Here is a 72089-nt window from a genome sequence, read left to right as displayed (position 1 = left end):
TGGATGCGCTTTGACATGGATCTGGACATAAGGCAGAGAACAAGCTATATACTGATCATACTATGGATGACATGTTTGTTCTAGGATGCTTCTTTTTTTTTTGGAACAATTTGTATTTGAGTTTTTAAGTTTGCCCTCTTTGTATAGCATTTTGGAACAACAAGCTATATGTTTGTTGTACGCTTGGTCATGGATCTTGATAAGTTATTTTAGTTGTGTTCAAAAATGTGTTGCATCATGCCTGAAGGCATGGGCAATTTCTAGTCTTATCCAGAACTATGAATACACACATTTTTGTATTTTAGTTCATTGTCGAGTGTAGTAAATATCTTGAAACGGTAATAAGCAAAACTAAATATCTGCAACTAATATATATGTTATTTGATCTCAAATTCAATTAATTCAAAATTTTGAAAACGATGCACGATAGAAATACTAGGAATGCCATTAAAACCGTCACTTAAGAGTACCTGAAAAATGAGAAAATTTTCTTTGAAGATGATGGGCTATAGAGAGAGCGAGATGGGTATGAGAAATTATTACAAACATATATTAGAGTAAATGATTTTTGAAATTATGGAGAATATATTTTGCATTAAATGAAAAAGAAAATCAATGGTGCAGGAACAATTTTAAAAAAAAAAAAAAACAAGTTAAAAACCTCTAAGCAAAATGAATATTTTCCAAAATTACAGTTGAACAATTTTGTAAAATTTCTCGAAAACTATGGGAAGATGTATACTCTTAAAAAGGTGTGCGGGAGAAATTATTTCCGTTTTCCTTTGGTAGCTTCGCCCACAATGATACAATTTTTCATCAAAATCATAGTATAAGTTTTTCGATTTTCAAGAAAAGAAAAAAGAAGAAGAAGAAGCACCATTTGACTTGTGCTAACATCAGCCATCATTTTGTACCCCATCTCATGGGAAAAAATATTCAATTCCTCTACAGCGCCGCCATGCGATGCTTCAAGATTCTTTTTCACTACACACACATAATATATATAAGTAGAAGGGCAAACAAGGTAAATTATATTACAAAATGAAAACTTAACCAATAATGATGTTAGGGATGAAACCTTAATTGGGGGCTCTATCTAGGACTAGTATTTGATTTATCCAATTTTTAATTAATAAGCTCTCTATGTAAGCTCTCGGCAGGGCTAGCTACGTGGTGAGAAGCTGGATCACTCAACTCCACTGACTCAAAAAAATCATGCAATAGTATTACGCATTTCAAATTCATATCCTCCAACTTTATAAAATTGCCAAAAGTACCCTATCAACATGTTAAAGTAATATCGCTCAATCTTTACCGTCGTTTATATTTGAGTAGTACCATGAAAAAAAAAAATGCAAAGTTTTAAATACATTCTATTCTCTTCTCATTCTTTTTTCTTTGAAAAGGCGAAGACATATTCTTGTTTCAAGAGACAATTCTTTAATTAAAAGCTTAGGATGCCTCACGGACAAGAAATGAAGGATGCCTCAGCACATTCATTCATACACTGCCCGCCTATACTTTTCCTTGCCTTTTTGTAGTGCAAATATGTTCCTTTCCATTTAGATTCTTACGCCACCCAATAAAGTGAGGGTGACAGACAGCCAAACCTGTCTCCAATTCGATTATTTCAGTGGGTATTGGGCGCTATTTTGGACAGAATCAAATAATAGTATCTGTTCATCTTGGAAAATGAATTATATACACCGACGCGGGGCTCTGTTGTCCATGGGAGCCAGCAGCCGCTACCCACCCCTCAAAACAGCAGCGTTTTGAGGGAAAAGTACTTTCTCTCTTTATTTTGTAATTCTATGGTGAAAAAACGTGATTATGAGAGTCTTAGAGACAAAATTTAATTATGTCTCTTAGAATAATATGATCATAATAATAAAATCTTTGCACCGGTTCAAACGGATTGAAGATCTTATTATTCTGATCATATTATTTTAAAGGGTCATAGTTAACTTTTGTCTCTAAGGCTCTCATAATCACTTATCTGCTCAACAGGGTTCTAAATAAAGAGCAGATACTAGATACTTAATTATAAGAAACTTAGAGACAAAAATTAATTATGACTCTTTAGAATAATATGATCAGAATAATAAGATCTTTGCATCGGTTAAAACGGATTGCAAAATTTGAGCACTTGATTTTTTTTTAGATTGTTTATATATTAAAAAATATGATTAAAAAATTAAGAGCTCCAATTTTAAATCCGTTTGAACCGATGTAAAGATCTTATTATTTTGATCATATTATTCTAAAGAGACATAATTAAATTTTATTTCTAGGACTTTCGTAATTAATTTTCTGCTTCATAGGATTGCAAATAATTAGGATGACAAGCCTTTTTTTTCTTCCCAAAATGTTGTCGTTCAAGGGCTGGGTAGGGGCTGCCGCCTCCCATGGGTAGCAGAGCCCCCGCGTCCTTATATACACGTATTCAAAACCTCTCAGATGTTATTAACTCTTTACGTAACCAGTTTATACAGGGTTTTGTCCTGATTTTAATTGAGCATTCCACTAGTGAACGGTGGAATTGGTTCCTCGGGATTTGCATAAGTTGGGCCAGAGTTATCAAAAAAAGATCCTACGGCTAATGACGGTCAGAACAACATAAATTTGTTGGTAGACGACCAGTTAACTTAACAAGTTTTACAAATTAAAATGAACGAGGAATCGACAAAGTAATTAAAACCGTGCATAAATCCACGAAAAGCATGTTGCATGGTGCTATCTATTTTTGGACCGGTAGAGAATCCAAATCCTATTCGGAAAGTTGTTGTACTCAAAATAGTAAGTAGAGAATTAAGTGAGCTAATTCCTATGTAGACAGTCTTCATCTTGGACAATTGTTACCCTTTGGCAGAGCCGGTCATGAGCTAAAATAAGCGTTGCGGTTACTTTAGATCTCCCAAAAGTGCGAATTTTAAGGGTCCCTCATATTTTAGTACCCCTAGGTATCTTTTGTAATAAAAAAAATTGTACATCGTATAATAAAGGTTGAACTATGTCACAAGAAATGTTAAAATTGATTAAATCTTACCTTCGCTCAACTATGTCACAAGAAAGGTTAAATAGACTCTTCATTCTATCTATTAAACATGAGATGTGGATAAGATTGATTGTTCGGACATAATTAGTACTTTTGCTGCTAAAAATGCAAGGAGATTGATATTTAGATGATGCTTTTAAAATTTTGTAATGGTCTTTTTTTTTAATTGTACGATTAGTGATATATAAGTGACGAGTTTGAAATCTTGGAATGTTTGGTTATTGTTTTAGGGTTATTCTTATTGATAGTATTTGTTCTTGGAAGAGTAATTTACCTACTTACATTTTGTTCATTAAGATTTTGAAAAAGGATCTTCTTTTAGTTTTCGCTTTAAACCTCTATAAAGTCAAGGCCGGCTCTGCCCTTTGAATGATGGTGAACCCTTGAACAGACCCCAAAAACTGTTTGAGTCACAAGGATGGTTCTCTGTTGATTTGTCCCCAGTTAATTGGGCACCAAATGGATCTACTCTGCCTTTGCTTTTTTTCTAATCAACTTCCTTTACTTTTAAAAGTGGATTCGACATTTTGACCCAAAAAAAAAAAGTGGATTCGCCATTGCAGTTCATTTTGCCTCTCAAATCTCAGGGTTTTTTTTATTGTTTCCGATCACTGGATGTTTAGGCCAGCTCTCTACAAATCTCAGGGTTAAGCTCTCCTATATACTCTATCTTCCTCTTACTCTTCCAAGCACCACTTTGTGAACCCATTTCTGCATTTCACAATACTGATTGGAATTGTTATGGATGGCGACATTACAAACTCATATTTTATTTTGTAAAATGGATGGAAAATATAAACGATTTTGAACTATGACCGTCTATTTCATAAAACGAAGTTTGAGATGTTCATGTGTTTCTCAACATCTTATGTAGCTGATCTCTCGTAGTGATGTTCCTCTCTATGGTGGTTAACGAGATAATTGGTCTAGATCATTATTGTGGACTTGAGATGGAGCTAATAAAATGCAGTCAAAGGAATAAAGAGAGATGAGTTATGAAAGAGAACCTAATCCAGTTGTTAATAATATGAAGCCACCATCAATGGCGAAGCCGGCCACTTGGGGACAAGTGGAGGCAAACGCCCCCACTGAGTGTTTTTTTTTTATTTCAGATTTTTTATTTTGATTTCTTAATTGTTCTTTGTTTAATCACTTCAATACATTTTGTATATCATTTCATTCTTAATTTTTTATTTTAAAATTACAATAATTCCTCTGCACTGGCAAAGTGAGATGTCTAATGCAAAAAATAGCCAACACTTGCCATTTGAAACTATCCAATGAATAATATCCAAATTCATAAGTGGCTAAATCATGAGTTATATACATTATACTTTATTAATTATTTATAATTCTGAAAGTAGTGTTGTATTTGTTGATAGAACCCACAACATCAAAATGAAGTTCAAGGTTTAAGGACAAAATTTGTAAAGAAAAGTGTACTTTTTTTCTAATTGGATCAAGATTGTTGAATATTGACATTTTAGTTATTGTGTATCTAACTGCTCTTAGACTTGATCCAGTGGGACAATTCAAACAATTGATTTGTTTTGATAGTTTATGGAATTACTATCTTTCTTAGTAAATGTATTAGTTTTTTCTATTATTTTTAGAATAAGCGTTCTTTTATTATTTTGGCATTACTTAATAGTACGTTTTTTTTTTTTTGTTGAAGTGTGTTTAAAAGGTGCCCTACTTATTGTCAATTCCTGACTACGCCACTCCACCATCATGTAGATTAAACCAAAAAAATCTCTATTAGTACTTTGATTTAAGGGCAAAGTTCACTTTAACCCCTTGTGGTTTGGGTCATGTGCGGATATACTCCCTTTAGTTTAAAAGTGTGTACATAACATCTTGTGGTTTGTGAAGTGTGCACATAACACCTAATTCCATCTATTTAATAGAGGTGTATCTCACACGTCTCTTGAAATCTAACAAAATCTAATCCGAGCCATTCATAATGTATCAATCATAAAATAAAGCATCTCTGTAAACAAAAAAAAATCAACTCAATCAGACATCAATAACTCAGTGATCTAATTCTTGTTAAAATGAACTTGAATTTTAGTATAGATGTAGTACTTGTCAAACTCTACCTATCAATGGTTCAAATCCAATTTTTAGTACAGGGGATGAATTGGTTAGATTCAAGGAGGAAGAAGAAGAATCAAGGAAAAAGATAAAGGCATATCGAACTTTTAATGCGTGTGTATCACACTTGACATTATTATGAACAGAGTTGAGCGTTATGTGCACACTTCACAAACCACAGGAGCGTTATATGCACATTTTTAAACCATAAAAGATATCCACACAAGATCCAAACCACATAAGGTAAAAGTGAACTTTACCCTTGATGTAACATCTTTAGAAGCATTAGCAAAAGAGAGTGGGCGAATCAACTTTAGGCGGGAAAAAAGGATCACTTGTGAAAATAAAGTGAAAAGTAAAGAAACAAAAAAAAGACAAACCAAGTTAGGTTAATTATTGAATGAAAGTTGATCACTTTAATTTATTGATGTGATTTTACATGACTGGCATCCATATATGTATATGTTAGATTTTAGAATGACAAAACAAGATGTCCAACATGCTGCCTATTTATATATATTGCCACATTTTGACAAATATGCATCGCAATGACTTATTTGCCCTTGACAACGAATATGAAGAAAATGCCTCCATAATGTGTTTTGTATTTTGATTCATATTCCCCACCACTACAATGCCTTTTTCTGAAACTTCTAGGCCCAAGTTTCCTTGGTTCGAAATGCTCATAGAAAGAAGGCCTTGTGTTATGGCAAGTAATGTGAGAAAGAACTTTGTGGGTCATTTTGATCAGATCTCTTGAATATGAGAAGCATTAGTAATCAAATATCTGCATCATGACCCTCTCTCTGCAAATGAAAAGTGTTTAGTTGTCTAGGAGCGTTGCTCCACCCTCGCTAAAAGTGCTTGAGCTCCATTTCCAAGTGTGTGAATTCCGTACAGTATTAAGAGAGAGGAGCAATATATGCATCAGGAGCTCTTATTAATATCTTTGTAAACTTAGCTTTAAATTGCCATTCCCTTAGTGTTCGAGTGAAGTATGTAGATACAATTACTTCAAACTCAAAATTGAAGTTTCATGTATTGCCGGCCCTGACACGAAATCTGCAGATGAGAGTGCAGAAAATATTACATTGAGATAGTCCATCTGATGTTGATGACATGCATCTACAATTTACGGAACTGTTTTCAGAGCAATCAACAACAATATATTATAACGGAGCGTTTTCCCCCACTATCGCTACAATATTTACGTCGGACACAGACTTGTGTGAAATACCAAAATACCCTTAGGTGGTACCCAATACGCATGGATTGAATTACAGTATTATCAGGCTCCAAACTCCACAATACAGTCATGCATATTGTTGTATGTTGTCCCAATGTCTCTCTGGACTCATTTGCCTTTAACCATAGCTGGACTGAGCAAAGCCTGTAATGGGTGGTTGACTATACTCATCATATCAAACATTTTGAAAAGCCAAACAGTCAAACACTAAGCTGAATTGCTTTCTCTTTCATGTGTGAATGGATAGGGCAGCATTTTGCCCATGATCCCCCTCTTCCCCCACCTGTACCAAAGTTTTTTTATTTTTATTTTTTGACAATTCGGGTATTCAGACTTGCTTACGCGCACGTCGACTAATCCTGAGGGACCAATCTCACCGCCCTACTTGCTGGGGTCCCAGTTAATTAAAGCATAGCAAAGTTCTGTATCACCTGCCCACAAAAGAGTTGATAGCACCTAAGAGGTTTCGAATCTGAAATCTTTGGAGGGAGTAAAACTCTAAATCTCAGGCATTGACCACTAAGACAACTCTTTGGGTTCAACCTCCACCGAAGCTAAAATACGTAGCAGATTGTTTTGAGAATCCCCATGAATAAGGGATGCATGGAAATTGTTCAAGTCCAAAGTTTTCTACGAAGATGCACCTAGTTCCATCTTTCTTTGCTTAGTTGACTCACCTTTTTTCTTAAAGAGATTCTTGCTTCCCACTAACAAATTATTTTAGATCACCGAACAAACTTGGTTGACAAACATTTTTTTATTTTTTATTTTTGTAATGCATGGTGTTCCAAGCTAGTTTGTGCAAGCTCCTCAGACTAATTCCTACGGCCCCTCCCACAGCCATTTCACACGCTTACGGGTGGGGTGAGATGGTCCCAAGAGTTGTTAGTAAGGAGAATCGAACATGAGATCTTAGGATAGCGCAAACACCTACGTCCCATGCCAAGACCACTTGGTTGACAAACATAGTTTATTTTAATTTTTTTTCTTAATGCAGGGTGTCTCGGGCCTGCTTGCGCGCACCTCGGACTAATTCCTACAACCCCTCTCACAGCCGCCTCGCACGCTTACAAGTGGGGTGAAGTGGCCCCCCCAAGAGTTATTGGTGAGGAGAATCGAAACTAAGACCTTATGATGGAACAAACTCTTCAGTCTCAGGCTAAGATCACTCGGCCCACCCCTTGAGATGCCAGACATAGTTGAATTGCTTTCTCTTTCATGTGTGAATGGATAGGGCAGCATTTTGACAATTCAGGTGTTCAGACTTGCTTACGCGCACGTCAACTAATCCCGAAGGACCAATCTAACTATCCCACTTGCTGGGGTCCCAATTAAAGCAGAGCGAAGCTTCGTATGAATTTCCCACAAAGGAGTTCATAATATCTGAGAGATTTCGAAACTTGATATCTTAGGAGGGAGCAAAATTCTAAATCTCAGACCTTAACCACTAAGTCAACTCTTCGGTTCAACCACCTCCACCGAAGTTAAAAGACGCAGCAGATTGTTTTGAGAATCGAAATGAAAAAGAATGAACTTTTGTTCTTCTTGCTGTCGTGTATTTGGTACTACAGTTCGACTCGTTACCCCCCATCTCTAATCAAGGCCGGTTTATAGGGGAGGTGAGAGAAGCAACAACTTCCGGCTCCTAAATTTTGATCTAAAATTGAGCTCCATTGTAACGTAACTTTCATAATAATATTAGAATGTTTTCAAATATAAACATATAAAAAACCAGATACTTGGTTCAGTGATCACATAATGCTGTTGTGCTATTCGAAGTGCGTGGTTCGAGTCCCATGCACCTCCATAATTGCAATATAATTTGCAATCATATCTTTTTACATTTATATTGTCATAATTGTATCCTTAATTTTAGTTTGATTTTTTTGTTATTTTTTTGTACTTTTATCATTTTTTTAAAAAATTCATGAATATGCAAGAGGTTCAATATAGAGAATTAACTTCGGGCCTCCAAAATATATGAGACGACACTGTCTCTAATTCCCATGAATAAGGGATGCATGGAAATTATTCGAGTCCAAAGTTTTCTATGAAGATGCATCTAGTTCTATCTTTCTTTGGTTAGTTAACTAACTCACCTTTTTTTTTCCCTTAAAGTGATTCTTGCTTCCCACTAATACGATCACCGAACAAACTTGGTTGACAAACATAGTTTATTTTATTTTTTTTTGGTAATTAAGGATGTCTCGGGTCAGCTTGCACACACCTCGGCCTAATTACTATAGCCCCTCCGACAGCTGCTTTGCACGCTTACGTGTGGAGTGAGGTGAGTCTAAGAGTTATTAGCAAGAAGAACCGAAACTGAAACCTTAAGATAGAACAAACTCTTGAGTCTCAGGCCAAGATGACTCGGACGACCCCTTGAGGTGCCAAACATAGTTTATGCGTCGCTAATGTGGTAAATGCCTTTTTTAAGGGAGAATTATCCCTCCGAGAAGTAGGATTACAAATTCCCCATAGACGAATGAAGTAGTGCCATTTTGGTTCACAACATTAAGAAAGTTCTCACTACTCGATTACTAGAGACATCAAATTTGTCATTTAGGCTCCGTTTGTTTGGTCGTAAAATGTTTATAGATAAAATATTTTACCCATTTTATGTTATTTGGCTAGAAAAAGAAAGGGGGGAAATATTTTGAAGGTAAAACATTTTACATCAACGGGGTGAAAATGTTTTCCTCTAATTTTGACCGTAAATCATTTTTAGATTTCACTCCCGATGGTTCGACATTTTTCCAAAACCGCGTATTTCATTCCCTTCTTCTCCCAAATCATATGAGATCCAAAACAAGAGAGGAGGAGGAGGAGAGAGAGAGAGAGAGAGAGAGAGAGAGAGAGAGAGAGAGAGAGAGAGAGAGAGAGAGAGAGAGAGAGAGAGAGAGAGAGAGAGAGAGTGAGTGAGTGCGCTTACTTGATTAAAATATTTCATAACCTACAATTTGCCATTGTTTTGGAAAATATTTTTCATGTGCCAACCAAAAACACCGAAAAATAAAAGTTTAAAGTTCGTTTTCTGAAAAAACATTTTATAGACTCTTCTGTGCCATGTTTGATGCAGAGTTTTTTAAGGTTGCGTTCTTTTGAACTTAACTTAAATCTGAAAATTATCTTTATTTGAAATTTTTTCGCATATGTTAGTTTTACGCCAAACTTTTGTGGGTTATTAATTCGTCTCGATGAAAGGAATCGGAAAAGTAATTTTTTTTTTACTTTTACCCAAGTATTTTGAGAAATAACCACTTTTTAGCGTCAAAATGTCATTTTTTTGCTAAAAAATGGTTGTTTTTCAAAATATTTGGGTAAAAGTAAAAAAAAAAATTACTTTTTCAATTTCTCTTGTCGAGACAAATCAATAACTCATAAAAGTTTAGTGCAAAACTAACAAATGCAAAAAAAATTCAAATAAAGACAATTTTTAAATTTAAGTTGAGTTCAAAAGAACGGGACCTAAGGCTCCATTTATTTTGATGTAAAATATTTTACATGAAAAAATTTATCAATGCGGCCGCCGGGATTCGAGCCCAGGTCTCTACGGCCACAACGTAAAATTATGACCACTAAACTACAGCCACTTATTGCTAATATTGTTTATTTTTTTACAATATATACCCATTTAACAATTACTTGGACGTTATGGTAGAAAGTAGAAACCAGCTGTGATCCACTTTCCTTAAAGGGAAAATGAACTTCAGAGAGGAAGGAGAGAATGAATTTTCCCATTCCTCTGTTCGGTTCCTCGTTTAAGAAGGAGGAGGAGAAAAATCCGTTTGATTAGGAAGAAAAAGAAATTAGAAAAATGAAAATGATAGAAAATAAAGTAAAAGAAAAGAAAATTTTATTTTCTTGGATGTGTTCGGTTATGGTGAAACTATAAGAGGAAAATTCTAATTAGTTTCCCTCATAGAGTTTGGTTACAAGGAAAATCAAAAGGAAGTAAATGTATTTTCCTAAATTAAGCTTACATAATCGCAATATAAGGGTATTCACAATGTTATAATTAAAAATTGATAACCAAAAGTTGTCACATCAGCTTTTGATTATTCATTTAAGAGATTGTTAAGGTTAGTAATGTAGATGTCTATAATGGCATAATCAAAATTAGATAATCAAAACTTGTCACATAATCTTTTCAAACTGCAAAAAAAAACTAAAAACTGTTAACAGTAGAAAATAGTTTTTTTCTAAAAATAGTTTTGAAACTAATAAAAACTATTTACTAGAAATAGAAAATAGTTTTTGAAACTTTTTTATTTTTTTTGGAAAAAAACAATTTTTTAGTAAAATATTTTTTTCTAAAAATATTGTTCTTCGAAAGAAAGAGAGAGAAAAAGGGAAGAGAGAAATAGAACATTTTTGTATAACGGTTGGTGTATTTGCTTGAGAATATGTAGGGTCTATCAAATTTGATTATTATCAAAAAGTTGCTAGTTTTGATTTTCCAAAACCCAAAATTTGATTATTTCTAGGGAGGTTGTTAAGTTTGATTATACCAGTGTGAGCCATATTTTGCACCAACATTAATTTTAAAAACTTTTTATTTTTGATTATAGCATTGTAGATACTCTAGCAACTTCTTTAATAGCAAGTAATTGAAAAAGACAGATAAAAGAAAATGGTGGATGGGCCTAATTTTAATCTTCCAAAAACAAAATTTATAACCATAAAAAAAGGCTGCTGATTTTGCAACTCCATTTTTTTTTTACGCCACTCCCCTGCAAGTGTATTTTTGGTATAAAAATACAATTGCATAGAAGCAACGTTAACAAAAAAGAGAATGGCAAAATCATTTCTCTAAAGAAAACATGAAACTTGAGTAGACAATCCCCGGGTTCATCCGCGTGCCCTCGGTCCGTCCTTTGCTGCGCCACATCCTCGTGCTGGCGTCGACAAGCTAATAATATAAACTAAAATTTGTGCATAATAAAATCCAATATTTTTGCTAGACCTGCCACTCCACAAGGCGAATTTTTACACTCGCAGATATCTTGCAAGCCTATCCAAACCCACAAGCTCTACTAAACACATGGTAATGGCTTGGTAATTCAGACACTGCTGGAGTCAAGAATGGATTGATCATCAATACCCACAATGCACAACACCCTTTGCAACTGCGGCCAACCGCCAAACACTACTTAGCGTGAAAGTCTCCTATGCAACGGGTGCAAGTCTCTTGTGTAACTGGTGTATGTCCCACTGCATTGTGAGAACTGAGATGGGGAAGAAAATGGAAAATTTTGATATTTCAAGGTTCTTGAAAATGTACAAGCTACAGACACACAGATGCAGAGAAATTTTCAGAGCTTCGGGATACAAAACATGAACCTGTTACGCGTCCCAAACATTAATGCTCGATAATAGGGACATGAGGTAAAAATCAATCACAGACACTGCAATAAGCAAGAACCATGCTATTAAGTTTCAAGTATAACGCCAAAACGGCTTGACTCAAATCACAGATTAAGAAAGCAAAAACACACACAATGTTGGTTACACAATCCAACTTATTAGAGCACGAGAACAATAATGATGACACCTAAACGGACACAGTTCATATCTAAGACAAGATATGAAATAACGAAATGAAATAACCCTTGAACTACTCCGATTCTTCTCCATCTTCCTCTTTCCAGCAGCATTTCAGAGTCGACCTAGGAGATCCACAGCCAAAGACGGCCTTCACAAACTTCTGGTACAAAATTGAATTGCCTGTTCCAAGCTCCTCACAACTCCTCTCTCCAAGGCTGTAACCTTTCACATCTACTGAGCATGTCTTCTCAAGTAACTCGATATCAACATCCGCATGCACAGCAATCGAGAATTCATTTGGTTGGAAACACAGCAGCACCCTTTCCACCAGTGGACCCAGCTTCACAACTTTCGGATCATACCCAACTGACTCAAAGCTTGCGTAGCTGAAACCCTCCTCCGGTGTAACATGAATGGTCGAAATCGCAGCCCCTTCAATAGCGTTCATGGAATAACCACAAGGATCGAAGTCAAAATCGCAAATCTCAGAATCTGGAAGGATCTTTCTTATTCCAGAGGAATGGGTCATAACAGCAGCGGAGCCCGATTGGGTTTTGTAGAAGACAGAGGACATCTCCCTGTCCAAACCAGTCATGCACATCTCCAGCGTGTACACAGGATTGACGTTGCACGCAGATTCAGCAGAAGCAAAGTAGACATGCCATTTCTGCTGTTCGTCAAAGCTGCCCATCACGTAAGCATTGCCAGCTATACCAAGCTTTCCAAAATAACTATCAAGGACAGCAACTTCTTCTGAGAAACTGCGATGAGGGTACGACTGAGCAGCAGGAAAAATGAAGCTCCCGCGGGTGTACCTCACAGATCGCACAGAGAGGGAAAGAGTATCAGCCAACTTCAGGATAGGAGCGATGGACTGAAGCAACTTTGTGGTCCCACAAGTCTTGATAATAATTTTATAAGGGTAAACAAAGAGGCTTGATTCAGAGAGGACGTAAGAGTCGACATGGTCATTTGACAGCGATGAAACTATGGTGCACTCAGCAGGTTTAAGAATCTCATCCAATTGATCTTTGGAAAGCAAGCGAAGGCCCTTACCTTCAGGATCAGCAAATAAGCTGGGCTCAAAAAATGAAATATCGAGTCTCTTTTCAAAACCCTCGAATCCGATTGCAGAGACTGACAATGCCATGTCGACAGGACAGAATAATGACCACAAAAGAGAAAGCAAATGAGAAAGGGGTCGATTGGAGAAGAAAAGGGAGACAAGGGATTAAAACTAAGGAAATAATAGCTAGCTAATCAACAGCACGTCAAATGACGTGATCAGGAAACCAATTTAAGGAATGTCAGGATGGTTTGCGAGCGCACTGCACATGGAAGAAAAAAAAAACATGAAATTAGCATGAAATCTTCACCCATAGTTCTTGAAACCAACTTCAATCATGCATAAGTATTAGAAGCAAGCACTAATATATCATCCACAAAGAAACTTACGTTGGAGTATGCAGCAGATCTGAATTTCTTGATTCCTCCGTTTGGTCGAACGTCTTCAATGATGAATCCGAGGGGAGCTTCGTAGAACTGAGAATTACTACTACTACTACTACTACTAGACTTCTTCTTGCCTCCTTTAGACTCCATTAGATCATTCAGTCTTTCCTGAACAGATATTGGACAAAAGTACCAATGGAACTGATTATATAAGATAATAAAAGCAGAACAGCTACTGGCAAAATAATAACTAAAGACAAGCAGAAGATGATCAGAAGCCGGCCGACACAAGAACAAAATGTTACCACTTGTTACCAAAAACAATTGCCAACCACCTTACGTCACGCCATGTCAATTATCAAGAGAAATTACAAGAAGAATATCATGCAGGGTTTTCAAGAAATTATATAATCTCAACTCCAACGTATAAACAATTAACAAATACATGACAGTTCACATGAATACAACTACATAACCTTATAACTGGAAGTAAGTATTCAAGCAAGAAAGACAGCAAAACATTTTGTCATTGGTTTTCAAACTTTTTTTTTACAGGAGTTTCAAGAATATGATCAGACCATATTATCTATCTATAAGATTGTGCATACCATTGCCGAGCCAAAAAAAGAAGATTGTGAATACAATACAAAGGCATTAAATTGGTGACCACATGACTTATAAAGGCCCATTTGCTAACACTTATAAGCTAGCTTTTTAGATTATTTGCTTAAATAAATTATTTAATTTATAAATGTATTTGTTATAGCATTTTATAAGTTGTAACTTGTAAGAAAGTATAACCTGTTTGCTTTGAATAAGCTGTCAAATACTTTTTATAAATGAAATGTCTAGAATTTCCTTAAAACTAGAGTAAGTACTTAATCCTTTTAGGATTCTTTTGTCCATTCATGTACTAACAACTTAAAATAATAAAAAAAAACCTTCAAAAGCCAATAAGTTATTATTCATAATTGGTAACAAACACCATTCATAAGCTTTTTTTAAGCAAGCTAAATGCTAGCAACCAGGGCCAAAATAGACAAGAATAACCCTTTTTCCTCTCTTTCTCCTTGAATCTAAGTTCATAGATATCATAATACTAAGTTATATATAATTCCTCTCTAGTTGTAAACTAGGAACTACGCGGTTGCTTCAAAATTGAAACACTTGATTATTCAAATTGAATACAAACCATATGATCAGTTAAGCCACACCACTCTAAACACAAAACCAATTACAATTAAAAAAAATCGTGTGCACACAGAAGACACCCGCTGAATTTGGCATCAACTACACAACCTAGAGACAACGGATCAACTGGATAGGTGGTATATCAAGTCCAGACCACAGTTAAAGGCAACCACAACCATATTTTTTAGAAGAAAAAAAATATATCAGAGATTTACAGAGACAAATCACTCGAATAATCTTATCATGAATACAGATCATCAAGAAAAACAGAACTCCATTAAACGAGAGATAAAGAATCAAACTTACAAATTCTTTGAATCAAAAAATCCCCCAATACCGTCAAATCAACCTTGAACAAACCCTGTAAATGGCAAACACCATAAATCAGAAAACAGAGAACAGAGAACATCAAACCGTAGTACCACGTAGATACAAATGTACATAAAGGGGCATAGGTTGATTTGATGATTTGCCCAATCACTTCCAAAATGAATAACTAGAGCCAATGTTCTAAAAGTCGCTAGGCGCTAGTCGGGCGGTCAACCACCTTCGAGCGATTAATCGGTGCATATTAATTGGTAATCAGTGATTAATCGTTAGTCGGACCTGACCGGATAGGCCCCAGCAGCAATTAATCGGTGATTAATCACCAAATAATTCCTTGTTTTAGAACAAGGACTAGAGCTGATGTGATTGTGGGTCTAACGTAATAGCAAATGGAAAAATCAATGTCGTACAGTCAAAACCAAGATATCCCCAAAGTAGATTCATATGAAAAAGACCAATTGTGTTACGACAAAAAAAGGAAATCAAAATGACTACAAGTACTTTCATTATCAAACCACCGAGATACTTCTTTTAAAAAAACACCTCCAGATATGATCTTTTTATCTTATAAAGTTACTAATTCTGAAAATATGAGGGGTCCATATTATTTTCTGAGACTCTGTTGATTATGAAAACAAGAGGGACCCATATCGTTTTATGAGCAACAATTATATACCCAAGTAAACATTTGTGTCCAATTACATAGATTTGATGATTTGTGCTATGACTTACAAATTGAATAACTACAGAAGATGCGTGACAGGTCTACATTAATACTCCACAGAAAAAGAAAAAGAAAAATCATTGTAGAAAATACTATAGATACAATCTTTTATTTCGTTGATTTAATAGTACAGAAATGACAAAATCAATGTCTGTCCATACAAGATTAAGATTTCACCCGATCAGATCCACATGAAAAAGAACAAATAATTCATTATAAAAGAAACAAAATAATTACAATTGTATCCATCATCAAATCAAGAAAATACCCCCATTTCACAAAAAAGATGTAACCTTTTTATCTTGTCGATCTATTAATTACGTAAACCCATCTCTTATCACCAACAATTATAGAACCATCTAGATATGTACGTACAAACACGAAGATTTGATGATTTCCTTAATCACTTACAGATTGATTAACAACAGCAGAAGGGGTTGCGAGTATATCTTTTATCAAATCCAAAAAAAAAAAAAATCAAACAAAATTAATATAGTCGTAAACCCATCTATTATCTATTAAAATTATGAAAATAAGAGGAACTCATATTGTTTTATGAGCATTTGATGATTTTCGCAGGAATCAAATCCGCTTTACCAAAATTCTCTTTACCTTTATACCACTGCATTTTCAGCCATGGTAATGCATAAAAATTTAAATAAAAGAAAAACTCACACAATCAAACAGACCCAAAACATGTAAAGAGGTACACCAATTTTTCCGTACAGAGGATCTCGGTGATTTTCGCATGGGAAAAGAAAATTATTACAAAATATATCTATCACCAAATCAAAATGAAACTTTTCACTTTCAAAAAGAAAAAAAGACGTAAACTTTTATCAAACCCATCATTTAATTTCGAAAACAAGAGGGACCCATGTTGTTTTATGAGCAGCAAAAATTGTAGTACCACGTAGATACATGCACGTACAAGTACAAAGATTAGATCATTTGGGGAAACGCTTACAGATTGAAGAAGAACGGCAGACGGGGTTGCAGCAAAACGAATGGAAACCCTAGAAATCTGAGGAGGCGAAATGAGGATGGGATGCAATTGGTTGTATTTTTTCTTTCGTTTTGGATGTGAACAGCTAAGCGGAATGGATGCGAATATTATATAGCGCGGCCTAGAGATGTGGGATGACGATATTGCCCCCTTGGCAGTTTCGTGGTACTTGCTTTGTTTTGGTAAATGACTAAACTACCCTCCGGTTGAATTAAGAGTGCATTTAATTGATTATACTGACGGTTTTTGGAAAGAGTTTGGAATATTTGGGTGCCACTCCAATGTGAGAGGGTGTGTGATCGTAAAGATTACGGAAATTCTAATCGGCGAGGAAGATTTGCAGGGAATCACACAAGAAAAAACATATTTGGGCTTATTCCGGGTCCTATAAAATTCTAGAAAAATATTCATAAATTTTTAAATATTATTTTATAGAGTTTTATAAAAAATCAGCTCCAACAGACATCGATAAGTATTACTTTTGGATTCGTATGGCGAAACTGCTCAGTTCGCCCCTATGAATCCAAAAGTAATACTTACCGATATCAATTGGAGCTGATTTTTTATAGGCCCCATAAAATAATATTCAAAAATTTATGAATATTTTTCCAGATTTTTGTAGGACCTGGAATGGGTCTAAACGCATATTTTCTTGTGTGATTCACTGCAAATCTTCATTGCGAATAGCAAGGCTCAAATTGTATTTGGATTGTCTTCGACTCTCTTGTGCTTATTTTGAACTCTTCTATGGCCACCGATGGTGGGCACAGGAGCCCATTTCGAGTCCCGCACAAAAAATTCGAGCCGATAAGCCGGTTAATAATTTAAAAAAGAATTGAGTGGCCGCTCAACAAATCAGCTCAATTAGATAAGTGTACCTGTTTGATCCAATATTCCTATTTTTTATTCAGAATATAGAATCAAACACCCATATATGGCCATCATCGGGTGGCCATAGCATTTTTGGCTTATTTTTTGAATAAAAATAAAAAAGATTAGATCAAGCACCTGCACTTATTCAATTGAGTTGATTGTCGCAGGGCCACTCGATATTTTTTTAAATTATTAAACGGCTAGGATTTTCTATGCGGGACCCAGAGTGGGCCCCTGCGCCAGTTGGTGCACTATCAGTGGCCATAGCATTTTTCGGTTTATTTTGAATTGGAGTAGAAAGTTTAAATTCTCCGTCACCCATCTCGATAATTAATCGTCAAAAAATTATTTATAGTATTCGACCGCTAAGGCCATCCACAGAAGTATAATCAAAAGCCAATTGTTTTTAAAGTTAACAATGTTAGTGCAAAAGATGGCTCATAATGGTATAATCAAAGTTAGCTACATCCTTATAAATAATCAAATTTTGGACTTTGGATAACCTAAATTAGCAACATTTTTCAATAATCTAAATTTGTTGACCCCACCCTACATAAGTTAACTGGTTCCAAAATTTGGATACACGCGTGTTTCAATTGATATTTTCTTATTCTGTTCTTTGCCTGCTCTATATCTTCTTCTCTTTACCCACAAACTGTTTCTCTTTTTTTCCCTCCAAAAGTGAAGTTCATATTTCTCGATCATCCAAAAAAATTCATAATAAGAGGGAATGAAGTCACCGATTTTTTCCACAAAATTAAGGGAGGGAATCGATGTATTTTTTCCCAAAAAAAACGTAATAGAGGGATGTGAATAGCGGGAAACAGAGGGGGAGGGAGAATGAAACTTTAATGGATTCCTTATTTTGGTTATGGACTAGAAGTGACCATTGTGGATTTCAACATTGTTAAGCTTAGTAACCTCTTAAATGAATAGTCAAAAGCTGATGTGTCAACTTTTAATTATTTATTTTTTATTATACCACTGTGGATGGCCCAATGCCATCTCCAAACCCCCACCCCCCTGTTTTTTTTCCATCAATTCGAGTAAAAAAAATTCGCCAAAAGTTTGATTCCATATTGAGGACTCCAATAGCCATAAATGGTTCATAAAACCATTTCTAAATTCCTACCTCTATCCAAAACGTAGGCCTATGAAAGGAACATGCAAACGCATTTACTTTATACTATATATTAACATTGCGTTTGATAAAGAATGACACAAAAGGCATTTAGAATTTATGGAACAAAATTCTTGACAAAAACTAGGTTCATGCTCCATTTATTTTATTGTTTCTGGTTTCTAACCTTTTGTTTAGACTACTCCTAAATCTTAAGAAAAACGGTATGAAGATTGCCGGTCAATTGTTGATCGAAATGATTGAACCATCTTCGCTCTATATTATTATTATCGAACGGATTCGTTGCCCACATGGATGTAATAGTGTATAATCTGAGTCATTCATTCAATCAATGATTCAACCATCTTTGCTCTATATTTTTATTACCGACGCTTTATGTATTCAGGGCTTCTATAGTACTGGGGTATATTGTACAACTTGAACCATTCATCTTCTCAACAATCAATGGTCAAAATTTCAAAACATATCCTACAGGCAAAGTAAACGGACGGCTCAAATTGTACATTAGCTATACCCATGTAGTGGTTGAGGTCCGTCCCAATCTAAAATTGGGAATAAAGGGTAGTGTAGGCAATACAGAAGATGGTGGAAATATTGGTTTAGTGGTGGAGGTGATGAGACAAAAAGATGGATTTGTGTGGGGGAGGTGGGTCTGTCTATAGACTATAGGTCTAAAATAATTGAATTGATTGGCGCCTTTGAAGGTAAAATGATTGGTGATAAGATGCTGTAGTCTAGAGGCTACATAGGCAGGAGAGGAGGAGTCAGAGGACGAGCCTTTGCCAAATGCCAAAGCATTTTCTCATTTGCGGGTCACACGCATATTACTACCAAGTAAGGAATGGATTCTCTCGGGTAAGATCATTGCTGGACTTATCTTTAAAGTGCAGGTTAGAAGGAATCATGTATGTCATATATGAAATATAGGGTACAAATAAATAAAAAATATTTCTGAGGAAAGAACACTCACACGTAGAGAGGAAGACTCGAATTTTTGAAATCCTAGTGAAATGGAAGAGCTCTAGCCAACCCGAGTTGTCTCCAGCTGCTTGCATTCATGAGTAACTAATTAGTGCACAATTATTAAAGAAAATCCCAACCCTATTAAGTTGTGGAGAATGAGTTTTTGAGAGAGAACTTGTTGCTTACAAGTTGTTAGCTATTTTCACTAATCAATAAGTTATTGAGAAATGTTAAGTTGTTTTTACTAACCAATAAGTTGTGGATGCGTATGTGAGTAAAAAATTATTGCGAATGAAATTGTTGTTAATTAGTGTGAACAAAATGATAAAATGCCAAAACTTTTTACTTAGCGTGAGTAAGATGGTAAAATAGCCTAAAATTGCATAGGCTCCAATGATTCTAGACCTTGCATTTCTCGATTAATTATTTAGTGGTCCAGACTAAAAAATTCAGGTGGTCCTGGCAGGGTTGTTCAACCATGTCTCGTCGCATCGTAAACCTTAAAAAATTAGGAAAAACTTAAAGGACGATTTAAGAGATCGCGTGATGATTTACCAAATGAACTTTTGCATTTTTCTAATTGCATTCAAATTTACTATGACTACACACATGCTCACATCCACCGCTTTGAGAGATGCTGCCAAGCGGGGGTGCTTAGCAGCGGTGTCGAGCGGTCGATCCAGCCGTTCATCACGGCACGAATGGCTCAGATCTAATCCGAACGCATAAAAAGTTTGAATCGTTCGTTGCTCAGATTAAGATCCGAGCCGTCAATTATCAAGATGAACGACTAGACACCACTGCCAAACACTCTCGCTTGGCAGCATCCCCGGATCTCCACCACCACCCATGGCCCCTATATGAATATGAGTAATTGAGTGTGCGTTAAAGTGTGTTGTTTAATACGTTTCCATCTGTATTCTGGGAGGTTGTACCTGGCCGGGCTTTGGCTTTGCGTTTCTCTAATGTTTTTGTTTAGGTAATCTGTACTTAAAACATTATCCTGCAATCACGTGTTCCCTTGGAATTGCAATGACAACTCACGGATGGTGGTTACCATTGCCAATAAACATCTCAATCCAATGTGGATTTGGATTCTTCCTTACCCCGTGAAATGCGTACCGAAAGTACTAGATTCTGTCACATTATTACCCCGCTAACCAGGTGAGGTGAGCAATGAGCATCTATCTATCTATTCCAAGGTTGTGAATCATGTATCGTATAGTACCAGTCGGTGCGTGAAATCGTTATCCTGCGCCTCTAATGCCGTTCAGGCTTCAATACCGTTGCTTACCAGCAAGTACCGGAGTTTCCGGCCCATGATGGAGGTACCGGCGAATTCGTCAGGTACTGTTTTTGCTCTGACTGTGATTGCGACGGGATTTTTGGTTTGAAAATTCCGGCCAATCGCACTATTTGAAAAACGCCTTCCCTGTCTGTTCAGATTGTAACCAGAGAGAGGTGGCTATACCTGTTCTACTCGATTGAGGGGAGAGAGAAACGCTAGCCGCAACAAAGGAGGTGAAGCAGGAAGCTCTGGGTTTATTTGCTACAATTGGTTGGTATCTGTGGACAGCACGGAACAATTGGACTTTCAAACAGAATTGGAAATTGGAAACAAAAATTATCCAAGAAGCGTTGGAGGACTTTGATAATTTTTTGCAGGCCACTAAGAAGGATCAACATTCTAATTGTGATGCGAATGGTGGAGATGCTATGCTATGGAGACCACCAACAAATGGAGTGATTAAGATTAATGTTGATGGTGCTTTTGATTCGGGTTCTCATAACGGGGGTGTGGGAGTGGTCTTTAGGAATTTTTCAGGAGATGTTTTGGGTGCTATGGTTGTTCCTACTCTTGGGAGAGCATCAGCAGAAATTGTGGAAGCAAAAGGATTTCGCATTGCATTGACCAGTTCCATATGTTCGTTCGGACGCTCATACTCTGTTGAAGGGGATGTGCAAACTGTGATCAACATGTTGCAAGGGAAGAGACAGATTACAGCATGCCTGGAGGTCATAATTAGAGATACGATGTCTTTTGGTAGTCGTTTTAATTCTTGCTCCTTTAATTTTTTGTTCCTCGCAATTGTAATAGAGTGGCTAATGTTTTAGCCAAATATGCCCTATCTCTGGAGACCCATATAACTTGGCTTCAAGATTTTTCAAGCTGGGTTCATAGGGAAGTCTCCCTCGATGTTTCTTTGATGCAGCTATAATAATAACCTATTACCGATTGAAAAAAAAAGAAAAAAAGTTTATATGATGAGGCCCTCGGGTTCTTTATGCAAGAAGATCCCCCCCTTTCCCTTTTTTTTACTATCTCAAGTTTATATGATGAGGCCTTAGGGTTCTTTATGCAAGAACTCCCTTTTTTAACTAAAAAGGGTATTTTCTATGTGAGCTTTAGTTTTCCTTAAAAAAAAAAGTAAGCTTTAGGTTTTTTTTTTTGGGTTATAATGGAGTGAGCTTTTGTTTGAACTCTCAACTTTTGGTATTAGAATGATAATTTCAAACACAACAAAGATAATATTTTTTTTGAAAATACGAAGATAATATCATGAGTATGTTTTATAGATTCTGGTATGAATTAGATGGTAGGGAAAAAAATTTATTGATTTATAACTATATCTAATTATAGTAGCGCTAAATCTGAAATAGTACTCAGTATCGGTCTAGTTTCAGTACTCAAGCAGGTACGGTATTCAAAATCTTGATCTATTCTGATAGAAAATTTCTAAAACACTTTACACAAAATACTCACATTTATTTGTGGGTTTCACGTTTTTGGCGTGGACAAAAATGTGAAGCTGACTCACATTTTTATTTCCCTAATTGACATAGAAAGGACAAATTAAAATTAATTTTTTTTCACATATGCTCTTAATAATCGTAGGGACAAATATTTAAACACATAATTCATGTAATCGCCCACTCTATAGCAGGTTTTTAATTCTTAGGGCTAAAATAAATGCAGTTACACACATTGGGTGTGCACCCATTGTAAGTGTATCTTTTTTGGTGTGCACTTAGCAAGAATGTCCTAGAAAGCAGTACAAAATAAACTTAATTTTCCGTACAATCCTCTAAAACTAGAAAGCTTGCTTTACTTTTTTACAGAAAAAGTGCACAAAATTTTATTTGCTAGCAAGAATTAATGAACAACAATTACTATGACTTCCTTATTTTCTTGCAAAACTTTCATTGTAATCAAACATATTTGAGAGAAAAATACTTTTTTTTTTCTTTTCTTTTACTTCACTTTCTCTCATTTTCACTTTCCGTTATATTTTTCTCTCTAATCAAACAGAACCTAAAAGATAAACCTTAAGGATTTTTTTTTCTTTGCTTGGTACATCTTGTAAGTGTTGGACTAGTAAGTTTGTTAGCGTGTGCACTTTCAGGAGCACCGAATTATTTCCCATGCTCAGCTCGAGGGGCTAAGGCCTCGTTCCACTAAAGGAAATAAATATTTATTTGAAAATATAAATTTTTGAGTAAGTAATTATTTTTTGAATTAAATGTGATGTATTATAAGAGGATAACCGATCTGTCTCGTAAAACAAAAAATATGTACTTAAAAATTAAAAATCTTACCACAATAGTGTCTTACTTTGATAAGCAGTCTGGACTGTGGCCCAATTTTCAATAGTTTGAGGACTTGCGATGTAAGCCCACGAGGCGCTTCTTGGGCTTGTATGTTTTTGGACGTGTGGCTTACGTTCGTTCACGAAATCAACGTTCGAACTAAAAAAAGGTTATGATTATCTGCAAAAAAATGTTTTCAAATTCATTTTATATCGTTAGAAAGACCTCCATTAGAAGTGTGCAAGAAAAAATGGAAATTTAAATTTTTCTTAACAAAAAATTGTAGAGCTTTGGATGGAAATTTAAAATGGTGATGGAAGCTAATTTCGGTGTGTTGGGGTGAGGAATTGTGGAAGTCCCCGCCATGATCGATGACCCAGAATCCCAGATACCAAAAACAAAATAAAAAATAAAAACAAATGCCAAGTGGTAACGTAGAGGCTCTACGTTGATCCTGCCGAGCGGCACTCCTGCCAAGCGAGTGCCGAGCGGCCAATCCGGCCGTTCATTTCGAAATCAACGGTCCGGATCGAAACATCTTTTTTCTTTTCTTTTCTTTTTTTAAAATTCGTTCGGTACCTTTACATCTGGATCGTCCAAAATACTTTTGGACGGTCCAGATGTGCTTGGCAAAGTCTCCAGGTCCCAGGATTAGATGTGCATTGGTGCGAGCACAACCCAATGCTCAAATTCTATTGCATGATGTTAACGGCTCACATGCATTTTTCAATGATTTCTCCGTGAATGACGTATTTCTGGAGTTGCGCAGTTACATTTGTCCGTTTCGGTAATTAATGGTTAAAATATAATTTTAAATTATTATTGATAAAAAAAAAAATCAACCGTAATAGCTTGTTTTTAATCCGAACCGTCCAAAATACTTTTGGATGCGCAAAATTGGGCTCCGCTCCGTAGATAAGATTTTCTCTTCTCAAATTCAATTGGAGTATTTCTTACCGGTATATATGATTCTATAAAAGCAAAGCAAAGAGTTCATAGAATACCAAGTGGCGTTACTTACAGAGATGGTAATTCAACCCACTCCGTCCCAAACCCATCTTGATTAGGACGGATTTTTGTTAAATTTTCAGGTATTGAGTTTGGGGGGGATTGACGAAACCCGGTCGCGGTCATGAGCATTATCCCGTTCCGGTACTCGCCCAAAAATTGTTTTATGCATAAAAATGTATTTTTATTCTTTTATTTTTTCCCTTACAACTTAAATACCACATATAATTTAAACTATTTTTTACATTTTGCTTTTAGATGTTAGATTTTGGTTAAGTTGCAGTAATAATTATTTCGTGAATAGTGTGGAAAAAAAATGGTATAATAACGTGTAGCTTGTGAATAGTAACTCAACAAAATTTTGTTGAGTCTGTAACAAATAAAAAATACATAGGCTTTTGTTGAAGCTGCTGGAAGGCTACTTTTGTGAAAAATTCACTTTTCTAGCTATTGTTCTGTACTATCAAATTATCTTTATTTCACATGTTCTCTGATGATTAAATAGAGATCGTGAGGGACAGTTTGACTTGAGTCCTTTCTATGATTACCGACCAAATAAGCCAAATTCTTCGTGTTCAATTTAATTTGGCAAGATTAGTGAAAGCAATAGTTTGGCTAAATTTTTTTTTTTGTCAATAATAGTTTGGCTAATTAAATACATGATTTACGGTTCGCTATTAATTTTGGCCTTCGCTGTGGAAAAGGCTTGAGTTGAAAAATGCAATGGAAGAATCAATTTTATGGAACATCTTTCTTGCCTTACTGTCACTCTTTTTTGGGGGGTAAATAAAGATTCTAGACCCACTTTGACGATATCTTTTTCAAAAGTAGCTTTTTCTCTTTCATAGAAACACTATAATGGTATATTGTCCAGATTTTATCACATTTTTTTATAAACACATATCCGGGCTAGCTAGAAGACCAATCCCATCATACACTCGCGAAAACCCCATTTAAATCCCGAACAAATTAAGCTCGTGTTTTCTGGATTCTCAAAAATCATTTTAGCTAGCTAAACACGAGAAGATACTCAAGAGATTAACGTTTGAATGTCTTAATTCACGGATCAAAAAAAAAAATGTCTTAATTCTCTATACTGTAATTAATTTGTTGAAACTATTTTGCGTAATCGATTACGAAAACACTTACCAAACAATTAAAGAATGAGCATGTTGTAATTCTCAGATAGTTTAGACTTGTGGTCTATTCAGCCAAAAAAAGATCAATAAGTCAATTCTTATATATGGAAAGTTTGGTTATATAATTTATTTGATTAATTCCCTTTATTTTGAGGTCACAGATAAGCCGGCTAGGTTAAAGCGATGATGCTGGAAATTAATTGGAATCTCAGAAGGAATCAACTATAGAAAGTAAAAAGTTTCAAAGCATCTGTGAAAGGCACTCTTCTTTGCTCCAAGTCACTATCACCGTATCGATTGGTTCAAAATTGTTCCCATTTTGTTCCTTAAGAAGGAAGGCATAATAACCCTCGAATCGGGGGAGCTTGTTGTGAACAGCATGCGTGTTGTGCACGATTTGAGCCATTGAATCGTACGTTCAATGGCTTGGGTCTCGTCTCAGCAATGAACTATTGGTGTCACATTTACCATAAAGTAAAACATTGGACGAATAATAGTAGCTGACGTTAGTATATACTGTTGCAAAAAATTCAATATTTTTTTTGGCGGTCTTTTCCTTAATTATTCTTTGAGCATTGAGTGTGTTGAGACGTGGACGATTTCTCAATTCTCAACAATATAAATATTAAAAATAACGTGTTCCATTCCTTAGAAGCATATCGATCTAATCTAAAAATACTTGGCGATGTTTGATACATCATAGTCCTCGGCAAAGTTGACAACCCTATCTTGTGTCGATCGTAATTAGTAATTAATTCAAACCCATTTTGCCCTAAATGTATTTGTTAGAGTGGACTATATCTGTAGTTTATGTGAATGTGGGTGGTGTCTCAGTTGGTCGAGCACCATTTGCCCCATTCGTTTGGTCTGGGTTCGTTTCCCACGCTTGTCCCATTGATGTGGTGGCCTCCCCTTCCCTCTAAAAGAGCTTCCGCAATGGGAATAATCAAAACCAATAACCAAAATGTGCCACGTTATCATTTGATTATCCATTTAGTTTATAATCAAACTTAACAACCCCTCTACATCTACATTGGTTATTTTTCCATTCCTAACCAAAAAACTCCCATAATACACAATGCAAATATGTCCAATCGCAAATGAATTTCAATCACACATCCGACCATACCAAATTATTCGTCTCGATGAGACGATTTCAATGTAGGGTGTTTTTGAGTTTTGGTTATTAGTAAAAATTATTAAGTTTGGTTATGAAATTGGTGAAATTTGGTTATTTGTAACTTTACTTATTACAATGTGGGGTATTTTGAGCATTGTTGTTAAATTTGCTTATCCATACTCATTTGTTTATTACAACTAACTCACTAATCCGCTGATGTATATCACTGTAAAAAAAAAATATTTGATCTTGGAAAAATCTAAAATCAGCCCACTGGGCTGACAATAAGAAGTGTGAATGTGTATTAAAAAGTGTAAAAATATATATAGAAATATGTGTTTTCCTTATTTTCTTGTGTGTTTATTGTCAACCCACTAGGCTGACAATAGAAAGACCGTTTTATCTTTAGTTATTGTTCTTGCCAGATTGCACTATTATTCGGAACCCTGTCTTTGTTGTGCATATTTGCCTGAATGCATGATATGATAATCGTAACATACGAAATTTGTTGCTATGTTTACGCGCAGAGTGCACAATAAGGAGGAGTAACTTCTAGATTAGATTAATTAAATTTAAGTGTCTTAATTAAATTTAAGTGTCTCAAGTAATGTGGACAATGTAATACTCTCCCTCACGTGCAATTCGATAAGCACGTGGAGGTACATACGGGGTGAGAGAATTTACTTCGGCAATAACTCAAAGTGAGGTGATCGAGATCAGTTACAACTGGTCTGGACACTTGATTATTATTATGAATAAAAAGAAAAATGAAACTGGCACCGAACACCTAATTATTATTATGAATAAAAAAGAAAAGAATACAGGGTGTTTGGAAGATGTATTTTTGCATTTTCTCATTCCCATTATTGCATTTTGGGTGTTTGGTCTGAAAACTCATTTTACAAAATCCATTCTTTGATTTTGACAAAAGAAGCAAAAACCGAGAATGAGCTCCGGAGCTCCTTTTCACGGTTTTGCATTTTTTCATTTTTTGTTGAATTACCAAAATACCCACTTCTCCATTTTTACAGCCTTTTACCACAATAAAAGACTAAGAGCAATTTGGTAAAAAATTATTCCGTAATTCGTTTTCATCATTCATCTACCAAATACTACTACTGTTCCAAAATACATTCTTCACATATCTTCCAAACATTTTTTTATATTCCAAAACATATTTTGACCATAATTCAAAAAATCAAAAGGCCAAAAAACTGAAAATGAAAAGTCAAAAAGTAGACTTCCAAACGCCCTTGTACATATGCCGACAACTATGTTGCACCATAGAATTCGTCATGCCGTATTGACAGTCAAAACCTAAAAAATTACTCTCCGTACTACTAGTAATAAAAATGTCATACGTGGTCGATTTCAAGTGGAAAGCGTGTAGTGAAGTTGTTCAACCACAGCATTAACCAACACACGCTACTTACACGGGAACCCGACTCGTGTCGGCATGCCTAATCCTACTCATAAAGCCGTTTTTATGTACTAGTATAAAAAAAAAAAAAAAAGTCATATACGTACCCACAAATATTTCAGAATTTTTTGGGTACCGCCGTGCCAATAGGGGTACCACACACGTTTGAACGATCCGAAATTTAAAAAGACAAAAATAGGAGAGAGAGTGCTGGGATGAGGGGTGAGAGATAGAGATGGGAATAAATTTGAACGTCTGACACACGTTTGAACTGTTTGAATAGCCGATCCGGATAGCCGAGTCGCCGACGGGTACTGTGCCAAGGGCATGTTCCTATCAAGAGGGTATAGACATGCATAATATGACAACAATGTTGTTCATTGTCAAAATAGAGAGGAGGAAGTGACGAAGCCAAAAGACAAAAGACCAAAGACCTAAGCAAGAAATTGATTCACCAAAATCAATGCATTCAACTCCTCTCTCATTTCGTTTTTTCAATCAGGAGGGAAAAAAAGGTCTTAAACTTCCCCTTATATTTAAATTTTCTTTCTTAAAATCTCCACATTTACTGGGAAACGATGAGGGCTAAGTACAATTAAAAATCAGATTAATAAATTAAGTTTAAATATATTTTTAAAGCTCGTTCAACTTCCAAATCAAGATCGAATGAGATCTTAATTGCTCGGCTCGTTTGAATTACGGTGCTTAAAAATATTAAAGCCACTTTGTGGTTGATGTGTGATCGGCTTGGTTACATTTCAGGTTCACTCGTCTCGTTAATAAATCAAGCTTAAATATATGATTAAATTGCTCTAATTTTTCAAATTACATTTTGAATAACGAACTTTTTTAACTCGTTCTTTTTAGTTTAAAAAATAATAATAACAAAACAAAGGTGTAACATATTAAAGTTGAAAAACTGAGGACTATTTCTTTAAACAGAAAATATTTTTCACGACTTCACCGTGAATAAAAGGTTTATGACGCTAATCGCGTCTACCCAAAAAGCGTTCAACTTTTTTTCTAATTTTTTTTATTAAAATATGAACCATCCATAACACTTTTAAACGACCGTAATTGATTGCTACGGCAAAGAAGGGAATAAGTTTCTCTTTTCTTCCAAACCGGCTTACGAGCACGAACCACGTGGAATTTCTTTACAACGGTTACAATCTTCGGTCAAGGTTGACCGACTACAATCCAAAGTCCAAACCGCGTCCCTTCATTTGTGATAGAACCCCTACAACTTCTCCATGTTACATTTGCACCCCTAAACCTTTTCTACATAGTTCGTGTTAGGTGTCTAACAATTTGAATCTTTTAGAAATATTTCTCCGTTTATTGGACTATTTCAATTGTTGGTCAAAAGAATTCATTCTTTGTTCACTTCGACGAGTTGAAACCAAATAAGTAAACATATCAATTATCATAGATAAATTAACAAAATAACCATTCACTAGAGGTTGGCTTAGTTGTGAATGTCTGAAACTTAAGAGTTTGCTCTTTTCTAAAGTTAATATTCGAAACCCCTAATTAGATGTTATCAACTCTTTTGGGGTTAGTCCACACAAAAATTTGCTCTTATTTTGATTGGGACTACCGCAAGTGATGGGATTGTGTTGGGTATACAACTTCAATAGTAGTCCAGCCCTGAGGTGTGGGGTAGAGCCATTGGCCTTACCTATTTTATAACATAGTTGTATTGTAATTGGGGTTAAGAGAATTTCAAAAAAAATAGAGAGGAGGCGAGAGAGAACTGTTCTCAGAGAGAAGAGTTAAGACTTGCATTCCATTGATTCTTCATTATAGTGGACTGTGACTCCCTTGGTTATTTTCTTGCCTTCAGGTTTTTCACATATATCTGTGTGCTTGTTTCATTTTTGTTTCATACGCATTGTTTTTGTTTGTTGTGTGATTTTTGTGATTGATGGTTTCCGAGGTTCGTAGAGGCTTAGTGAATTGAACGTGTAGTTCGATTCCTAGCAGATTGGTCCCTCAGAATTAGTCGAGGTACGCTTAAGTTGGTATGGACACCCGATTTATCTAAAAAAATTCCAAGTGAAGGGGTGTGCGTAAATTGACATAGACACATAAGTTTTAAAAATTTTAAAAAATAATATTCAAACTTGTCAAAGATTCCCCAATATGACATTTTCTCATATTTTTGGGAGCATGACATTGGTCAGTCCTCAACTTAGATTCTCTTTCTTTTTTATTCTAGTTAAATTAAAATTTCATTCAATTCTTTTCACTCACTCAATTGAATGTAGAGCAACTAATCTAAGGAGATAAGTGACAAAAAAATAATCTTTTCGTTGAATCTATACGTGTTCAATACAGTACTCCCTCCATCCTATAATAGTCCCTCGTTGGGAATCTAACTACTTAAAGAGCCATCAGAAGTTACAAAAGATTACTCTTTATTTTTAAAGTGCAAGCTACTACTCCAATTTAAAGGAGACTGACAAAAAATAAAAATCAATAAAAATTTTATCTTGAGCAAGTCAAAATCGACATCTATTTATAAGATCTCCGAAAATAAAAATACAGATTAAAATTAGGGAAATGATATTGGCATTTTAAAAATTGATGCAGACACTCCAAAATCAGTTTAATTCCAACGCTACTTTCTTTTATTTTTTAGAGTGCCTGCATCAATTTTTGAAGTGCCAATATCATTTTCCTAAAATTATACAACGGAGGAAGTATATAGTTTCTCCTTTTCATCCCTTTTTTTATTCCCCCCCTAAACTTTTCCATATTCACTAACTTTCCCCCCCCTTTTTTTTATTCCCCCCCAGGGTGGGAGAGAATTCGCCTTTATTACACAGCACACTGATATATCATTACATACAACATATACGCACGCGTGCACTCAGTTCTCTTTGCAAAGGCACAAATCTCTCTCTCTCTCTCTCTCTCTCGCGATCCCTCAAAATATCACCAGGTACGTGCGCGCGCTCTTCTTCTGGATCTCATTCTCTCAATTCGATCTAGTTTCCATTTCAAGATCGGTTTCTGTAACGAAGTGGTCTCGACGAATTTGGCAGGTTATACACATCAACGTACACGTATAACAGAGAGGAGAAGGGAGATTTGTATTGAGGGAAAAAAAAATGGGATACATAGGGGCTCATGGGATCGGTGCGCTGCATAGATACAAGTACAGCGGGGTGGATCATTCCTTCGTCGCGAAATACGTCTTGCAGCCGTTTTGGAGCCGTGTCGTCAACTTTTTCCCTCTCTGGATGCCGTAAGTGTTCGATTTAAACGTCTGTATTGCATAATAGAAACTCTGTACTCAGGTTTTAAATAATTTGTCTTACTGCTGTTTGTGGAGGTGGGGTTTGAAAGTGTTCATAAACTTTCGTCTTCGTAGCTAAAACCAGAAAAAGATATAAATACGTTTTTTTTGTTATTATTATTATTAATAAATTTTTTTCGTTGTTGAGATTTTGGTTGGAGAGTTAACCCCGAAGTAGGCCTGGTGGTCAATTCGGTTTGTTTCAGAACTTGTGGAAAAGAAAGAAAAAACAGGGAAAAAAATTAAATTTTTTTTTTCCCTCCATTGTTTGGTTTGGAAAGAAAGAGGGTAGAAAATAGCAATTTCAAGTATTTTGTCCCTTACAATTTTTTTTCTCCCTATTTTCCTTCTTAATTATTTTCTCTCACTTACCCCAAGTTCCAGACAGTGTTAAGATTTGCTCCTTCTTAGGTTTAGGTGTCGGGTTTGAAGCTTATTAACTCTTGGGTTCAGGCTATAGGGGGATTTGTCCCGACTTTAAATGGATCCCTTGCTGGTGGACGGTGCTATTGGTTGCCTAAGATTAATGGGTTGCGTGCAAGCTTATTCGGAAATCTTGAGTTATACTAAAAAATAAAATTCTATGGTACACAGCCCTGTGCCATCAGAAAATTACGAGGTTTGTGGTGAATGGCTATGTAGCACAGATACGATACAGACACAGACAGGGACACGAGAATTCTAAAAAAATGGAGATATGGACACGGTAGGGGCACGCCACGTCTCTCTCAGTGTGTGTGTAACTGTATATGTTTTTTTCCAAGTTTACATTGCAAAGGCTTTGTTCGTTTTTCTTTTTAATTTTGTTTTCTAATCATTACCCTATTTCTCTTCTATTTCTCTCTTCAATCATTACCCTATTTCTCTAATTATTACTTTCACTTATCTCTTTATCTCTCTTTACTCATTACCCCTATTTTCAATCATTATCTTATTTCTCTCTCTACCCATTACCAAAACTAAAATACCCAAATATGGAAACCAAACAAGGCCAAAATGTTTACAAAACGAAATGGATGAGAGGAATCTGATGCTAGGGTTTCTTCTCGACTTGTTTTTGTAGGTTAACTTACACTTAAACCCAAAACATTTCAGCAATAACATAGTTACCCACTTACCCTCAAATTTTTTTAAAAAAAAAAAAATACACTTTACACCCCCGCTGTGTCCCCATACGTGTCCCCCCAAAACAATTAACTTAGATAATTGGACATGCCATGGGGCGTGTCGGACATGTATCTAGCGGTGTCCCCGTGTTCCTGTGTCAGACACGGCTATACCTCGACCTCTAGAGGTGTCGGTGCTATATAGGTGAATGGTAACATGGTTTTTTGCTTATGAGATTTTGTGGTCAGAAAGGTTAGGCATCGGTATTATATTTCGTGGTGTTCACAACGAATGTTTGTGGTGGATTGTGGGGGCATATGGTATGCACTTTTTAGTGGCGTGTATTACAAGTTTTCCCTAAAAGTATAAGATTAAGATGGCCGTGAAATTGGTTACCACATGTTTCTGTCTGTTTCGCTTCGTTTGTACGGAGAGGAAAAAATTGGAGTCTCGTTGTTGTGATAAGTCATTCTAAGCATCTTTATTGTTTTGTTTTGATTTGATTACCAGATTACCTTGGAATTTATTTTAGACGTTTGTGTTAGCTCCCATCTGTTTTGACTTTGATTTTGAACACGTTTAGAAACAATGATTGGTTAATTACTGAGGCCATGTTAAGGGAACTTGGAATCTCGAAACTTACTGGTAGCTCATTGTAGTCAGACTTTGCTGTGGAACTTCATAAGCTCTCACTCACTCACTCACTCACTCAAACTAACTAACTTCTTTTTTTCCTTTTCTCTTTGCTGTGTTTGCACATGTGGATGCTTTCCAGACCGAATATGGTAATACATTCTCAGCTGACTTATCTGGTTATGTTTTGATTATTCAGAGTGTCTGGACAAGGTTGCGTGAACAAAATTTTTTATTGCCTTCTTTACTCAGATTATTGCACTTTTCTTTCCTTTTCAGATTACTCTCACAGGATTCATTTTCTTGGTCATATCTGCATTGCTTAGTTATGTAAGTTACTTTCTGGACCTTAAACACGTTTTCCTTTCTATATTTTGATTAGTAATGCCATCTGTATTGTGGTTTTGTAGTTGACTATGAATACCCTTTTCTCCTATTTTGCTCACTAGTTTTTATGTTTGTTTCCGTCTTGTTATGCTTTCTGCATGAACCTTCATTGAGGGTAAAAAAATTTGGTAGTTTAATCTAAGTATGATGTATTGAAACCAGGATGCATGTTTCTCTCATGTTTTTATAGTTAGTTTTCTGTGTAAAAGGACTGTTGGATCTCCAATATTCTCATCCATTAGCAAGTATGTAAGCTTCTCAAAGGAACAAAATCATCTCTTCTCAAACCATCCAGATCTGTGTAGTTATGTATTTGGGTTGCCTCGGGCAATATTGCCTTTCTACTTTCTCTCCCACAATCCCACTTGTTCTTTGCAGCCTCTGTCATTTCCCTGTGGCGCCTTCGTGAGAATGAAAATTTCTACAACAGCTGAGAACTCCAATGCTAAAATATTGTCCAGTTGTATGTCTTGGGAAAAAAAAAAAGAATTAGTGTCTTCTCTCAATTGCTCAGGGTTTGTGTTGATTCTGTGATTGAGAATTCTAATTGCATGAGACTAGATTTACCTTTCTTATGGAAACATGTAGCTTCGATAACTTGTGTTGCTTCTGAATTTTTAAGAAATCGATGTTCTTCTTTAGCTTTATAAGTTTTCCGGAATCACAGGTTTGTGTGATGAATATAGATGAGGTAAGTTTTTATCACTTCCTCTAGAGACTAAGAAGCACATGCACATCTACTGGCCTCATGTATCTACCGGCCTCACGTATCGGTGGCTGACACAATGTGATACTCTCTGAACACGTCAGGCATGCCTAAATACGTGTGATTTTTCATTATATTCTTTTTACTTGGACAAGTTTTGATACTCTAGGACACGCTTGGGACACTCTTGTAACACATTACACATTAATAGATTAACAGAAAATTTTAAAGCTTGGCTTAGAGTGAAAATTGCCATCGATTCATAGGTTATGTATACTTATATAGGGATTGTTGGTTTGTGTTTTGTAGTATTAATCTTAATTTATTACACATATTGTTTTTGACTTTCACAAGAATTTATAAGATACAGGCGTAGTAAAACATATTTCTATTCGTCGTGTCCTAATTTTTGAAGAAATGACCTGTCCATATTTCTGTGTCGCGTTGTATCGGTGTCCCGTGTCTGTGTCTGTGCTTCTTAGTTTAGAGATAGTAGTTTCACTGTTGGATTTTATCTCGTTAGAATTCTGTTGAAGACTTGGAAAAAGGGAAAAATAATCAATAAACATCTGTCCTGCTTTGGTTATACTCCCTCCGTCCCAATTTAGTTGTCCATCTTTGTTGTTGGATGTTCTAAATTGGTAGGTTTCTTTGAAAAGTAAGTACAAAAGGTTTTAGTTTTCCAAAACTTTCCCTTGGGGATTGTTGGTAATTAATGCCTTCCAATTGGAGTTTGGATGCGGATTTACGTCTCCATAAAATGTTGAAAAATCCCACAATGGAGTAAAGTTATGGGGCAGAGGGAGTATTTCTTTTGTGGGAAATTAAATAGAGTTGGTACCATTCTTTCTTTGATTGGAGTTTCGAGTATATGAGCCTTTTTGATGGTCGCGAACTATGATGCACAGACACGGACACGGGAATTCTAAAAAAATAGGGACACGGACACGGCGGGGGACATGCCACGTATTTATTTATCAATAAATATAGTTTGACACCCAGAATTTTTTTTAAAATTACAATTTGGCCCCAAAAATTTAAAAAATTACAGTTTGAGCCCCAATTTTTTTATAATTACAGTTTGGCCCCCAATTTTTTTTAAAACATTACAGTTTGGCCCCTGTCGTGTCCGCATCAGTGTTCCCCCCCCCCCCCCCCAGTGTTCCCGTAAAAAAATTAAATTAAATTAAATTATTGGACACGCCACGTGGCGTGTGGCGTGTCCCATATGTGTCCCTGTGTCCGACATTGCGATTTGTCGACCTTTAGAGGTGTCGGTGCTTCATAGGTTGCGAATAAGTCACGACATGTTCTATAACCAATCTTGTCTCAATATGGAACAACTGAATGTCAGAACATGTCTCAGTTAGTGTAAACCATCTATCAATGGTTTCACTGAATTGAAGAAAAGGTCCCAAAAATCACAATCAAGATCTCAGGTCGTTGAACTGCTTTATTGCTGTGCTAGTCTGCATACAGTATGAAACTTTGTTGAGGAAGTTGCCCCATGATTTACTTTCTGTCTTTGTGCAGTTTGAAAGTTCTACGAGTTGAGGGAAACGACACACATACAATTATTTCTAGGTTGTTAAAAGTGTACAACATATGACGCGAGGGTAAAAAAATTATCACTATTTTGCATGTCAAAACTAAACAAAAAGAATGTACAACAGTGTTTAAGAGACTGAAGATCTAGTTTTGTATGTCAAGGCAATCAAGCCATCCTGTTCATCTAAGTGGTGAAAAAGCACCAGCTTAGCGGTGGCAATAATGACAGCTAAGTCACTCTCAAAACCAAGCACGCCAGCAAATCAAATGTCACGGATGACAGAACATATATTGAATGGGTATATAAAGGTTGCTGTGATCTGAAAATCAAATGACAGCAAAGTTCATCCATATGATGTGAGAAACATGAAATGGTTAGTTTTACAGAGAGTATGCTTTTGGAAAAGCCACTACTTTCACAGTGGTACTACTGGTCCAAGTCCCTTGCTGTTGTTGGATGCAAAATTATGTCCAGTTTTTGGGGTCATTTTCTGTGTTTTTGAGTATCATGGCAGGCCAAACATCTCAGGTGAAATGATTGTGGGAGAAGTATTCCGTCCATATATATTGAATGGGTATATAAGTCAGGATGTAGGCCTAATATAGTTCATGGAATGGTGATAATGGTAGTAAATCCTACGTTAAAACTGTAGCGTTTCCCCCAATATTATTGATGGAGCAGTACAAAGTTCATCCATGTGAGAAACATGAAATCTGTAGTTTTCACAGAGAGTATGCTTTTGGAAAAGCCACAACTTTCACAGTAGTACTATTAATCGAAGTCCCTTGCTGTTGTTGGATGCAAAATTACATCCAATTTTTGGGGTCATTTTCTGTGTTTTTTGAGTATCATGGCAGGTCAAGCATCTCAGGTGAAATGATTTTGTGGGAGAAGTGTTCCGTCTGTAATTTTTCTTCCCATGGATGTATTGTAGATATATTCACCCCGATTGGATACAGCTCCTCCAAGATGGGTTCATTTTGCGCACGGATTACTTCTCTTCTTGTATCAGGTTCATTTAAATTCCTCTACCAGTAGTATCTTATCTTTCTGTGCTGCCATGTGCTTGTAGTTTATGCGCGTGTTCTCTTTTATTGACAACTATGCCAGCTTGTGAATTATAAGTCTTTTTGTCAGTCTTATCTCTTTTTCTTCCCTTGTGCTCCTTTTTACCTTTGTTTAAAGAAAACTTGTTTTCTGGTCTTAATAATTTGCTAAGTGTAATGGCTGCTGTTGGTTGCTATTGTGGTTTGTTTTTCGTGCATCCGGGCACTGTACAGTTTCACAAATATTCTACCGTGATTACTGGTTTCTTAAATAATGGCATCTGGAAACTAATATTTTAGTTTCATTAGACCCTAGAAGGCATTTTATAGAACTTGTGTTTTGTGTTTCTCATAAAATTCAGAATTTCCTTATTTTCTTAATCTATGTTTTGTCCTTCAACAACCCCGCCAGACTTTTGATGCTGTTGATGGGAAGCAAGCTAGAAGGACAAATTCCTCTAGCCCATTGGGGGAATTGTTTGACCATGGTGATTGTTCTTGCTTGTACAGTTCCTCCTTTTTCCATTTATCATGTACGAGTGTGGTTTACTAATTGAGTATGTTTCTTGGCATTGATGAACTAATGCAGGCTGTGATGCACTTGCTTGTGCGGTATGTAGTTCTGTTATTTAGTTTTCTTTAGGTGACCATGGCAAATGTATCTCCTTCATGTTTTGATTATGGTTTTGTTTCTCAGTTTGAGGCCTTGGCCTTTGGGAACACTGCTATGTGTGGAGGGCTTACTTTCTGGTATTGGGTGATTTCAGCTGTTCCATTTTATCTTGCAACATGGGAGCAGTAAGTGGTCTAACTAATAATTGCTAACTCCATTTTGCCTTATTACAAACTTATTCAGCCTTGCACATCTCTTTTGCCAAGTGGGACTTTTGCTATTTGTTCATTTGTAAATTGAAAGGAAGATGGATGTTGTCGAATTTTTGCTTTCAAGTGGTTCCTTAGGACATATGGTACTATGGTATGATGAACATGCAGGTCGTGTTTTCTGGCCATTGTCTTCTGAGGGAGCTATGCATGATTTTGCACGGCAGTTAGTTATTGAACTAATGTGATTTGATTTGGTGATTAATAAATGGTTTATGCCCCTGATGTTTTGATTGAGCTTATTGTTAAATGATTTTTTGCTTTCAGTTATTGAATTAATATTGCTATGAACTTTTCTTTTGTTTTGTAGCTACTTCACCAATACACTTATTCTGCCGGCAGTAAATGGGCCTACAGAGGGTCTGATGCTTATATATTTGGTCCATTTCTTTACAGCTATAGTTGGTATGGTTTTTTTTACGTCATTAAGGCACTCGATATAGACATTGATTGCAAAAGTTCTTGTTCACTAAATATGTTTTTTTTATACTATTAAAAGAATGTTCCATTTCTTTTTCAGGTGGTGGGTGGTGGGTTCAGCCTTTTGGAAAGTCCCTGCCTTTTTTGAGTTGGATTCCAGTAATAAGTGGTATGACTTGTAGATGGTACAGGATACCTATGGATAGATGGCCACCTTAAATTTGATCTTTGCAGTCCTTTGTGAGAAAAATTAGGCGGCTTTTATTGATGGATGTTTCCACTTCGGGTTTGCACATCTGTGTTCTATACGTGTAATTTTGTTCATATGTGCTCGCTTCACAGTCCTGCTTTTGAAAAGTATCTGAATAATGGAGAGATTTTGAACCTTAATTTTGTGAATTTTATACCTGAGATTGTTATTTGTTTTGAAAGGTTTCAATAGTGTTTATGTGCAATGTAACTGACTGATTTATGTGATCTGATTTCTTTTGATTACATTGACCAACTTATCTTGGTTGCCCAAACTTGGTTGTCTCCTGCTTGATAGATTTATTCTGCTTTTTATTTATATTCTTAGCTAGTGAGGTGGACATATTTCTATGCTCATGGTGTTTCTAACCATTAGTCATTTAGGGGCCAGGATTTAGGGATGGCAACGGGGCGGATCGGAGGCGGATATTGCAATATCCGAATCCGAACCCTCCACCCGCCCTCCGAATCCACCCCGAACTCCGAACGGATATATATTTTGTCCTCCATCCCGCATCTCTCCGAACGGAGAACGGTGATCCGAATCCGAATTTGGGAAAAAGAAAAGAAAAGATTGGAACTCGATAAAAAAAAAACTAACAGATTGAAAAAAAAAAACAAATAAAACTAACATGGAGAGGGAGTCTCGCTTCTGTGTTCCTAAGGGGAGATTGCCGCATCTCTCCGCTGCCGGGGGTTTTTTTAGAGAGAGGGAGGGGGGTTGGGGAGGAGAGAGAGAGAGAAGAGGGAGAAGTCATGGGCGAGGGTAGGGAAGGGGAGGGTTGTGTGAAGTGAAATCGGCTGGGTAGGAGACTGACTATTGACTAACCCTAAAAATAAGAGGTATTTATATATTCGGATATTTGGAGGCGGATCGGATCGGAGGCAGACTTACCTCCGAATCCGATCCGATCTCCGAATTTTTTTTGAAAAATAAATCCAAATCCACCCCAATATCCGAAAAATCTCCAAAAAATCCGATCCATTCGGAACGGATAACGGATCGGATACGGCCGGATCGGCCGAGATGGCCATCCCTACCAGGATTCCACTTGTAAGGTTTCATTTCTGTTGTCAGGAGAAAAGGGTCGGACCAAGAATCTTCTTGGTTCCTTTTGTATTTGGGTAATAGAGTAAGATACTGGCAAAGCTTTGCTCAAGAAAGAGGGACAAAATTGTAACCAATATGTATTGATATCTGATCATGCCTACTATTGCTCCCTTCTTTTATTTGACTTTTAGGCTCAATTTATGGATTGGCATAATTCTTGGTTATTTTCTTTTACATGATAGTGTCGTTTTGCTTGCTGTGGTGAATTCCTTATTTGTTTGATTCTACTTGCTTTTATTTTACTTTGCTGTTCTTTATTTATTTTTTTGCTTCAGAAATCCCAACAAACAAAGTTATGCTGTTTCTAATGGTAGTTTTTGCTGTTATTCCAACAATTGCATGCAAGTAAGTACTTCATTTTTTTTTATAGTCAAACTTCTTTTTATTCCTTATTATGGCAACACATAATGTACTCATGTCACTCCCTCCAAAAGCCCCCAAATTCCTCTTCCTCTGCCTCTGTGATCTCTGGAGTACTATTCCATATTACGTGCGAAGGACTCGTACATTGTTTTAGACTTGGGCAGAAGTTGCAGGACAGGGGTTCAGTCGCAAATTTGACACTGTTGGCACGCACTACTTTTCATCACCCTTGTCGTCACTAACAAACAGGAATGCTTCGTGTGTTTGTTGTTGTGGACTTACATAAATGACCATATCAATCAGCTGTCTGAGTCATGTAGCATATTTGGCTTACAAACCTCACTGTCTTGAGTTAGCTTATAATCATCCCCAGTACAGGCTTCGTATGAGCTCGTGTTTTGGTCTGAGTTTTTAACGTTTAAGCTCATACCAAAGCTGGATTTTATGAGTTCTTAACAAGTGTTGAGCTTGATCCTCCATTACATGATGTTCTGCTCTTGTGCAGTGTGCAGAATGTCTACAAGGTTGTCCAGGCGAGGAAAGGAAATATGCTGCTGGCATTGGCGATGGTAAACCCTGTTATTACTGAATGCTTCATCTATTAGTAATCAATTTTCTTAGTATATATGTCTCGTCACTTTTTGTTTTCAGCTTGGCCCATTCGTTGTGCTCTTGGGAGGAGTCCTGATGTGGTATGTTATTATCTATGTTAGTTTTACATGGTTAGCTTAAGGATTATAGTTTGTCATGTGTAGTAAATTATGCCTCTTATCTATTGTGCAGGGATTACTTGTCTCCAGAAGATATAATAAGGAACTACCCACATTTAGTTATAATTGGAACTGGACTCGCTTTTGGGTTTCTTGTGGTAAGATATGCGCTAATCCAATCTTTAAACAGTGGCAATGACATCATTTCTGTTCTAAACATTTTGATATGAATTGTTTACATGGATCATCTATAGATCTTTATTATGGATATGGACCTATGTGAATAATTTTTCGCCTCAGCTCCTACTTGTTAACCTACTCATACTACTTGTTGGTTTGGTTGATTTTAAAGCCCAGGAACTGCTCTTTGGGTACATTGAACCTACACATATGTGTTACATCCATTATGATCTTGTATTTTGGTACGTTCATCCATGATGAATTTTACACTTGTATTGCGAAACAGAGATTAAATCCTTCAATTTAAATTAGAGTGGATTGCACCACCATACCCATGTGTTCCCCAATCAATGCGGCTATGGGCGGGGGGCAACTAGAGATAGACCTAAACCTTAGGCAATATATGCAAAAAATGGCTGCTCTCAGAAAGTTTAACCTCTGAAACAGTGGCCCCCAAATACCTCCGAATTTGAGAAAGTCTATGGGCCAGGTAAAATTCGTACAAGCGGATGGTGCAATGGGTTCATTTTTCTTGAAATTCATAGATCCGGATATTCTAGAATGTACCTTTAAATCTTGAATGCTTAATGAGCTGGTCGCCACCGCCTGAGTACATAAAATATTGCCTATAATGCACGTGTATCTTACCAGTGTACTATGTGCTTCTAGTGATCACTCAAACTTTAACATGCACTCGTATATTAGTGTTGAATAGTCGATTATGTTTGATATGCATGGTTGATGTTCTCGATTGCATTATAACACAAGTTTCCCTGTTGCGAAATTTGGGAATCACAATTTGAGTATTATCCTTGTACAAGCCAACTCTTTTATTGATAATTTCTGAATTTTAGCTTGTTTTGGCAGGGAAGGTTGATATTGTCTCACTTGTGTGATGAACCCAAGGGCTTAAAAACTAGTATGTGCATGGTATGTTGCATTTTCTAGTCCAATATTGATGAAGTAATGTGTAGATTTAAAAGTATGTGCGATTTCAGTTTTTTGTTTTTATTTTTGTCTTCCTTTGGCAATATATGCACAAAGTGGTCGCTCTCGGAATACCACTGGAATAGTGGCCCCCTATACCTCGAAGTACCAAAGAGCTAAAGGGACGTTTTACTGCGAAACCATGCCCCTAAATCAAAGCCGACAGCATCAGAAAGGGCAGGCCTAGAGATCCAAATCAATTTCTGTGCACATTACCATGCTTCCTGACATCCAAAATTTGCGTTAACTTTTGTGGTACCTGTTGTGAGTTTGTGTTGCTTCCTTTTGCAGTCATTGTTGTTTCTTCCCTTCGGCATTGCAAATGCTCTCACTGCCAGATTGAATGATGGGTATGTGTTTATCTTTATTTCTATGGCAATGGCCTTGATCTATGAAGGAAGAATTTGTATAGTAGTTCAATTGTACAAAGATGAGCATTGGCATGCAGTTGAGGTTGTCAGTAATTGTTCTCTCAGCACTTGTGAAAGTTTGTGTTTTTCTGGCAGGGTTCCTTTGGTTGATGAGAGATGGGTTCTTCTTTTGTACTGTGCATACACAGGTATGGTGACTTTTGCCTTTCATTTTATGTGTATTGCCAATTTTTTGAAGTTCCCCTTGTCCTTTTTCTCGAATTAAGTCATTTTTCAGAATGCTATTATTCTGCGATAAAGAAAGGAAAAGTTCTGTTTTAGATTACGGCTCGATTTTTGTTTTTGTCTCCTAAGTGGTTACAGTTCTTGTGGTATACTAAATAGGACCTTAGGCGTGCTTTTGTTGCCTTATTTTTTCCAGGATGCATAATAGCTACTTATATTATGTACATTTTCAATTCTGTCGGTGATGGTGTTCCCTGATACAATCGTAGGCTTCATGATATTAGTAATTTTTGCGGCTGACTGTTTTCTTTTGATGGACTCAGCTGCACTCTATTTGCACTTTGCCACATCAGTCATTCACGATATAACAACAGCCCTTGGAATATACTGCTTCAGGTGAGAATTTTGGGTTTTTGCCCTGCAACTTGAATGGGACTGTTGATCTGCCCGCGCATTCTTGTCAGATGCCACTCTGTAGGGTTTGGCTTGTCAGCTCTTGTGTGTGTGTGTGTGCGCGCATCTATCATCCTTGACATACAGAGGCTGATATAAAACATTGTTGAAGTTTGGTTGACCTTATCTTTGCTAATTGTTTCCAGTAGGTAGGTCATTTTTTTTGGATCAGCAAAATTTTTTTTATTAAGAAAACTTGATAAGGGTGCATCGAGGAAAAAAGAAAGAGAGGAAAAACACCCGCTTCATGATATTGGTAATTTATGCAATATCTCTATTCTTATTCTAGACTGGATTATTTTGTGGAAGGGTTGGAAAAGATGGGATTGAGGATATGGGGATGAAGGGGACCTGTGGTTCCCCTGGATAATAGATGGGATTAAATGTAGTACGGAATTAGTTGTACTGCTTTTGATTTGGGTGGTATAAAGGGTGGAATAAAAAGTCGAGAATCATTTTGACCGTTGGATGAAGACGGACATAATCTCAAAGGTCTGGATTAACCAAATACCACCCTCCCAGGTGGTATTGGGTAATCTCTTACGGAGGTTATAAAGTGGGCAAATAGTTCCCCTCTAGTCCAGTTAGGCAGTTACATATCTAGTCCTGCACAACAAACTTGGAACTAATCCCGAGGAACATGCGGGGCCACATGCTTCCTTATACCATGGATTCAGAATTTTGGAATTGCAATCTTGGTGTGAAACATGTCCTATAGGTATAAATTGTACCCAGCGGCATCTGTTCATGGTGAAAGACAACTCGCCCTACTAATCGATAAGGAAATCCGGGGAGGCGAGACTGAAAAGGAAAATGGAATTCGTAGTTAGAAAGAAAAAGAATGAGTAGGGCTGTGACAGTGTGGATCGTCGCAGTATAGGTTTTCTATCATTTGGCCTACCCGGCCCTGTTCTGTACCCTTTCGGCAGGAGGCCAGGCAATAAGAGTAGTTTCGGCAGACTTCTTCCACCTCGATAGTTCATAGTGTAACAATAGCAAGTCTCTTTGACCCTACAAAGAAAACGAAAGGGATGCAAGCAAGGAATCAGCTCCGGCTCGACCCAATTTCACAATATAAATAAAGGGGGTTTGAAAGTATGATATGATTTGGCTCAAGCTCAAACTCCCAAAACAACCAGAGTACTTGTTTGGAGTCTGCTTGCTTAGTTACTGTTACTGAAAGTGAAAGGGGAAGGGAATGCTTAAATTGACTCCTGTACTTGTTTGGAGTTTGCTTGCTTAATTACTGTTAATGAAAGTGAAAGGGGAAGGGAACGCTTAAATTTTACAAGAGATGCATCAAGAAGGGATGAATTTTAATATTAGATTTTATTAGTCATATAGCTCTTTGATCAGAGCATGATGGCAAAAAATGATTCATGTAGCCAACCTGGTTAGTTTGGTTTGGTTTCCATGAATTAGGTTACTTCATTACTTGTATTGATCTGCATAACGCTAAGGTATCTTGATACAAACTACACTGAGCACACCTATATCTAACAGTATCAAGGAAAACGGTTGAAACAGGTTCATACTTCTCTAAATTCGCGCGATTATGATCTTAGGACGTTTTCTAATTTCTTTTTGCTCATTGAATGCCAGGATAACAAGGAAAGAAGCTTGAGACAGGCTAATATGGTATTCTGCGCACATCTTTATTCCAGGTTAACATGCTATTTATCTCTGTGCTTTGCCGCCTTTATTTTCGTCTTACTTGGTTTTGTCCAGAAAAAAAAAGTCCCGCATCCTCTTCTGTTTTTCACTCTCTTCACAAATTTATTCATTCTTTGTTTTCAGCTGGCAAGTCGGAAGCAATGGATCAGATTCATGGTCTCTCTCTATTGTTAAAATTTTGGCTGAATATGACTTGCATCATTTTTGGATACTGTCATAGTTTCAGTCAATCACTTGCATTGTTATATTCATCCTATTGCTCTTATATTAGAGCAGGGCTTCCTTCAATTAGGTATTAGACAGGAATTTCTGTACTTTTTTTGCTGCTATTATTTTTGAGAGAGAGAGAGAGAGAGAGAGAGAGAGAGAGAGAGAGAGAGAGATTCCACTTGTTGTAAGACTTATTTTGTGAGAAATGACGCATTTGGCTCGATTATTTACTCCAATGTTTTCCAGATTGGTGTGGTATGGTTGAGCAATTTTCTTCGGTGATTTTTAGTTAATTTATGTTCATGTTCAGAAAATTATGCATCCAGATTTAGCTGGATGGTAATACGAATAATTAGCGTAAGTACTTTATACGAGTACATAAATAAAGGTGGAATGCCTGATTGTCAATTATTTGTTTGCAAAACTTAAACCTCACATTTCTTGGTGGACCTTGTGAGAAATGACGCATTTGCCTTAGTTCAGATGACAGTAGTCGAACGGTTTCAAGCAAACCGGACCAGATTAGTGTAGCAATCGTGTTTACAGAAGAGAGGTAAATCCTAATTCCGCCTCGTAGGGTTTGCATTTTTTTCTCCTGTCTAATTCGTACGCATCATTACTGGGTTCTAAGAATCGTTTTCTAGCAGGTACATTCCATTATTGTTGTTATCTAGTACTTTAGGTTATGGAATGTACCACCTGCGATAGACCGATAGTATAACTCAAAAGGGTTGCTTCTCATTTTCTTTTTTCAATTTGACAGTCAGGAGTGTTTGGGTTAGCTTAATTACATGCATCTCGATTATTTTCCTCTCCGATCTGGTTAGGCAGACCATTCACACCAAAACAAGGATTGCAGTATTTTTTTCTTTCCGAAAAATGAGATGACAATAAGATTATACTTTTTTAGCAGCATCTCTTTTACTTTCCGAAAGCTAATGCTTTATATTTTTGTTTTTTGAAATGAGCTAATGCTTTATTGGCTTTACCCATAAAGCAAAAACCTCCAAGAAGCAACCCTCAAGGGTGGTCCATGCCTTCTTTAGTTCTTTATGAGAGCAAAATGGGTACGCACGCACGCACGCATTATATACCCCAAATTGACATCATCTGCGTTTCAAAAAAAAAAAAAAAATTAAAAAAATGCACAAACACTCATGACACACACACACTCACAACCATGCGAGCCCCAGAGGTCCCCACATGGGATGGTGAGAGTATTGACTTAATAATCAGACATCAATTGTATTGCTCTAAACAATTTACAAATGTAGATTTTTGACCTCTGCCAAAGTAAACTACTCCGTGTATAAATATATAGCTATTGATGCTTTTGTCTTCCACAATCGTAAACACGATACATGACTGCTAGATGTTCAATCAAGGTAAATTTTTTTCTGAAATGTACTTCTCTGCTGAATAAAAAAATAAGAAGGATTTTCACTTTCGATCGTTGTTGAGAATCGAAAGTGAGCTCACAATGATTCAAAACTAGACCAAGCTGGGTGGAGGATATGACAACTACTTTATAACACTAAAATGCATTTCACAACACCACTGGGGATGATATGAGCAGTTACAATAAATTACCTAACACTTCTAACTTAAGCTTTATTATTATTTAGCAATGAATAGAATTGCAAAGTGCAATCTACAACAACTGCTTTTCCTCTCTACCTCTCCTAACTTTTTTTTTGCCCAATGTCATTTAAACCTAATTAAACAGATCATCTGACCCATTTCCCTGTTAATCTGTCGCAAATCACTTTTGTACGGGACGATAAGAAAACTCATTTTCTTATCGTGTCGTACAAGAAGTTAGTACGGAGAATCCTGTCTTGTTCAAAACACCGGCGAACCCGATGGCGAACAATTCACCAAATTCAAGATGCTGTCCCAGTAATTCTTGTTCTCTTCGAGATTGCCACAGCAAGTTCCGGTGACCATCCCGGAGTTTTCGCCGGCGATGGACGGGTACAGTTGATTAGAACTGTCGAACCACATATCGCCAAGCCCTGCTGCTTCCGTAAAATTTGGAAGCAGGATGCTTTCATTTCCTGTAGCCATAGAGTAGTCATCATGATCTGTGGAATATCCCAAGCCCTGAAGCTGCAATAGTTCAATGTCCATTCTTTCCTTTGGATCCTGAAAATCATTTGTTATTTCCAAGTCAGCCCCTGCGTTCATAATCATGCAGGCTTCACCTGTATTGGAAAATTATCCAGTGTTAGCTATTGCCAAGAAAAATGTTCTGACACAACTTATCAAAAAAAAAAAAAAAAAAAGAGTCCCTTCAGACTTTCATTTTATCGGAAAAACCAGAAGTTAATTCTTTACTAGTAGTAATATTTTCTTGTTGGAGCAAGTCCAACTGTACGTGCCATGATAGCTTTGTCATAGCCATTGGGACGCTGCTACTGGTACAGCGGTTGCTGTACAGCAGCCGCGTACAGATCACTTTTGTGCCCATCTCAGGTCCCGCAAAGATGATCGGAGCCACTCATTTTGTTCAAAATACTTCGTTTAGGATCCCTGTAAAAAATCATCTCAATCCGATATCGGAAAGGATATTTACGAATCATCCAACTTTGCTTCAAAATTTAGCCTTTTTGTATGACATTACCTTTTTTGGAGAAGTCGAACACAGATGTAAGAGAGTCAAGAGAGCTGCTAGTGGCGGCAAAGGTACGGGCCGCAAAGTCATTATATTTTGGTGCTTTTAGCCATGATCCCTGCCAAGCTGTTAGAACATCCAGACATAGTGGTTGAAGCGGCAGTGGTGCTGTAGTTGTTGCTTCGTAAATGAGCTGAGCTGAACCCGAGGAGCCAAGTTGTGTTTGAAAAGGATTGGGGCCTTGTAGCTTGGACTCCCGAACGAGTCGGGCTTCGGCTTCAAGCCGTGCACCCTCCCACTGAGCCATGTGGTTGAGGTTGGCGGCGTCCTTCAACTGGTCGGGACCGAGGGCATGGCTCTTCGGCTTATGAGTCACTGGATCGATTCCCAATTTGGTTAACCTCTTTTTGAGGTGTGTGTTCCAGTGGTTCTTGATCTCGTTATCGGTTCTCTTCGGTAAGTGAGCTGCTATGACTGACCATCTAAATCAAATTAACCGAATTAGTGACAAGTACGAAAAAAAAAATTATGGTTACGGTAGCATGCATGAGATTTTTGATCACTCCACTAGGCTTTTTGGGTTTTTTGTTTGTTTTTTCCTTATTCAATTTATTTTCAGCGTTTGTTGAATCTACGTATCCTATAGAAGTGTATAACCACTTCACTATTAATCCGTCAAACTTTTTTCACCATGTACGTTCTATAACATCCATAACAGTTGTATATACAAGTGTAGTATGCTACTGATCATTGGTGTGGTATGATTCATAGAGGTGAGTTCAGGCTATAATTTTTGTCTTTAGATAGACGCCAAATACCACTAGTTTCTGTTACAGATACAAAAAATACCATTTAGATAACAAAAGATACCACTAGTTTCCACTAAAAAATCAAAAATACCATTTAGATAGTAAAAGATGCCCACTTGTTTCCACTTAGAAAACTAAAAATACCATTCAGATAATAAAATTAAGAGAGATCGGTTGTCTTGAATGATGTGTATTTTTAGATCCGAATACCATTTAAATAAGGAAATTGATATTCGCGCTCCACTTTTTACTGATGGCGTTCTATTTTATTCATGAAATTACTAGTAACTTCACGTTAAAATTAAAACATCATCAATAAAAAGTAAAGTGCTATCAATTGCTTTAAATAATAATGTGAACAGACTATATTTCCTAAATGAGGCAAATGTGACTTTGGTGGCAACCGATGTTTGCTTTAAGTGCATTCTGAACGAGGTACGTACGTTTCATTTATTGACTGTATGGCCGTGCATGTGGTGTAAATTTTCTAGTCCCGACAAAAGGGAAAACACATTTGTTTTTTTGCATGTTCCTTTTCTCCTTCCCTTTGATATTAGAGTTGACATCTACATGCATTATTAATCTGCCATGAGAGAGAGAGAGAGAGAGAGAGAGAGAGAGAGAGAGAGATGATACGTCATATGAGATCACTCTCTGAGACTCTGAAAACATCAGGAACCAATCAAGAACTTTAGTTTTACCGGAAAAATGCACCGAAATAATTTACTCCATACTCTCGATATATAGACGGGTGTTCTCCATGAAAACTGAAATCAGTCTCAAACGTATCTCGGACGGTCCGGATTTTAGGGAGATAGAAAGATGAGAGAGAATGATGGGGAGAGGGGAAAGAGAGGGAATAAATGTAGGCCGTTCAAAACACGTTTGAATGGTCTGGATCGCCGATTGGTACTGCCACATGGTACCGTTCGGCACCCAAAAACTTCTCGTTTGTTTTTTCTCTCTATAGTCACCTGTTTCCGAGAAGAGCATGGAGTTGGATGATGGACTGTTCTTCCTGCAAGCTGAACTTGCCTCTCTTGATATCGGGTCTCAGATAATTTGTCCACCTCAATCTGCAACTCTTTCCGCATCTCTGAAGTCCTGTTTAACCAAACCCACCAAAATTTCACCACCAAAAGAAAAAAGTTGGACCAACTGCACCAAAATAGGACTCCTATCACTTCTGGGTATTAAGTCCTTCTGATCAACGGACAAGATTACTAAGTTAGAAAATGACATGTCTGACTCTGATGGAAGTTAAAATAAATTACAATACTGTATTGTCTTTTGTTTTTTTTGGAACAGTATCTTTTAAGTATTAAGAACAGCCCAACGAAAGAGGGGGGCAACCCTCTTAATAACCTGACCACTTAAGGCCAATCAACCAAACCAAAAGTACCTATCTGAAATACAATCCAACTCAAAAGAAAAGACACAACTCAAAGACCAACCAAGCTTAAGAACAACTAGCTACTAGTATTCTTGGTAAAAATAACCGGATTGAGTCCCAATTCCATACAACAGTCTTGGTTCTTAGCAGAAACATACACATTCCTCCAAGAACTAAAGGTTTGACATTAAGTGTAAAGAAAATCTATGTTTGAGCGAATAAGTGAAAAGGGTTAAAGGAAATAAACGTGTTAGACTTATTCCATATCACCCACCTGACATGCACTCATAATTGCTTAATCCTAGAAGCTACGCTATTTCTTGTACTCCAATTATTCTCTCCGTTTCTAAATGATAGTCCATTTCAAAAAGAAATGCAATTATTAGGTCAAAAAAGGAAATACTTTCTTTTGATTGGCAATTTTTTTATTAATCTTTAGAAAGAATTACAAAGATTAAAATGATCACGGGTAAACCGATATATGTCACCTGAGAACTAAAATCAAAAGAAGGCAAGATGCCATCCAAAATACCACCAATTAAAACAAAAACAAAAGCAGAACACCTGCTAAAAACAACCCAACGATAGCTAACACCAAAACAAACTAAAGCCAAAAGAATAATCCCAAAGCCAAAAGAAATGAACCGAAAGAACAAAACAAAAAACCAAGAGAACAAACCAAAACTGCCAAACAATGGAATTAAAATTCCAAAGAAAGAGAGACATTATCCTCAAAGTCATCATCATCCTCCGCGAAAAAATCTTCCTTCAAGTCGCCAAGAGCATTGATCCAGTCCTCCATGAAATACTTTCATGCATTTAAATTTTTTAAAATCAAATTAAACATCTCAATTAGTTTTTTAATTTGGTGTCCAAAAATTTATACAAGAAAGTACATTTTTTTTGTTCAAAAATATAACGTCTTTTCGTAGTAGACTATTTTTTAGAAATGGAATAAGTAGTTTTATATTGGATACCTCCAAAAATCCCACGACGTGGGGAGCCTAGTGCCACCAGTTTGTGAACCAAGCAAAGGTTTATCCCTTACCTTGGGCGCTAAGCCTTAATTTTCTTAGTACTTTATTAGCAAGCACATAATTTTGAATTTTTTTTCATGCATTAAAGAATTTATTCTGCCCAAATTCCTTCTCAACCCTTTTATAAGAGTATCAGCTTATTCTCAATATATAGAAATGGAACCAACAACCTTAGTGCATCTAAGGCTGGATTTAAGTTAAGTTCATACGCAGCCTAATTGAGACACTTAAGCGGGAGTAGAATTTTTGCATTACATTGTACCAAAAAAAAAAAAAAAAAACAGAATCTATACAGGATGACGTGGCAGAATTATAAACCAAATCATATTCACATGTTACCAGCTTTTGCGGGGAGAGCCCGCCAGCTTCCGTGACCATATTGTTCAATGTAAGCCAAGAGCTTGTGGTCTTCTTCAGGTGTCCAAGGCCCTTTCTTCAACCCCACCTTCTCACAGCATGGTGATCTACCCATCCTAGAGAGAGAGAGAGAGAGAGAGAGAGAGAGAGAGAGAGTATGGGACAGTGATAGGTTTTTCTTGTCGTTTTCTTTTATGCTAAGTAAAGATTGGAGAGTGATGGGCCTAGTTTGAAAAGGCACATCGCATTTTATAAGGGTGGAAAATTGAATGGGATATATGGATTTAGTACAAAATTTGTTGGGTTCTTATCTTTCCAGGACGTTGTAGCTAGCCTTAATTTCCCACGAAAGGGAAGTTACTAGGTCCGTCCGTGAAAAACTGACGGTGAGCTGTCATCTTCATTTTAACGAAAGTATCATATCATGCTGACTATGATTAGGGTATCACGCGTGTTGTGATTAGGATATCACGTGTGTTGTCATTTCTTGTCATTTTTGTATCGACGGAAAACAAAATAGATGGGGCCCGTTCCACCAATGCGTTAAAGACGGTATCTCAAATATGGCCGCCAAAAAATTTCTTGTGAATTCGAGGATGGTCCACCTTTAACAAAATTAGAGGTGGAATTAATCGAATTGCACGTAAATTGGCCCAGACACCCTGACCATCATACAAAAAAAAAAAAATGAATAGAGGGGCATTATTATGAACTTAACTTAAATTTGGGAGTTGCCTTTATTTATTTTTTTCGCATTGTTAGTTTTGTGGGTTATTGATTCGTCTTGACGAGAGGAATCGAAAAAGTTAATTTTTTTTTACTTTTTATTTTGAGAAATAATCATATTTTAGCAAAAAAATGTCACTTTTTGGCTTAAAAACTGATTATTTCTCAAAATACTTAGGTAAAAATAAAAAAAATTTACTTTTTTGATTTCTCTCTTCGGGATGAATCAATAAAAATGCAACCTAACTATTAATGGCCCCTACAACGTGGGCTCGAACTTTGGATCGGATGGGCTCTTTTTTCTTGCTTTTGGATGGACTAGAAAGATTTAGACTAAGGTCGATTTTGGCCCAAATAATCCAAATGGATTGTATTTTTGTTTTTACTCAATATTTTTTGTGTTTGTTAGTTTTGTGTAAATAATTTTTTTTTTTTTTGGGATAAGGCTCTATTTGTTTGGGTGTAAAATATTTTCCGGTAGAATATATAAAAAATGAGAAAAATATTTTACACATTAATTGAATGAAAATGACTTACACTTAAATCTTTCGTAAGTTATTTTTTGAAATGAACCCGTTGTCTTTTACTGCAATTTTAACTGCTCAATTTTCTCGATTGTCAGTCTTGATCCACGGTCAATTCCCCCCCTCTCTCTCTGTACACACACACACACACACACACACACTCTATTTTGTTGATTTCTGAAAATATTTTTCATGTGCCAATCAAATACTGGAAAATAAAAGTTTAAAATTTGTTTTCTGAAAAAATATTTTGCATGGAAAAAATTTTACATTTTAAAATATTTTACATTAAAACAAATGGAGCCTAAGGTCAAAAAATAATCCGTTTGAATTATTTGGCCAAAATAGGCCAAAAAAAGGACTAGAAAGATAAATAGATGAGCCCTTATCTCATGTAGATATACATAGAGAGTGAAAAAAAAAGGGAAAGAACGAAATTTGATGAAACCTGAATGATATTTGACTACAGAACACATTTATACGGAAACAAAATGAGTTTGGCGCACTAAATTACTTCACCAGGCGATTTTTTTTTTCAAAATAAGTTTGCTCCGATTAGATATTATGCAGGATCTGATTGACTTGAATTTTTTACTATTATTCTCAGCAAGCTCTACAACATGAACGAAATTGATAATTAAAATGAACGCAAAATGAGGTTGGAACACAAGCCGAAATGCATAGTGCACATTTTTGTTCCAAACGGCAGAGATGCCGTATCCACAAACTCTCTCTCCTCCGGCCTATCAAAAAAAAAAAAACACTCTCTCTCCTCCGGAAAACTTGTCAGCCCCATTTTTTTCCAAAATTTTTCCCACCTCAAATGAATGAAGCAAAAGAAAGGGCTTTAATACTGTATAATGATTAGGTGGATTATATTTATGAGATTGATTAGAGATATCTATTCAAATGGAATTAAGTTTTATGGGACCACAAAATATAGACCCAAATTACAAAATCAAACGATTATGGAGGTATGAACTTGGTTATTACTATATTTAAGGTAGTAGAAAAATTCATGTACAGTGGTAAATTTAATGCACTTTGAATACAACACAGGACAAGTATATATTATCCGACTTTAAAAATCACCTAAATGTTTTATTCGACTTTATGAATTTCAATATGATGATGTAAGAGACCCACTGGCCATAACCACCAAAATGATTATGAATTCAAGGCAGTATTTACTTTTGGAGTAATATTTAAGGTTTATAATAAAATTTCTGAAGATCAGGGCTAGCTTATAAGGTATGCGAGGGAAGCAACCGCTTCCTACCCCCGAATTTTGGTCCAAAAGATCCGAAATTGAGGCCCCATTGTAATGTAACTTACATATTAATATTACAATGTTTCCAAATAAAAATACAAACCAGATACTTGGTTCAATGGTCGCATAATATTGTCATGCATGTTATTGGGAGTGTATGATTTGACTCCCATGCACTTCCATAATTTCAATCATATCTTTTTACATTAATAGTCATAATTGTATCCTTTTAGTTTGATTTTTTTTTGTTATTTTTGTACTTTTATCATTTTTTAAAGAAATTCATAAATATGTAAGGAGTTCAATATAGAAAATTCGCTTCCAGCTTCCAAAATATATGAGCCGGCACTGCTGAAGATCGCCATATATATGGACATTGAAGGCAAGGAAACGAAATGATTTGCTTTTAGAAAATTCATAAATATGTAAGGAGTTCAATATAGAAAATTCTCTTCGAGCTTCCAAAATATATGAGCTGGCACTGCTGAAGATCGCCGTAAATATGGACATTGAAGGCAAGGAAACGAAATGATTTGCTTTTAGAAATCAGGTGGAGCAATTTATTACCGTTACCATTTTGTCGAAGTCTGCCTTCCACGGACAAAGCCACAGAAAACATATTTTTCCCGACTAATTTCTGCTAATGCATACAATATGGACAAAAAAAAAAAAAAACTTTGGGTACACTATTTGGTGTACGTACACAAATTATACCTTGTGTTATGTGGGATTCAATTTGGAGTCTCATACAAATAATCCGAGCCGCACCATTTGTTTAAAATATTTTTTTAAAGATTTTTGTGTAAAATAGTCCGATACCGGTAAGACCTCAGTTATTTGCTTATGAATTTTGCAAGGATGGTCCAGAATTAATGTATTCTTACACGCAAATAAACAGTTATATCAATTTCTTTGATATCAGTTACTACTTTGGATGGGTGGTAGGGATGTGCATGGGTTGGATTGGGCAGGGTGTTTTTTTTTGGGTTATTTATTTATTTTTTTAACATTTTTTTTCTCGGCAAAGGAAACATTTTATTAATTTTGAAAGGGGTATATCGAGAAGAAAACAAGTAAAGAAAGAGCTAGACAAAGCCCGAATTTTTTTTTTTTTTGCTCGGCAAACGGAACTTTTTATTCACTCGAAAAGGGAACATCGAGAAAATAAAAACACGAAAAAGAAAAATTGCTTAGACTGCTTCATCCAACAGATAGTTGGACAATACCTCTCCAAAGATACCGCTAAATCCTTAGCTTCCGAATACCATCCAAAAAACCTTTGAATACATACACCTCCAACCGATATTGATGTAGGGCGTCGTATGAGTTACAGAAAGGATGTGCAACGAAGACAATCACAAAATAGATAAGTTTAGAGAAATGCTCTCTAGACTCTTTTCCATTAAATAACAATCAATAATTGTGCGCCTTAGCCCGAAGGCAAACTCATTAAATAGACAGAAAACCCTAACCCTAATTGATTTGTCCAAAAATTAATGAAGCCGAATCAATTAAATAATGAAAATTACAAAAATACTAAAAAATTCGGGAATAAAAGCAAAATTAGGAAACAAAGAAAATTCAAAGACTTCTCCAAAAAGAACGGAGGAACACTACAACAAAAAAGGTCTATGACAACGAAAAAATTCGTCGCCAAAGAAGCTAAATTCGTTGCTAAAGCTTTTGGTGACGAAAAATTTCATCGCCCCATTTCGTCGTCTTTTGTCTCACGAGAAAGGGGTGCCACCCTTTGGCGAGAAATTTTTTCGTCGTCAAATGTACATTTTGCTGACAAAATTTATTTTCGTTTCCAAAAACAACCCAAACTTGAATTTTTTATTTGTCACTTTGCTGTTGCACGGACTCGAACTCGAGACCCACTGGTTCTTGAACAATGACTCCAACCACTCGGCCAACCAACCATTTGTTAATAGTTATGCAAAATCAAATATGTATAGACATTTTTTGAGAATTTTCAAATTAACCAATGTGTGAAATATATGTAATATACACAGAAAATAAAATAATTTTTTTCAAATAAATTTTTTTTTTTCTAAATTTTTTTATGAATTGGAAACAAAAAATTAATTTCGTCGTCAAATTGTACCAATTGGCGACCAAAAATTAATTTCCTCACAAAAATGTCCCATTTGACGACGATTTTTTTTCCCGTCACCAATAGGTATCATTTGGCGACGAAGTTCAATTTTCTCGCGAAAAAAGTCCCATTTAACGACGAAATCCGATTTCCTCACCAAAAAGTACCATTTGGCGACGAATTTTGGATTTCATCGCCAGTTTTCGTCGCGATAGACCATTTTTGTTGTAGTGGAATTTCCTTAATCCTTAATTGCCCGAGTAATTAGCAAGTCAAATTTTTCTTAAAACGGAAAATTTGGCCTTTCGAGGGGCCGAATAGAAACCAGTATTTTGACTCTTAAAACCCTGATAATTTGTAGTGATCAAAATACTGGTTTTATTAATTTGAACTCCGTTTCTACGTTACAGTAGTAGTAATCTTAACTGATCCGTTTGCGTACATTAGTAAATAATCTCAGCAAATTGTACAGGTAAAATAAATGATGAAATGAATGCGGGAGGGAGCGTAAAAGTTAGCGATGAGAAATAAATCACAGCGTTAAAAACTGTACCGGTGAATATAGTGGCCGGCCTGACAGTAAAAGTAATGGCGACCAGCCGACCACCACAGGGCACAGGCAGTTGTGAAATTTGCTGCGTACATAGTACTACGACACAAACTGGTCCCATTTCAGAAATCCTTTTAGTAAAAAATAATTAATTTATTTTATATTTTCAAACTAAAAAATCATGTAAATGAAAAATAAAATTTTCAATTTTTTTTACATCGTATAAAAGATCTCGATGAGATCTTTCAAACAAGATTCATATTGCATATTTTTAGATTTCAATAAGTCCATAATTTTTGAGCTTGAAATTGTCTTCTTAAAAAATAAAAATTTTTTTTTTTTGCGTTGCGGAACGGAGCTTCTAGTCGGCCCTGAGATAAAACTTTTGTTGCAACCACTTTAGGCTTTTATATTTAAATTTTTTTTTTTTGAATTTCAGGGCATCTCCTACCTTTTTTTATTACTTATAATAGCCCGACAAAAGACCTTATTTTTAATTTTCGTTTTAAGTCCCTGGAAAATCAGAACCGGCTAGATCTGAGTACGATCGCCACGGTTAAATGCAGTCAGCTAGTTAGATCTCAACAATGATCACTACCACAAAAGAGGAGAGAAACGTGCATTCCTGCATGCGATTCCAGATAGTTTCCTTCCGAATGCAAGTGCAAACAAGGCCAAGCTGCCGAGTCTTAGCTACTGTGTTTGATGGAGCTTGGCTTGTTTAATACTCCTATATTAAAGGCTAGCTGAGTTCTTTTTAATTTGCAAGTCTGGAACTTATTTTGATGTTTCTTCACTTTTTGTAACTTTTTGTTTAATTTTTTATCGTGATTTTTGGAATTAATTAATTATTCGTCTCGACGAGACAAATCAGAAAAGTATAAAAATATGTATCGATGTTTTGAAAGAATTCAAATAAGATGACACTTTAGACAAATAAGACAACTGTTTGATAGTTTTTTTGTCTTTAGTGAACATATATATTTTTTGCTCTCGGTTATAATTTTGTACTTTTTAGACTCCTCTCTTCAAGATGAATGATTAATTCAAAAAATATCACGAGAATCTTACAAAAATTCAGAAAAGACAAACAAAGCACACAAAATGAAGAAGAAAATTAAGTTAAAAAGAATACACCATGAAAGTGTCAATCGTGATAGAAGGTGACTGTCAACAGTAGTTAACACGTATATATGCTTCAACACCACAAGGAGGAGCATCGATTGAGCTCTTGGAGTGATCATAGTAGATGTTATCCGGTCCATGACCGGTTTTCTAGAGGTCAAAGTGCAATTTGTGAAGAGGATAGGCAACAGAGTGGCTCATTGTGTTGCTGATCAAACAATGAAAGGTACCGATTGTGATACTTGGGAGTTTAATCCTCCTTTGTGGCTTCTATCGGACCTTCAAGAGGATATCCATAACAGAACTCCTCCGCAACTTGTTCCTCTACAAATCATATATATATACCTACTTGTGTCTCTGGTTCTAAGCAGCGTCAACTCCTAGCTGAATAATAATGTCTAGTTTTCTAAACAAATGCTCATTACAAACCAAAAATGTATGAACAATATTTAAAAAAAAAGGCTAAGGATTGCGTTTATTAGTTTTGAGTCAAACTTTTAAGGATTAATTACTAGCGCCTTGTCCGTTCGATGAACAGGAATGGAAGAACATACCAGTGAGAAACTTTTTTCTGTTGTCCTGTGCATCAGTGGGTCGGCATGTATGGCTTTTGAAATTTACTTCCTTTTCTTGCCAAAAAATTAGAAAATTTTCACAACAATGCAAAATAAAGATAGAAAGAAAGAAGATAGTGTCATGGAAAATAAAATATATACTCCTTTCGTCCCAAATTTATTGCACGGTTCGCAAACAAGGATTTAAAAGTAATACACTTTTTTTCAATTAAAAATTCCAAAAAGTTATACAGTATCATTCAATAGGTATCAATGAGTTCTATAGTTTTTTTATGTAATTTTTTTGAATTTATGGTTGAAAAAAAATATGATTTTTAAGTTGTCGTTTTGCGAACCTTGGAAACAATTTGGGACATGCGGAGTATTTGTTGTGTTATGGATTAAACTTAGTTTCCTTTTTAAATAGAATAAAAATATATATTTTACATTTCGTAAAAATTGTAAATTAATGAATAAAAAGATGAGAAATTGAGAAAATTTCACGTAGGAGAGAGAGTTAAGGAGAGAGCATCGCTTTATTTTGGGTAAATAGATTCTTATAGTATGTAGGAGAGAGAGTTAAGGAGAGAGCTAGTTCATCGTCTTGTATGATTTTTTTTCTAATTTTGGTAAATGTTTGTATAAATTTTCGTTTTCTCTCGTCAAAACGAAAAATATGATGTAAAAATTGTGTCTCAAACTTGTAATGTTAATAAAATTAGTATAATGTTAATAAATAATTTTTGTGGATAAAAATTACCCAGAGCACAGAATGGCCTCCCCTTTTCCTTCACCCTCAACGCCATTCTCTCAGCAACAATATATCATGTTCGACGTCCAACCCCACCACCGACAACATGCCTCCAACGAGGAGCAACCAACCTCCATCCACTTAGCCACACCTTTCTTACCGGCGACGACATACCTCCCACGAACTCCGAACCCCATCTATGACAACGATGAATTCGGGCCACCTCTGAACCCACCTGTGACCGACTGCTAACTTAATTTGGAATGGGAAAACGAAAACATACGGTCACCGACCCAGACGGTACCGACTGTCCACCAGCGGCCACGCGGGACCCTTTCTAGGTCTTGTACGGAAAATTCAGCCGTTCAATACCTTAAAAAAAAATCAGGTGGGTCTGAGAAAAATCAGCTTAATTCTGGTCCATATGTGTAGGTTTGTAATCCAATCTTCCGATACTGAAATCTGAATGAAAAAATGGCTACAATTATAGGATTGAGCTGATTTTTTAACATCTTGAATTTTTCGTGCAAAATCCGGAGTGGGCCTCGCGTGACCCTCGATGGATAATCTGTATCGTCCGGGTCGGTGGCAGCAGTAAAGTTGATGTGAAAATACGTGATTTGTTTTATTAATCAATAATAATTAACTTTGATTTTGCCTGTATCCGATGAAAATATGTAACAATTCAGGAAAACTTTGCCTTTGATAAATGAAACCGATTTAACATTTCACTGATGTACGGACCAACAACGTACGAGAGGATGATGTCGCTGAACGAGGAACCACTTGGACGACCACGTGGATGGTTTATGTTAAGTACTACTAGTAATTTTCATGGATAAATTTCACTTACACTCCCCAAGGTTTCTTTAGTGACAAAATATCTCCTTCACGTATGAGAAACGAAAATAAAACCCATGTGCTTTTGATGTTCATTTCACCGACACACCAAACAATGTTTGTCAAAATATGTGATGAAATCAGCAAAGTGGCTTGCATTGGAAAACTCGTGCTTTTTTACAGTAAAATAAATAATAAAAGACTCCCGGTTCTCTTATTTTTTTTATCCAAAGGTATGTAAGTACAATAAACTTATCAGTTTTTACCAAAACGGTTCTTTAAAGGAGAAAAAAAGGGCTACTTATAAAGATTATTTTGTTTGATCAAAACACCAATCCATGTGTGAGACAAAGTCAATGATTCAAAATACGTCAAAGTTCATAATTTTTTTATCCCTTTTTATTACCAAAAAGGGTGAATTTGTTAATGTAAGTCATTTTTGTTTAATTCCGTCACATATTTGGATAAACTATTGTTGATTATATAGGGTGTTGATGAAATGAAAATTGAAACCACAAAGAGTTTATCGTCATTTATCATACCAAGGAGGTATTAGGCATTAAAGAAAACCTCAGTGGTGTCATTGAAATTTACCATATTTTTATTGTCTAGGCTCCTCCGTTTAGATTATTCATAAAAAAAAAATCAGTATGCACACAAAATTGAACCAACTACATTTGTTTCTGTAAAATTGAAAGAGAAGTATGACTTTTAGAATAAATTTTGTGTGTTTCAAAGGTCAATTGCTTTAGTTTTCCAGAACCTTCTCTCTCTCTCTCTCTCTCTCTCTCTCTCTCTCTCTCTCTCTCTCTCGGTACGGTTCCTATTAAGTTTTCTCTCCTATTATTATTTCCGTTTCTCTCTCTCTCTTTACTCCAAAAACCTCCCTCAAAGCATAAACCAAACAGAGTATAAGTGTTTTTGGCTATAAACCTTGAATCAAATGAACATCTACAATAGATGGTTGATAGGAAAATGCTTTAAAATAAATGGCTCGAATTATTAAAAACTAATTTATGAAAACATGACAAATAAATGGTTTTAATTAGTAGTACCCTGGCCTCCAATCCGTTGTCTTAGTTTTTTTTTTTTTTCCTTTTTTTTTCCTTTGAGTTAATAAAATCCCTACGAAGACTAAGGCCTGTTTGGCTTAATAATCTTTTTGGATTATATTTTTATCTCTATTTAAATCTCTTTCCCCATTATTATTTTTAATTGCGTCAATTTTTGATGGATTATTGGTTCGTCTCGACGAAATAAATCTACATATTAAAGAAATATAAATCAAAATTGACAAAAGTTCAGTAAAGACAAAAATAACCCAAAAAATAGTCTTGATCTGGATATTATGTTTGTCTTCAGTGAATGTTTTAAGGTCTCTGATCATAATTTTTTACATTTAATATTTCACCCGACGATGCAGACCAGTGATGTACAAGATCACAATAAAAACTAAAGGCAAGAAAAAAAAAACTAAACAAAAACCAAAAAAATCCAAAATGATTATCATGTCAAAATAGGCTTAAAAACCTGACATTTCCATAGGGATCGGTGACATAGGGGTGCGACTTCTAGACACAACTTGTTAACACAATACAAAGTTAGAGGATTTGGGTCAATCACTTTTTGACACAAACACAAATACGACACAATCCGCTAACATAAAAATTAAACGCGGCGATATATGAGTTAGCTAGATTCACGAAACTCGATAATGACAAGGATAACGATTTGATTTTTTCGGTCAAACTTTTAACCCAAAATGGCATGATTCGAACACAGCATGACACGAAACAAGGGATGCCAACCATTAGCCGTTACTTGTGTTTCCTTAAATATCGTTTTGATTCTTTTGAATTTCCTAATCATTATAGTAGATTTAAATTTTCACAATCATGCTTGATCAACTTGTATAGGAAAACATCAATATAATTATGAAAAGATAAAACATGCATATTGTTACACAATATTTCACAGAATTCGGTTGTTATTCAGATTAAAGTTTTTGATAGGCATCCTTTTTGGAATTTACATTGAGGCTTTAAAGTAGGCATGATTTGGTTATTTTTTACTAATATTTTTTTTTTGGTTTTATCATTTCTATGATTATGATGATATTTAAAATGTCCTAGTTTTATTATTGGATATTTAAATAAGTTGTTCATGCTCAACATTATCATGTATATAATTTTATGTTAACGTATGTTTTGACACGAATTCCAAATGACATGATACGAACATAACAAGAGACAATGCGATGTTCACAAATAGTGATAAAGACGACGGAGGAAATGGTTGGGTGATGAGACTCATCAAGCTGTTTTCCCAGGGCTTTCTATTTTGTATACCCAAAAAGAAGCAATGGTAGTTGACATGGTGGATGATCAAAATCAAGATTTCTGGAAGTTCCAATTCAGGAGAGTTTTGTATGATTGGGAAAGATAACAACTTCAGAATCTTGTACAGTTGCTGAGTCTAATTGCCCTTCAACATTTAAGATACTGATGATCATAGTTTGTGGCTTCGCCGAGTGGAGGGCTAAGAGAGGTTTTCGGACTGAGATCATAGTTTGTGGCTTTGCTACTAGTACTGAGACTCGGATGTGGTTATTAAAGGGATGTTTGGAGGCTGCTCATCTTATTATTATTTCAAAAGCTCTGGGTTATTCAGCGTCATATTTCTTGTCAACTCCTAAGATTAGGAGGGCTAAGAGGATTGGTGGTCATCTAGAATTCTACTGGAATACTGATGCTGTCGAATAATGGAGGCTGATATTGGTAATTATACCACTTTTGCTTCAAGTGGTGACTTAATTATCAACTATAAGTCGACTTGCTCTGGGGTAGGACTTGTCTGAACTAGTGATCATGGTTATCTTGGGATTTTCAGGATGAGTTTTCTGGTTTGGTACTTCGGGTCATTGTAATTTTGGGCTCATTCAATCTTCATTGAATGTAAATTTTTTTTTTCCCCATTTTCCTCACATGCCTCTTATGGTACCCCAATCTATGTGGTTCATATTTGGTCTTGCCTCGATATACCTTTTGTCGAGTTTCTAATAAAATTTTATTGTCTATAAAAAAAAAAAGATGATGGAGGAAATTGGTGGGGAAGGATCCCAAGGAAATTGGAGGGTACGGAGTATATATGAATATCTACCGGCATTAACGCCGATCAGACGGTGGCAGTGCCCGTGGAAGTGGCAGGGCCTTTTAAAAGCCTATCATAACTATGCTCAAATCATTTTCCTAGAATCCTCCTCTCCTTGAGATTTTGTGCACATAATGAGTCCCACATGCAGATTTTAATTTTATGGATTAAAATATGCTTTGTAAGTTTTTGTTTTTGTTTTTGTTTTTGTTTAAAAAAAGTGTTGGAGTACTCCTTCTTGGACAGTCCGACTCCAGATATTGGGATTTAGGGTGGATTTGGATTAAAAAGTTGAATGACTTTTGTTTTTGTCCTTATTAATATGTATATATTTTTTGCATTTGTTTGTTTTGCGTCAGATTTTTGTGACTTATTGGTTTGTATCGACGAGAGGAATCAGAAAAGTAAAATTTTTTGATCGAAACTCATAATTTTTTGAATAAAGACAAAAATAAGCTAGTAAGACAACTTTTTTTTACTTATCTTTGTTTTTTTTAAGAAAAATATGAGTGTCGATCAAAATTTTTTACTTTTCCGATTCCTCTCATCTAGACGAATCAATTAAGTCACAAAAATTGGATACAAAACTAACAAATGAGATTTTTTTTTAATAAAAACAAAAAAGAAGAAGTTACCATTCGACTTTTTAATCCAAATCACTATTTAATTAATACATGGTTATCCATAAACTTAAATACTCTTACCAATTATATACGGAGTAAATCACTTAACAATATGTACAGTAATGACATCTGATTTCAACAAAACCACATGAAATGCTCAAGAAGCATTTCAACTAATAAACAAAAAAAAACTGTTGGATCAAGTGCTAACCAACTTACCTAAAAGCAATTGCTATTAGGGAAAGACACTAAATCTTTAAAGGGTAGTGCAGAGCCTTGAACTTAGCGACATGCAGATTTGAGGAGCTTCGCAATATTGCCCATACAGCATCGACGGGTGAAGACGGTTAGTCTTCCCAATACGCTTGTCCTGCGCAAGCATGGGGCGTCTGGAGTATAGAGTGGATCGATGTTGGTTCCCATAAAGCCAACAATATCTAAAGGCATATAACCATATTCTTTCTCAGTTTTTTCAACAAAATCACATCAAAATCACATTGTCAAAATCACTGCATATATGAAATCGCTACATATATAATAGTCTCATTGTCAAAATCACATCAAATACTTCCTTTCAAGGCCGGCTCATAAGGGAGGCGAGAGAAGCGACCGCTTTTGACTCTCAAATTTTGGTCCAAAATTGAGGCCCCACTGTAATGTAATTTAAATATTAAATTTTTTTTTTTGCTCAGCAAAATGAAACTTTTTATAACATCTCGAAAGGTTACATCGAGGGGGCTTGACCAAAGTAAGAAAATCTTAATCGATCAAGCAGAAGAAAATAAAGCGAAAAAACAAAAGCTCCATACAATACCCACCAACAGGGAATTGGCAAGGACCTCCTCAACCAGACAAGGAGTTACAATTTCAGCAATCTAATACCATCCATAAACACCTTAAATTCCTCCACCGTATACACCTTAATATTGAATTTTGCCTTTATCCACATGGCAACTCTAGTTTTAATCTGCTCCCCAACATCACCAGCTCTCGTTGCTACATTGTTGAATACATAATCATTCCTCACTAGCCACAAAGACCACAGTGTAGCAAAAAAGGTAGCTTCCCACAAGTGTTTTTCCAAATTCCTGAATCGGTTTTCCTCCCACCAAATGAAAAGAGCTTCCAGAGAGGCAGGGCACACCCATCTCAAATGCCACCAGTCCAGAATTTGAGACCAAACCTCCCAAGAGAATTGGCAATGCAAGAACAAATGTTGGGGTGTTTCCAATTGAGAAGCACATAGTGGGCAAATGATAGATTGTCCTTCTGGAATCAAATTCCTATCCAATAAAACTGATCTTGTAGCTCTCTTAGATTGAATAGCCATCCAAGCGAATATTTCCACCTTAGTGGGACTGAGATTTTTCCAGAGAGCTTCCAAAATCGGGTTTCTAGAATTTTGAGAACTTTCCCACTGGATGTAGACTGACTTTACCGAAAAGTGGTTATCAGATGACCATGCCTAGTTCACTGTATCACGACTAGAATAATCCAGATTTACTAACTGTAGCTTCTGTTTTAGTTCCTCCACTTGTACTGCCTCCCAGTCATGCAGATCTCTGCCAAATAACAGGTTCCATCTTTCATCTCCAGAGCCACCCCACACCTCACTGACCACCTCCTCTTTTCGAGTGGAGATTAAATATAGACGAGGATATTCCTCCCTAAGCGTTGTCACCCAACTAGACATGATTCCAGAAGGATATCTCTAGACCAGATCGAATCTGCAAACGAAACCCCTCTTGGATGATTGACCTAATGCAAGAGAATACATCCCCCAGAGCACATATGTCCCTCCAAATACTTGAAGCCCTTCCCGAGGACGGCATACGAGGAAACCAATAGCCCTGTTCCAAATTGTATTTCCCTCGGATTACCTTCACCCATAAAGAATCCGGCTCCTTAGAGAACCTCCACCACCACTTAGCAAGAAGGCAAAGATTTTGAATCATCAGATTTTTGACTCCTAACCCTCCATGCTCCTTCTTCTTGCAAATCACCTCCCATTTAATCAAGTGAATTTTCCTCTTATCAATCATGTCCCCTCAAAAGAACCTCATTTGAATTTTCTCTAAAACCTTTGCTACTGTCACCGGCAGTTTGAAAAGAGACATGAAGTATATAGGTTGGTTTGCCAGAGAAGAATTGATCAATGTGAGTTTGCCCCCCAATGAGTTGTATCGTCCACGCCACACACTGAGTCTCTTTTCCATTTTCTCCACCACAGATTCCCATGTCTTTAATCTTTTGGGGTTAGCACCCAAAGGCAAGCCCAAGTACTTAATTGGTAGCGATTCGACTTTGCATCCCATAACTTGCGCTAAGGCAGACACATCCTGTTGGGGAACTTTCACACCGCACAAAGAGCTTTTAGAGAAATTAATCTTCAACTCTGACATGAGTTGAAAACATCTAAGGATTCTTTTTAAGTTCGACAACTCCTCCAAGTCATTTCTACAAAATAATATCGTATCATCCGCAAACTGGAGATGAGACACCGTAACCCCATTGCCCCCTATTCTTACTCCTTTGATGATACTCCGTTCCCTAACTCTTTCCAGTAAAATGTTAAGGCCTTCTACTACGATGTTGAAAAGAAAGGGAGATAACGGGGTCGCCTTGTCTAATACCGCTTTAGACTTGAAACTCCTTAGAAGCAGAATCATTCACCAGTACTGACATAGACACTGTAGATACGCATTCCTTAATCCAGGCGCACCATTTTTCTCCAAAACCCAATTTAGCAAGGAGATCTAGCATAAAGCCTCAATTGACACAATCGTATGCCCTTTCAAAGTCTATTTTCAGTAGTAAGCCTCCTTGAGAACTGTTTTCCCAACTATGGATAAGCTCGTTTGCAATAAGAACTCCGTCCAGAATCTGTTTTCCCCCTACAAACGCAGTTTGGGCTTCACCTATCACTAATGGCATGTGAGCTTTGATTCTATTAGCTAACACTTTGGATAACACCTTATACACCCATCCCACCATACTAATAGGCCTAAATTCTTCAAATGATACAGGGCAGTCAACCTTTGGAATTAGAGCTACAAACGTCGAATTAATACCTTTTGTGAGTCTGCCATTGGAGTGGAATATCGAGAAAAACTGCATCAGCAATCCCTTCATAAAGCCCCAACCTTGCTTCACAAAAGAAAAATTAAACCCATCCGGCCCCGGAGCCTTAAGGTTGCTACACTCCTTTAGAGCAGCTAATAACTCCCCCTCTTCAAACAGCCTCCCAAGTTGGGTAGAAACTTCAGGGGGTAGTCTCCTTAAAAAAATTCCCCCCAATACCGGTCTGAGTGCTCTAACTTCCTTAAAATTATCGCTGAAGTGCTTAACTGCTGCTTCCTTAATCTCTTTCGGATCTTTTATCAATCTACCATTTGCCAAGATTGAACCCACCATATTTCTCCGAAACCTATTATTGGCAATGGCCTGAAAGTATCTCGTATTTTTGTTTCCTAGTTCTAACCAATTTAATCTGGATTTTTGTCTCCATAAAGATTCGGATAACCGAGTGAGTCTCCAAAATTTCGATTTAGCTTTACATCCCAAGCTTTTTCCTCTACACTAAGTTGTCTGTCCTCAACTACCAGATCAAATTGATGAATTTCCGCTTCTGTTTCTTGCAACGCTGAATTTACATCTCCAAATTCCTCTTTGTTCCATACTTTGAGCTTATCTTTGACAGCCCTCAACTTTTGCAATATTCTGAATCCAGCCCATCCACTCATCGGAGTATTCTCCCAAGTCTCCTGTGCAATCTTCATACACCTCGGATTCGACAACCAGATATCCATAAATCTAAACGGTCTAGGCCCCCAATCTCTGCTGTCGTCAATGAGGACAATCGGGCAGTGATCAGAAATAGGTCTGTGGATCCCCCATTGAACCACTTTGAATTTTGCAAGCCACTGTTGGGAGATTAAAAATCTATCTAACCGACTGTTAACTGCACGATTTTGATAATTGGTCCAAGTAAATTTCCTGCCCAACATAGGAATATCGAGAAGTTCCATTCTGTTCCCAAAATCAAAAAAATCCTTCATACCCCTCTCCATCCTCTGGCATCTGACCCTTTCACTGATCGTTCTGATTTCGTTAAAGTCACCCCCAATACACCAAGCTACATTCGAATTGGATTTCAACACCAATAGTTCCTCCCACACCCCTCTCCTACTAACCACGTCGTTTGGTGCATAAATATTGACCATAAAACACTGAAACTCATTATTAATCACACCCTGCAAGAGGATAAAGGATCTGTTGCATATAACATTAGTAACAATGAAAAAATCTTTTTTCCAGATCACTAATAAACCCCCCGAAGTCCCAGAAGCATTAGAGCAAGAAAAATCAAAATCTCCACTTCCCCACATACTCCGAACCACAAACACATCTATGTTCACCAATTTAGTTTCTTGGATAAACACCATATCGGGCTTCCGTTTTTTGATCAGCTTATACAGAAACCTTATCTTTATTGAACTACCCAACCCTCTAATATTCCAAGATAAAATATGCATAAAAAGATTAACCCAAACAAAATACTCCACACGACAAGATAGAAAAATTTCTAACTGCCATGGACTCTCTCCTGAGCAAGAGAGTATTCCTGAGATTCTAATTCGATCATATTACGGAGAATCCGACCATCATCAGGACAAAAATTAATACCCAACTCACCTCCAACTGCCATAGTTGCAAGTACCTCTCTGACAACGTTGGGGTGGGTCTGCATCGGTTCCTCTGGAGATGATGCAGAACTGTTTGCCACCAGCCCAGGGTTGAGCTCAGCAGCCTCGCTAATGCTCGCGAGGTTGGATAGCTGTCTGCGTCTCCGTCTTTGACACCCAGCATCTTTAAGATCTACCACCAAGTTTATACTTGGTACTTGTGAACCCCTTACATGCTCCCCTCGACCACCTGGTTCTTCGGTTCTCCCAATCTCCACTGCTATATTCACCGCCTCCCTTGGCATTTGAATTGGCCCTATCAAATCTTCCCCCATCGGATTTAACTGAGAAAATGAGATGGGTTCACATGGTAACGACCCCACCATCCTTTTATTCTCTCCAAGACCAACAGGCCCATCCACATCAGCAAGGGCTATGGTTCCCTCATGGGCTAATAGCTTATCTCGGTCCATCAAATTAATTTGGGCCAAATGGCCCAACCCTTGCATAAGCCCATTCTCCAGTTCCAAAGATTCATTTACCTCCAGACCCACTAAGTCTTCCACACCGAGATCCATCGAGTCTTCTACCCGGGATTCAAAATCGTCTGAGCAGTCTTGGGTTCTCGGTGTGATAGACATTAAATGCCCCCCTGTATTTTCATGCTTTGAGCCACCTCTCCCAAAGTCAGCTTTACTAGCTAAGGTGTCCCATCCCCCATCTACCATCTTCCTCCTATTGGGCTCTCCTTCCAAGCCCCTACCCACGTCAACATCATCAGCCTTCTCATTCCTCAGATCAAACCCCATGATAGCATCCTCTGAAGCTTTTCCCCCCACCCTTGTGGACCTGAACTGAGAAGAGCAGACTTCCTCCGGATTAATAAAAGATAATGACTCAGAGACCTCAACATCATAGAAGAGACCATCTACTTCAATTTGTAGCCATTTATCTATTGGACAACTCTCCAGGGTTGCTATCAGAATTTTCCCTTCAGCAAACGAAAATTCTTTTAGAGTATTCTCATCAACCATTATAAAACATCCCCAAGTCTCCTCAATCGATGTAAACGTTTGGATGTTCCATGCGTTCAAAGGAATTCCTCTACAACTTAGCCAGGCAAATCTCTCATGGCTAGCTGGTTCACCCTTCCATGGTTTTACATTATCAAACCAAAGATTCCATTGCCCCTTGATCATAGAATCCCTTGTCTCTTGACTTTGGAAAGTGATCAACATGTATCTCCCTCCTATTGATCGAAACTGCACCTCTTCATCCTCCAAGCTCAAGCTCATTTGCAGGGTTCTCATCGGCACCACTCTGCGCAGAACGGCCACTGCACTTCTATACAGCCACCCGTTACCAGTCGGTTTGACATGTAATACCAACCCTTGATCACTTCCCATTTTCGACGATTCTCCTTTCAACGCTTGAGCGTATGATCTTCCATTTGGTTCTCCCCTTTCCCTCTCCATCAAGATTATTTTGCCAGACCTCTGTTCCGTATTTGGCCCCTGTTTTAGTCTCCTCTGACTCTCTGGACCTGAATGAAACCTGGGTACCTTCCTTTTGACTTTCTCTTCATTAAGCCCAAAACAAGCTTCTTTCACATACAGTCTTACATTTTCCACCCAAACCCCATTCATTCTAGAGACTGCCATGCCTGCTGCCACATGATAATCATATCTAACAAACCCAAACTGATTCCCCGTACATTTGCTCCTTTTCTGCTGAATAAATGCGTCCCTAACCACCCCAAATTTACTGAAAGTCGTCCGGAGCCAACTCAGATCTTTGTTTTCTGGGATATTATCCATAAACAAGGTGAAAGTCTCGTTAAATGCTGCCCTCTGCTCTGATCGCCTTCGGTGGTTTCTAATCACTGGTATCCATCCCCCATCTTGCCCATTGTTCACCTTTGTTGCCCCCTCGGTCTCACACCATTTCCTTCTCTCTCTCTCTCTAGCCATCTCTCCAGTAGTTTTTTTAAATATTAATATTACAATGTTTCCAAATAAAAACACAATTGTATCCTATTTTCTTCAAAAACTATTACAATCATATCTTTTTGCATTTATATTGTCATAATTGTATCCTTTTAGTTTGATTTTTTTTTTTGTTATTTTTGTACTTTTATCATTTAAAAAAAAATTCACAAATATGTAAGGGTTTCAATATATGGAATTCGCTTTGAACTTCAAAAATATATGAGGCGGCCCTGCTTCCTTTCAATATATGTAACCAAGCAAGTACTCAAGATCAACCATTGGTCTCTCATTCAATTACACAGCCCGCTTTTCACATATATGTTTCATTGCCAAAAATTATCTTCTTATTACATATTGATCATGGATGATAAGTTGATAACTTTTCTTTAAGCCCCAAATCTAAGGGCCCGATTGGATGCGGTATGAGTTTTGAGTGTATTATTTATGAATGGGAGATAAGATAGTACGGGGTATTAGTTAAGAAGGGATGACCTACATTGATGTGACATTTTTAGAGGTGTATTAAAGAGTAGATGGTTTGGATGATGTATTAGAGAATGAGGATAAAATAATACTTGGTTTGGATAAATGATAAATAGAATGTATATGGAAGGGTCTTTGATATAAAAAATTGTCAAATGACTCACTTGCCCTTGTGCAGTGTATAATTTGATTATTCATTACATTAAACATATAATTATGAAATCCAATTTTTGATTAATTTTTTTCCACAAATAGTCAATAATAAATTAGTTAACTAATATGATAATTAATTAAAATATTAAAATTCATTTTTTGAGGGCTTTATTATATTTTGTTAATTTTTTTATTATGAAATATGAAAATGTTAAGTTTAGTTTTTATTTTATTTTGTAGCTTATGTTCTTTGTTGAATGATGAGTATCCAATTTTCTTCTTTTGAATGGTTGGTAAGCAACCTATTTTCTATGATGTATTTTTTTCATGTTCGTTCTATGTGTTTTGGGAAATGTAATAAGTTTGATGTTAAATTCACTTATAAACTTCGTAGAGCTTTTGGTATAGTTTGGACTACATAAAACAATCTTCATTTCCAAATCATCGAACTTATACTTACAACTTCATTCTGAATCGAATAAATGTGCCAACAAAATACAACATATGAAATCTAAGAAAAAATTACAATGCTTCTTCCTCTTCCTAGTCTTCCTTTGCTTCTTCTTACTCTTCTTGGCGTGCTTGGATACGTGTTGAACACTTGTTAACATTTGACTCAGATAATTTGTAAGTTTAAGACCACTTTTTGAAGGATTAGTAGGCTGTAACATTAGTTGCCAATTTGACCTTCTAACGTTGCCCCGCCTAAGTCCTTAACGTGTCTTGAAAAAAATTATCATCGTAGCCACAAAAATATGGAAAAGGGCCCGATTGGTGCTACAAGCACAATTTTGGACACAGTTTGGAACCAAAACTGTATTCAAACCTTGAATTTTTGAACCAAAAACGTAATTCTTCTTTATAGGTTCTAGTTTATTCAAGTTCCATTTTTTCTGATTTCTTATTTGCTTTTTAATCTTGTTACTGAAAACACCAAGAAATATATGAGAAACAACGTTTAGATTGCTAAAATTACTTTCAAACAGAAGTTGACAGAAACAATAATACAGAAAACCCTAACCATACGCCTGGATCTTGTGCTTGACAGAAATAATAATCTTTATTTTTCAAAAACCCTAACCATATAAATCTTCTATTTTCTGGTTTGCAAGTTATTTTTTGAGTTAGCATGTTTTTTTTGGGTTTACAGAGTAGTTTTCTGGGTTTAACAGAAGACAACACTCAAATCGAACTCAAATCAACTAAAACGAAATCATAATCCAGTCCATAACCAACAAATCGAACTCAAATCGAAACCCTAACAACAAATCGAAAACGAAATCAAAATCAAAACCCTAACCAAAAATCTCATAATTTTCTGATCGCATGAGTGTGAATCGAAATGAAGACAAGGTTTAACTACTAACCTCAAATAGCGCAAGGATCAAACCAGAATCACCCAAAAATCACACTAGAATCGCACCACAGAATCGCACCACAAAGCCCACGTTTTTTTTCCTGCTTTTTCGTACAGTGAAGAGGATAAAGCGAAGAGGAGATGGAGAGAGGGGGATTAGGGAGGGCAGAAATAACAAGATTTCATCTGTATTGCCCCGGATTAGTTATGGTTACCTCTGGAGGTGGCCATAAATTAGTACCCAAATGCCTATGTTAACGAAGAAGGGGAGAAATGAATACATGAGCAAAAGACGATACCTAACGGTGGAGCAACTGTCCAATTAGGAACCAATCCACCTGGATTGCACAACACACCCGATGGATACGGCATCCAATCGGGCCCTTGGGGATGTTGTTCAAATCGACTGGGAGTACACTCCAATTGACAGCGACTACGCGACAAAGAGAACAGAGGCGGTAGAGAGGAGTTGGTAAAAAATCCTAGATTGACTAGGTATATATATTTGTTATGTTCTAATCTCTTATAATGACAATCCACC

At 36.5% G+C, this 72089-nt stretch overlaps 4 protein-coding genes and 1 non-coding gene across 6 annotated transcripts; 1 reads left to right on the top strand and 4 right to left on the bottom strand.

The window, feature by feature from the left end:
* Positions 1-12012: 12012 nt before the first annotated feature.
* LOC131310475 (S-adenosylmethionine decarboxylase proenzyme-like) lies at positions 12013-16756 on the bottom strand. Its single transcript, XM_058337500.1, has 5 exons — positions 16604-16756; positions 14892-14946; positions 13398-13562; positions 13254-13270; positions 12013-13093 (listed from the first exon to the last, which is right to left on the bottom strand). The coding sequence occupies exons 3-5, from the start codon at positions 13542-13544 to the stop codon at positions 12013-12015; spliced, it is 1245 nt and encodes a 414-aa protein (XP_058193483.1). The 5' UTR covers positions 13545-13562; positions 14892-14946; positions 16604-16756.
* A 13918-nt stretch (positions 16757-30674) lies between these two features.
* Positions 30675-44706, top strand: LOC131310469 (choline/ethanolaminephosphotransferase 1-like). Of its 2 annotated transcripts, XM_058337493.1 has the most exons (20): positions 30675-30841; positions 30945-31147; positions 33081-33090; positions 33218-33268; positions 36515-36592; positions 37039-37114; positions 37216-37238; positions 37324-37424; positions 37819-37913; positions 38029-38097; positions 39564-39633; positions 40157-40220; positions 40303-40343; positions 40435-40519; positions 41409-41471; positions 41820-41878; positions 42035-42087; positions 42448-42520; positions 44180-44241; positions 44375-44706. In XM_058337493.1, exons 2-19 carry the CDS (start codon positions 31011-31013, stop codon positions 44199-44201), a joined length of 1170 nt encoding a protein of 389 aa, XP_058193476.1. In that variant the 5' UTR covers positions 30675-30841; positions 30945-31010; the 3' UTR covers positions 44202-44241; positions 44375-44706. The 2 variants fall into 2 exon arrangements, with proteins under 2 accessions (XP_058193476.1, XP_058193477.1); XM_058337494.1 differs by lacking the exons at positions 39564-39633; positions 40303-40343.
* Positions 41654-41761, bottom strand: LOC131312178 (small nucleolar RNA snoR100). Its single transcript, XR_009195755.1, has one exon. It is a non-coding gene; the product is annotated as a small nucleolar RNA snoR100 (small nucleolar RNA).
* Positions 44707-45986: 1280 nt separating the features above from the next.
* Positions 45987-50885, bottom strand: LOC131310470 (transcription factor MYB16-like). The gene is made up of 4 exons (XM_058337495.1): positions 50654-50885; positions 48859-48988; positions 47085-47557; positions 45987-46665 (listed from the first exon to the last, which is right to left on the bottom strand). Exons 1-4 carry the CDS (start codon positions 50784-50786, stop codon positions 46304-46306), a joined length of 1098 nt encoding a protein of 365 aa, XP_058193478.1. The 5' UTR covers positions 50787-50885; the 3' UTR covers positions 45987-46303.
* A 15482-nt stretch (positions 50886-66367) lies between these two features.
* On the bottom strand, positions 66368-67327 carry LOC131309384 (uncharacterized). Its single transcript, XM_058336033.1, has one exon. The coding sequence runs from the start codon at positions 67325-67327 to the stop codon at positions 66368-66370; it is 960 nt and encodes a 319-aa protein (XP_058192016.1).
* Between the last annotated feature and the right edge of the window lie 4762 nt (positions 67328-72089).

The sequence above is a fragment of the Rhododendron vialii genome, chromosome 12a (assembly GCF_030253575.1).
Source record: "Rhododendron vialii isolate Sample 1 chromosome 12a, ASM3025357v1".
Classification (NCBI taxonomy): domain Eukaryota; kingdom Viridiplantae; phylum Streptophyta; class Magnoliopsida; order Ericales; family Ericaceae; genus Rhododendron; species Rhododendron vialii.
The sequence above is the reverse complement of the archived record's forward strand: the minus strand, read 5'-3'. Positions and strand labels throughout refer to the sequence as shown.

Coding starts and splice junctions, on each gene's coding strand:
- LOC131310475 (XM_058337500.1), bottom strand. CDS start 13,544: ATGGAGTCTAAAGGAGGCAAGAAGAAGTCTAGTAGTAGTAGTAGTAGT.
- LOC131310469 (XM_058337493.1), top strand. CDS start 31,011: ATGGGATACATAGGGGCTCATGGGATCGGTGCGCTGCATAGATACAAG. Junction 37,115..37,215: donor GGGGGAATTGTTTGACCATG/GTGATTGTTCTT, acceptor GAACTAATGCAG/GCTGTGATGCACTTGCTTGT. Junction 37,239..37,323: donor GTGATGCACTTGCTTGTGCG/GTATGTAGTTCT, acceptor TTTGTTTCTCAG/TTTGAGGCCTTGGCCTTTGG.
- LOC131310470 (XM_058337495.1), bottom strand. CDS start 50,786: ATGGGTAGATCACCATGCTGTGAGAAGGTGGGGTTGAAGAAAGGGCCT. Junction 48,989..50,653: donor GGCTCTCCCCGCAAAAGCTG/GTAACATGTGAA, acceptor TTGGTTAAACAG/GACTTCAGAGATGCGGAAAG. Junction 46,666..47,084: donor GTTCGACTTCTCCAAAAAAG/GTAATGTCATAC, acceptor TTTCCAATACAG/GTGAAGCCTGCATGATTATG.
- LOC131309384 (XM_058336033.1), bottom strand. CDS start 67,327: ATGGTGTTTATCCAAGAAACTAAATTGGTGAACATAGATGTGTTTGTG.